This window comes from Primulina eburnea, chromosome 10 (genome assembly GCF_022965805.1).
Source record: "Primulina eburnea isolate SZY01 chromosome 10, ASM2296580v1, whole genome shotgun sequence".
Classification (NCBI taxonomy): Eukaryota; Viridiplantae; Streptophyta; class Magnoliopsida; order Lamiales; family Gesneriaceae; genus Primulina; species Primulina eburnea.
The window spans coordinates 12,928,013-13,000,101 of NC_133110.1; the positions used below are offsets into that span (position 1 = coordinate 12,928,013).

The 72,089-nt window shown below is 37.2% G+C and overlaps 1 protein-coding gene, 1 non-coding gene and 1 pseudogene across 2 annotated transcripts; 2 read left to right on the forward strand and 1 right to left on the reverse strand.

Annotated features, from left to right (window-relative positions):
- Positions 1-2,437: 2,437 nt before the first annotated feature.
- LOC140803732 (probable U3 small nucleolar RNA-associated protein 11) lies at positions 2,438-27,583 on the forward strand (annotated as a pseudogene).
- A 3,177-nt stretch (positions 27,584-30,760) lies between these two features.
- Positions 30,761-34,784, reverse strand: LOC140803112 (probable U3 small nucleolar RNA-associated protein 11). Its single transcript, XM_073158811.1, has 8 exons — positions 34,729-34,784; positions 34,531-34,621; positions 34,335-34,426; positions 34,138-34,231; positions 33,963-34,042; positions 33,363-33,446; positions 30,941-31,040; positions 30,761-30,853 (listed from the first exon to the last, which is right to left on the reverse strand). The coding sequence occupies exons 1-8, from the start codon at positions 34,782-34,784 to the stop codon at positions 30,761-30,763; spliced, it is 690 nt and encodes a 229-aa protein (XP_073014912.1).
- A 5,870-nt stretch (positions 34,785-40,654) lies between these two features.
- Positions 40,655-40,760, forward strand: LOC140804086 (small nucleolar RNA R71). The gene has a single exon (XR_012112045.1). It is a non-coding gene; the product is annotated as a small nucleolar RNA R71 (small nucleolar RNA).
- The last annotated feature ends 31,329 nt before the right edge of the window (positions 40,761-72,089 follow it).

Genomic DNA, 72,089 nt, shown 5'->3' on the forward strand with positions numbered 1-72,089 from the left:
TTTTGATTCGATATGGTTGTACCGTATATTTCATTTTAGTTTGAGTTGTCCTGGATTTTCGATTGGGTTGTATAACTATCTTTTGGTGACAGTTTTCCTCCTTTATTTCTGATTGTTTTTAATTAAGTTAATCGCATGTTTAGTTCTTGATTAGTAGGTGATTGTGGAACGGGTCACTACAGTTACTTTGGAGAGAGTTCAAACAAGTTTTATGGTTTATGCATAAGTTTTTAGGTTTGCTACCTTTTGCTATGACAAGAGAGCAAACTTGGGCCGCCACACATCGATTTGGTATTTAAAGAATTCGGTGATGAACCCAAGTTGGTGATTTATTGTTAAATTTGATCGTGAATTATTTAGTTCTGGCCATATTGATAAATTGTTTAGGCAGGGGTCTGCCTCAAAAATCTGTCTTGAGTTTGATGTTGATCAATGTTTACTTTAATGGGTTTGATAAGGAAGTTCAAGAATTACTATTAAACACGAATAAAGAGATTCCTAAGTTCGTGGAAAATGATCTTGTATCGGCTGAAAGAGATTCAGACCATGTTTTTATAAGCCATTGAATATTTATGATGTCCGATTATTTAATGAGATATTGATTGTTACTTCAGGAACAAAGATTGATGGCTTTAGAATTGAAGAATAGAGTAGTGAAGTTATAAGAACGTGATTTGGATTTGAGAGTGGATAAACTTACAACTGCCATTCATAGCGCGGTTCACTACAAAAAAACGGAAGGCGTAGCGACGGTTTTAATAAAACCTTCGCTATTATAGCGACGTTTTTATTAAAACCGTCGCCTATTAAATTTAGCGACAATTTACTAACACCCTTCGCTATAATAGCGACGGGTTTATTAAAACGTCGCTATATTAGCGACGGTTTTTCATCAACCGTCGCTAATATTGCGACAATTCCACAAATCGTCGCCCATGTGCGACGGTCTTGTATTCTACCGTCGCTATGTTAGCGACCGTTTTCAATCAACCGTCGATTAATTTTAAAGACGACGAGTTTTATCAAAACAGACGCTATAGAGCGATAGTTTAGATAAACCATCGCTTAATTTGATAAGTAAGGGTTTTAATAAAACCGTCGCTATATAGGGACGGTTCAAGCTAAATATAGCGACGGATTTTACGAAACTGTCGCTAAATATAGCGACGCGTTGTATAAACCGTCGCTAATATTAACGACGGTTTTGTATAAACCGTCGCTTAATATTAACGACGGTTTCTTAAAACCGTCGCAAAAATAGCGACGGTCTTCTTCCAAAGAACCGTCGCTATAAGCGACGGGAGTTGAAAAACCGTCGCTTCTAGAATGCGACGCAGCCGGATCGCGAAACCGTCGTGAAATCCGTCGCCTTACCCTTTTCATGATCTAAATAATAATTCCAAACTATAACAAAAGAATCATTAATATTTTCAATATCAATCTTCATAGTTTAATCTATAAATTAATGAAACTCTAATCAAATAATTGCATGCACAATGATATTAGTATTATTCAACATTAAGAGACCTGAAGTAATTAAATTTAATATCATTATCTAATTTTTATGTAACAAAAATCAGCTCAAACAAATGATAAAATATTTTATTTTGTTTAATAAAAAATATCGCCAAAGCCTATTTTTATAAAATTTGTGGTTCGTCTATAATTATCATATGCTAATAAATATTTCTTTATGTTTATAAACCAAATTAATCTTTTAAAATATGATATCATCTATAACAATTTCATAAATTTAAAATAATAAAATACTATCATATTTAAGTAATTATTCTAGTTAATTATAAGAAAATCATATAAAAATTATTTCTAAAATTTTTAATATAATATCAAGATTTTTGTTTTTTTTTATTTCTGTGATATCATAATTTTGTGTGTTGTGTGTGTATTTGTATACTCAATCAGGAGTAGGTCTCTTGTTAGACGAGTCAACCCTACCGATATTAACAATACAAAATAATATTCTTAGCATAAAAAGTAATATTTTTCATGGAAGATCCAAATAAGAGATCCATCTCACAGAATACGATTCGTGATATCGTCTCACATAAGTTTTTGCACTCAATCCGGAAGACAATTTGCATGATTGAATTTTAGTTAATTTAGAATAATTTTTTTGCCACAACATAAAATACTTTTCATCAAATCAAGATTCTCTGCATTGGTGTCTCCTTTAAACCCTAAGCCTTCACCGCTTTCCACAGGCGAGTCTTCTGTGCTTAATAATTATTTTGAATTTGGTGTAAATACGAAAGAAATCCGTTGTTTTTTCTGTACCGATAATCTTCGTTGTTTCACGGTTAAATTATTTAAACTCAAGATTTTTGTTAGCCCTTTATGTTTTCTGTAGTGGTTTTTGCCTTTCTGAAGTGCGTAAATTGATTTTAAAGTTCTGTGAATTTTTTTTGCTAGCATAAAGATGTCGTCTTTAAGGAATGCTATTCCAAGAAAAGCTCACAAGGAGCGCGCTCAGCCGTAAGTGTGATTATTTTTTGGGGCCATTAATTTCTTTATTGCCCGTTTTGAAATATTTTGACGTATATTTCCGGTTAACTCAATTGAAGATTTTTTGTGTGTACCAGGCATTTGAGAAGGAAATTTGGGCTGCTCGAAATACATAAAGATTATGTCATTCGTGCACGAGCCTATCACCAGAAGGAGCAGACTTTACTGGTAATTTCTACTACCCTTCGTCTTGTTGGTTTTGGTAGCATTTTATGAACTAAATTTTGTGAGTTCTTATTTTATGGTAAGTCGCTTCTGCGTGTTTATAACAGAAACTTAAGGAAAAAGCAACATTGAGGAACCCAGATGAATTTTACTACAAGATGATTAAAACAAAAATTGTTGGCGGAGTCCATAAACCTGAGTAAGCTGGAAAATTTTATTTTTATGAGGTTATCTGTTATCTTTTGAGGATATTTATTTGAGTGTAATTTGAATATTAGCTGTTGAATGTGGATTTTGTAAAGGATCCAGGCTAATAAGTATACTAACGAAGATCTGATGTTGATGAAGACCCAAGACATTGGATATATTTTGCAGAAGCTTCAAACTGAAAAAAAAGGTTTTATTTTAGAGTTTCTGGTTTTTTGGGTCTCGGATTCTCGAGATAGCTGTCATGCAGGTTCTTTATTCTGAAATTTAACTTTTTGGATGCAGAAAATTGAAAGACTTAATGGTATGCTACATTCTCTTGAAAATCAGTCATCATCCAAACATGTTTATTATGCCGACAACAGGTGAGTGATCAAGCCCTTTTTCTGCTGATTCTTGATAGTTTTCATACCCATTTTTTAGAGTAGTCAATTTCATGTTATAACAGTTATGTCACCACCAAATTTTATTCTTTTCTCATTATTAGATATGGTCGCTTCTGATAGCTCAATTAATTTATTTCTTCAAAGTCATTTTATTCCCTTCTGCTTGAGAAAGAACGTCTAATATGTAATCTAGGCAATTAAGATAAAACTATCCGAAGGCCAATTTCAAAAGTTCAATGACCAAGGGGCAATGAGACTGTCTTCTCTGGAACTTCTGTTTGAATCACTTGAATTCCATGTTTACACTTGTGTCTGCAAATGACAGATTTTTTTTTCATCCAAGACAGTGATTTGGTGGTAATGTACTGATCACACAAAGTATTAATGCATAAAATGGTGCAGGGCAAATATTGCTCAGTAGTATAGCATTTTGAGCTTAGTAGATATTTTTGTGTTTCATGAAGTATGTTGGCTGGCTGTTGATTCTATTTCTTGGGAGGAGGTAAGAGAATTCCGCCAAAAAGTTTCAGAACAAGGGAACACATCAGCTTTTAAAGACTTGCCTAAAGTTATTTTGAGGTACTGAAAGCTATTTTTTTTAGTCAATTGCCTCCTACGAAATTGGATTGCCAGGTTGATACCCTGTTTCTACTTGCCTCCCCAAAATTAAGATCCCTACCGATTACCGAATGATATCATTACCGTCAATCCATAAGCTATATTGCAAAAACGAAGTGGACTACAAATTTTCCTTGACAATCAGAAATAATTTGCTTTAGTCTGCCTGTGCTCACAGCTCTTTCATTTGTCTCTTCACCACCCATACTTTACCCCCTTTAAGTTATCAATACCTCACTTGTTGATTGAATATGGTGATATTTGGGGCCTTGTCATAATATCTTATTTTTCTTATTGAATTTAGTTTTAAATTTCTACTTCTTTGGTATTCCCTGCTGTTGTTCGAGTTTTCTCTTCAAAAACTTTTTTGGATTTGTTGGTCACAAATATATACCAATTGGGAATATCAATCGCATGCTATGTGAGTTAATTATAATTCCATTTATGCGTGCATGATAAATATTTATGGCCGTGTGTCCTTTTTGTCTTGTCTGGACTTTCTATTGGGCTTCTATATCTTCCCAGAGATCAATAATATCCCATCATTGTGAGTGCTGTATCTTTGTATAAATTTTATGGTAATTTGGGGATGATACTTTTCTCCATCATTTATTCTTGCCACTTGACGAACTTTGGTTCAAGAAATCGAATTGATGCACAAGTGCTAGAGCATTTAAACCCAACTGACGTTTCTTGTATCATGAACTACTATCTATCATATTCCCTAAAGGGTCTTGCTTGTTGGCAATCGTTGCTGCATTTTCCTAAAATTTAATCTTTTTCTATGCTGTATCTTTCTACTTTGATTTTGGGTATTTAGTTTTATTCCAAATGAGTTTTCTGTTTCTTGTAGAACATATCTTTATCGAATCAAATGGTTGGTTATATGTCCGCCGTGCACAAATCCTTTTCCTTTTGATGAGTTTTGCTTTGGTTGATTTCCAAATTTCTTTTCAGTCTCTCTTTGGCTTTAGGCCTTCATATTACTTTTGTTTCTATTCTACATCGAGGAAGTTAGACTAGAATTTGTGGTTGAGGAGTTTAGTTTAATCGTGTATAAAAACAATGTAAAGTCCCGTATTTCGTATTCATAATTTTGTGGAATTATTAAAAATTTCTAAATAAATAAATAACTTGCCTCATTTATAAAATAAACATGTAACTAATTTAAACTTAAAAAATAACCGCGGAAGTCAACGTAATATTTCAAACAACAATTTAAAAATAATCCAACATATTAAAATCGAGTTTGAAAGATAACAGGTGCATAAACTAAAACATGAGGTCCTCGGGTTTAGTACTGCTGTCCCAAGATCGCTCACTGGTCTCCGCCCATGGTCTCGGCCTCATCAATATCTACAACAATCAAGTCTAGTGAGTCTAAAGACTCAACATGTATATATCAGGAATAACATTAAACCGATGTTTAACCATGATTAAAAATACCCCAAACATACTGAAAAATATGCATAATAACAGCAAAACACGAAAATAGGTGAAAGGAATCCAAAAACATAAAACACTCTTTCGAGAGTCACGAACGGCCAAAAACATGACCTTTCAAACTCATTAAGGTACTGTCCAGTCCAAGGCCATGGGCTAAAAGCCAACAAAGAACTCAAACAAGCACGAAAACCGAAGCTCAAAGCTGCTGGAAAAGTGCAGCAGTAGCAGTTTACTTGTTTGTGGTGAAAATCCTGAAATAAATGACTATGGGCTTGAACCACCGCCTAAGGACTCTTACCAACATCTTATGGCATGGCATGGACCATGTCTAAGAGCTAAAAGCCAGGCACAAACCGAGCTAACACCTAGGACAATCACAGCTCAAAACCGAGGGAGCCAATTTCTGTATAGTGTGATGTATTGCATTGTTTTTTTGTCTTGTATCGTTCCAATGGCCATTTGAGCGACCATGAATCGATTTAGACATGATAGAGAGTTGTATGAACCATGGCCATAGGCTAGGAGCCAACCACAATTCATCCAACACACAAAAACCGAAATCACACTCACACAGAATCTGAAAATGGAAAACCGAATGACTCTTGCATTGTTGATTTAAAAATCTGATGGCTCCTTGCACCAAGCTTGTAAATACCGATTTGGTCACACCCTAGACATGCTAAGGGAGGGTCCTAACCATGGCTACAGTCCCTAGCACAGCCAAGGTTCGAACACTCCACTTAAACAACTCAATGGCAGAAACCGTGTCTAATTCTGCACTCAAATAAAAAGTTGCTGTCATTTCTGCATTTGTGTGTGTATGGATGGAAACCAATGACCCAATAACTTCCTAAGACACTCTAAATCATGCCTAGAAGCATCCCTGTGTGCCTGGGCCGAAGCAACCACCTAGATTCATCAAAACAACTCACCCGTAAGGCAGAACACCAAGGGCCGAGAAGGCTGTGTTAAATTTTCAGAAAGTTTGCTGTCAAATTTCGAATTGCTGCTTATATCATGAATATATAATTGTTTCAAATATCTAATATGGCTTGATTGAAGAGCAAATAAATAATATATACATGCCTGGAATTTTTTTTGAAGAAAACAAATCAAAACGACTAATACGAGCGGCAGAACGGAGTTGAGTTTTCTTCCTTGTGTTACTGCTGCTATGCACGATTCCTAGCTGCTGTTTTGCTGATATATTTTGAAGGTAAGGGGGTATAGGAAGTGTAGATGATGAAGGTGAATGATAAATGAGATGTTAAATGTGCTATAATATGCATTTAGTTTGGGAGTTACAAGTCAAGAAGTGGAATGGATTTTGAAATGCTTTTGATTCCCCTTGCTGCTGATTACTTGTTCTTATTCTTGTTGTTATTCACGTTTATTTGCTAGCATAAAGGGGTTGAAGAGCTTCAAAGAGAATTATGATCCATGTATTACCTCTAAGTATGGAGTTTAAAAGTGGGAAATGAATGTACTATAAAAAAAACATTTAGTGGTAAATTTGAATGGGTTTGAATTGCTTCTCCTTCACTCCTTATTGCCGTTGGTTTTTTTCATTTCTTTGCTTCATGGTCTCATTCATTTGCTAGGTAATTAGTTGGGGAGAAATGAGGTGCTTTATTGCATTTAAATTTCCTACTAATTAGAGAATTAGAATAGGACATGAATACACCATGAAGTGTAATTAGAGATAGTTTGAATGGAGAGTTATCAACCTTTGAAATATTTTAAATGTTGGTCATTATTATTAATTTGCCTTGTATATTTTTATTTAAACCTTGCATTTTAATTGTCTAAGATTTAAACCTTCATTATATTTATTTTAATATATTAACAAATTAATTTAGTTTAGCATCTTGCTTAGAACTTTTGCATGGCATGCATGACCTCAATTTAAATGTTTAAATGCTATGTTTAATTTCTTGAATATATTTACCCTACATTAGTTCATCCCCAATTGTTTACACATTTTACTTAAACTTTAATTAAATATTGAACCTAATAGAATTTATTTACTAATTTGACTCCCATTAATTTAATAAATCCTAAAACATTCTTTTTCTTCAAATTAAATTATTTCTTGACTTAAATTAAATTTAGAAATATTTGTCTTATTATTAATATTATCTCAAATCTCCAAACTTCGGTCCGGCCTCGCGTATTTATTCTGAAAAGGTGAAACTAAACATCTACTTTTTAAAATAAATAAAACACTTCATATTTTCATAAAAATTCATTTTTAATTTAAATAATATAAATTATGCATGACTTATACGTAATCTGATTTTGGGGTTCTACAACTCTACCCCCCTTAAAGGAATTTCGTCCCCGAAATTAAAACTTACCGAATAACTCGGGATAACGACTTCTCATTTCTGGCTCAGGTTCCCACGTAGCTTCTTCCTCCGAATGATTGAGTCATTTGACTTTCACTAGCTTGACCATTTTGTTCCGAAGCTTTTTCTCCTGCCTGTCTAAAATTTGCACTGGTCTTTCCTCATAAGACAAGTTCGGAGTGAGCTTGCAACGGCTCAAAATTCAAGACATGCGATGGATTCGCCATATACTTTCTCAACATAGAGACGTGGAACACGTTGTGTACTCCGGCCAGATTCGGCGGAAGAGCAACACGATATGCTAATGTCCCAACTCTGTCGAGGATCTCAAATGGTCCAATGAATCTCAGACTGAACTTTCCTTTCTTTCCGAACCGCATGACGCCTTTTATCGGTGCTATCTTCACGAAAACATGGTCACCAACATCAAATTTTGTATCTCTCCTCTTCTGATCCGCATAACTCTTCTGTCTGCTCTGAGCAGTCTTCATCTTGTCACGGATCTTGACTACTAAATCGGCGGCCTGCTGCACAATCTCCGGACCCAACTCTGATCTCTCCCCTACTTCATCCCAATGAATAGGAGATCTACACTTACGACCGTACAGTGCTTCGTATGGATCCATCCCTATAGATGACTGAAAACTGTTGTTATAGGTAAACTCCACCAATGGCAACTTTGATTCCCAACTCCCGGAGAAATCAAGAACACATGCACGGAGAAGATCCTCCAAAATCTGGATGACTCTCTCGGACTGACCATCTGTCTGTGGGTGAAAAGCCGTGCTAAACAACAACTTCGTACCCATAGCTGAATGCAAACTCTTCCAAAATGATGAAGTAAATCTAGGATCTCGGTCAGACACTATAGAAACGGGAATACCATGAAATCTAACGATCTCCAGGATATATAACTCTCCATACTGGATCATGGAGAAAGTCGTCTTAATAGGCAAGAAATGGGCTGATTTCGTAAGACGATCAACAATCACCCATATATCATTCGACCCTCTGACTGACTTCGGCAAGCCGACAATGAAGTCCATCGTAACATTCTCCCACTTCCATTCGGGAATAGGAAGAGGCTTAAGAACTACTGCTGGTCTCTGATGCTCCGCTTTCACTAGTTGACATGTCAGACACTCGGATACAAAACGTCTGATATCCCTCTTCATTCCGGGTCACCAATATAATAACTGCAGATCTTTGTACATCTTCGTTCTCCCTGGATGAGTAGAGTACGATGACATATGGGCCTCAGATAAAATATCCTCTCGAATCGAATCGCCGCTAGGAACCCACATTCTGTTTCGATATCTCACAATGTCGTCTCTAACTGTGTACGTGATACTGCCCTTGGCTTCATCTCTCCGCCTCCACTTAGCCAACTATTCGTCTGCTTACTGTCCACTGCGAATACGGTCTAGTAGAGAAGACTGAATCGTCAAAGTAGATAACTGAGGAATTCTACCTCGAAGATATGTCTCTAGATCAAACCTCTGCATCTCATACTGAAGAGGTCTCGGAATCCTCAAATGAGCCATCACTGCAACTTTCCTGCTCAACGCATCCGCAACTACATTATCTTTGCCAAGATGATAGCTAAAGTCATAGTCATAGTCCTTCACTAGCTCTAACCAACGTCTCTGCCGCATATTCAACTCTTTCTGTGTAAAAAAGTATTTGAGACTTTTGTGGTCGGTAAAGATCTGGCACTTCTCTCCGTACAAATAATGCCTCCAAATCATCAATGCAAGTACTACAGCTGCCAACTCTTGATCATGGGTAGGATAATTATTCTCATGAATCTTCAACTGACGAGAAGCATATGCAATCACCTTCCCATTCTGCATCAATACCGCGCCTAAACCGAGTTTCGAAGCATCAGTATACAAAACAAAATCTCCGGGTCCTGAAGGCATGGCCAATACTGGCGCTGAAATAAGAGCTTGCTTCAAAATATCGAAGCTCTTCTGGCACTCCTCGCTCCACACATACTTAGCATTCTTCTTTGTCAACGACGTGAGTGGAACTGCGATAGAGGAGAATCCCTGAATAAACTTCCGATAGTACCCTGCTAACCCAAGGAAACTACGGATCTCTGATGCATTTTGCGGCACAACCCAATCTCTGACTGCTGCAACTTTTGTTGGGTCTACCTCAGTACCACAGCTAGAAACAACGTGGCCTAAGAATTCCACCTTCTCTAACCAGAACTCGCACTTGCTAAACTTCGTGAATAACTTGTGCTTTTGTAGGGTCTGCAATACTGTGGTCAGATGTCTGTTGTGATCCTATTCATTCTTTGAGTAGATGAGAATATCGTCTATGAATACTATCACAAACTGATCAAGATACGGCTGAAATACGTGATTCATGAGATCCATGAAGATCGCTGGCGCATTCGTCAAACCGAACAGCATCACAAGGAACTCGAAGTGACCATAAAGAGTCCAAAAAGCAGTCTTGAGAACATCGGCATCTCTCACCCGCAACTGATGATAGCCGGAACGCAAATCTATCTTGGAGAATACTGAGGCTCCTTGCAACTGATCAAATAAATCTTCAATCCTAGGGAGTGGGTACTTGTTCTTCACTGTAACTCTGTTCAACTCCCGATAATCAATGCAAAGCCTCATCGACCCATCCTTCTTCTTCACAAATAAGACTGGCGCACCTCATGGAGAAAAACTCGGGCGAATGAACTCCTTGTCAAGAAGTTCCTGAATCTGCTTCTTGAGTTCTGCCATCTCTGTCGGTGCTAATCGATACGGTGCCTTTGAGATCGATGCGGTACCCGGCATAAGCTCAATAGAAAATTCCACCTCTCGCATAGGTGGTAAACCGGTGAGGTCGTCAGGAAAAACGTCTAGAAAGTCCTTGACGATAGGAACATCGGATGCTGACTGTTTGGGCGTCTCGGGAACGGATACAAGAGTAGCTAAAAATGCTTGGCACCCTCTATAAATGAGCTTCCTAGCCTGGACACAGGATATCATGCGCGGTAAATTAAAATACTTGTCTAGTTCGAATAAGAATTGCTCCATTCCAGGTGGTCGGACTAGAACAGATCTCCGCTGGAAGTCAATTATAACTATGTTCCCCATTAGCCAATCCATACCCAGAATGATATCAAACTCTGGCATCGGCAACACGATAAGATCCGCATAAACAAGATTACCATGAAGTTCGAGGTCTATGTCTCGGATCACATTAGTCGCCGTCATCTCCTCTCCGGAAGGCAGAACTACGGAATATGCTATATCTAGCCCAATGGTCTTGATATTGAGGAAATTTGCAAAAACCTGAGAAATGAATGAATGAGTAGCCCCCGAATCTATCAAGGCATTCGTAGCGGAACCGGATATAAAAATTCTCCCTGAAATATTGGAATATCATGCTAAACCCAATAGTTTTACAAGAACTTCACAAATTCTAATTTCAAAATCTTAACCCAAAACACTAAATTTCAAATACAATTTAAAGATTTAAGGTACCTGTCAAGAGCATCGTCTCCGGGTTAGTCTCCGCGGCATGAAGAGCAAAAACTCTGCCTTGGGTAGGCAGATCCTTCTGAGTACAATTCTTCAAAATATGGTCAGTACTACCACACTTGTAACACTTTCCCGAACCATACATACAATTCCCCGCATGATGGCGTGAGCACCTGGCACAGACTGGATACTCCACTGTCCTCGGGACTGCCCGTCCCTGCTGCTGCTGATGCTGCCCTCTGTTCCTGGGTGGGCCATGGAATTTCCTCTTATTCTGGTGCTGCTGCGGTGGAGGGCGGTGCGGTGCCTGAAATGGTCGCTTACCATTGCGATCCCTCTCAATGTCCTGTTGGTCCTGCTCTGCAGTTAGAGCTCTGGAAACTGCGACATCATAGGTAGTAGGGCCAGCCACCATAACATCATGGCGTAAGATCGGTCGTAGACCATTCAGAAACTGCCTCATCTTGGCTCCCGCATCATTTGCAATCAGGGGTACAAAATGACAACCCCTCTCGAACTTACGGACGAACTCCGTAACAGTCATGTCTCCCTGCCTCAGGGTCATGAACTCTGTGGTCAACCTGGAACGCACTTCCTCAGTAAAATATTTAGAGTAGAATACCTCTGTGAAGCGCTCCCAGCTCAAAGTAGTCAAATCCAAAGCCACTGATGCTCCTTCCCACCATAGGCGAGCGTCCCCTCCGAACAGATAGGCCGCACATCGAACCCTATCTCCATCTTCAAGCCCCATGAACTCAAAGATAACCTCGAGGGACTTAATCCAGTCCTCGACAGCCATGGGATCTGTCGTCCCTGTGAACTCCTTCGATCTCATCTTCACGAACCGCTCATAGAGTGCCTCCGGTCCCGCCGGTCTGGCTACAGCAGCTTGGTTCCCCGCGAACTATGCGAAGAACTGAGTCATCCCTGCTAACATCTTGGCGTTCATGTCCGGTGGGGGTGGTGGTGGTACGTTCCTCTCCTGTCTCTGATCCTCATCGTCCTCATGACGGCGCCTACCCCCACCCCTCGGGCGTCCAACAAGGCGTCTAGGAGGCATACTGTTCCATACATAACCCATACTTAACCAATATGCATAATTCCATAATTTATTTTTAAATCTAAGTATTTACTGAATAATTAAAATTTGAACGTAGAATATTTCATGAAATCATGCTGTTAAAATAATTCATACTTTAAGTAAAATGCTGAAATGTAAAACTTACAGACCGAAGACGTGACTTCATGAGCTTCTCGAGATCAGTAGTAGTACAACCCTTTACAAGAACATTGGCACTGATACCAACTGTAAAGGCCCGTTTTTCGTATTCATAATTTTGCGGAATTGTTAAAATATTTCTAAATAAATAAATAAATAACTCGCCTCATTTATAAAATAAACATGTAATAATTTACACTTTAAAAATAACAGCGGAAGTCAACGTAATATTTCAAACAACAATTTAAAAATAATCCAACATATTAAAATCGAGTTTGAAAGATAACAGGTGGATAAACTAAAACATGATGTCCTCGGGTTTACTACTGTTGTCCCAAGATCGCTCACTGGTCTTCGCCCGTGGTCTCGACCTCATCAATATCTACAGCAATCAAGTCTAGCGAGTCTAAAGACTCAAACATGTATATATCGTTAATAACAAATAAATATATTGTAAAATCGCATGCAACTTAAAAATATCATATCATAAAGCTTGCGGTGATAAACGTATCATGAATAATTATAACTACGTGCATATCTGAAAATCATACGTAAAATATTTTCTCAATAGAGCTCTGTCATATCATATCATAATTTTCTGGTAGAGATAATGTTTCTAAGCTAGTGGCCCATAACATAACATAAGAGCCTGATCAGACTAAACCACAGTATACTGGGCGGTAGAGATCACCACAGCCCTTGGACTGGATATCCGTACCCATACATAATCGTAAACCGGTCGTAAGTCACCGGGTGTAGAGGTCCTCGGTTGCGGCTACCGACTTCCAAACCCATAAGCATAAGGTGGCAACAAGACATATATCATATATCTCAAAAATAAACATTTTATATTTTTATGCACGTAATATAATTATAAAATTATTTTTACCTGATGAATTGGATCGCACCCAGGCTTTCTGCGACTTAATTCTAATATGTGACACATGCAAATAATATTATCTTGAATTAAACTTGACAATAGAACCAAAAACGAGACGATTATGACCAACCACTTGATTTTCAATCATGGTATTGTATCAACCCGAACCAACATTAAATCGACGTTTAACAATGATTAAAAATACCCCAAACATACTGAAAAATATGCATAAGAACTGAAAAACACGAAAATAGGTGAAAGGAATCCAAAAACATAAAACACCCTTTCGAGAGTCATTTTGGCACCTTTCACCGTAAATTCTCGTATGACCTCTAAACTCGACCAAATCACGAACGGCCAAAACCTTGACCTTCCTAACTCATTAAGGTACTGTCCAGTCCAAGGCCATGGGCTAAAAGCCAACCAAGAACTCAAACAAGAACCACAACCGAAGCTCAAAGCTGCTGGAAAAGTGCAGCAGTAGCAGTTTATTTGTTTGTGGTGAAAATCCTGAAATAAATGACTATGGGCTTGAACCACCGCCCAAGGACTCTTACCAACATCCTAAGGCATGGCTTGGACCATGGCTAAGGGCTAAAAGCCAGGCACAAACCGAGATAACACCTAGGACAATCACAGCTCAAAACCGAGAGAGCCAATTTCTGTATAGTGTGATGTATTGCATTGTTTTGTTGTCTTGTATCGTTCCAATGGCCATTTGAGCGACCATGACTCAATTTAGACATGATTGAGAGTTGTATGAACCATGGCCACAGGCTAGGAGCCAACCACAATTCATCCAACACACAAAAACCGAAATCACACTCACATAGAATCTGAAAAGGTAAAAACCTAATGACTCTTGCATTGTTGATGTAAAAATCTGATGGCTCCTTGAACCAAGCTTGTAAATACCGATTTGGTCACACACTAGACATGTTAAGGGAGGGTTCTAACCATGGCTATAGTCCCTAGGACATCCAAGGTTCGAACGCTCCACTTAAACAACTCAATGGCAGAAACCGTGTCTCATTCTGCACTCAAATAAAAAGTTGCAGTCATTTCTGCATTTGTGCGTGTATGGATGGAAACCAATGACCCAATAACTTCCCAAGACACTATAAATCACGTCTAGAAGCAGCCCACGCCTGGACCGAAGCAACCACCTAGATTCATCAAAACAACTCACCCGTAAGGCAGAACACCAAGGGCCGAGAAGGCTGTGTTAAATTTTCAAAATGTTTGCTGTCAAATTTCGAATTGCTGCTTATATCATGAATATATAATGGTTTCAAATATCTAATATGACTTTATTGAAGAGCAAATAAATAATATATAAATTCCTGGAATTTGTTTTGAAGAAAACAAATCAAAACGACTAATACGAGCGGCGGAACGGAGTTGAGTTTTCTTCCTTGTGTTACTGCTGCTGTGCACGATTCCTAGCTGATGTTTTGCTGATGTATTTTGAAGGTAAGGGGGTATAGGAAGTGTAGATGATGAAGGTGAATGATAAATGAGATGTTAAAGGTGCTATAATATGCATTTAGTTTGGGAGTTACAAGTCAAGAAGTGGAATGGATTTTGAAATGCTTTTAATTCCCCTTGCTGCCGATTACTTGTTCTTATTCTTTTTGTTATTCACATTTATTTGCTAGCATAAAGGGGTTGATGAGCTTCAAAGAGAATTATGATGCATGTATTACCCCTAATTATGGAGTTTAAGAGTGGGAAATGAATGCACTATAAAAAAACATTTAGTGGTAAATTTGAATGGGTTTGAATTGCTTCTCCTTCACTCCTTATTGCCGTTGGTTTTTCTCATTTCTTTGCTGCATGGTCTCATTCATTTGCTAGGTAATTAGTTGGGGAGAAATGAGGTGCTTTATTGCATTTAAATTTCCTACTAATTAGAGAATTAGAATAGGACATGAATAAACCATGAAGTGAAATTAGAGATAGTTTGAATGGAGAGTTATCAACCTCTGAAATATTTTAAATGTTGGTCATTATTATTAATTTGCATTGTATATTTTTATTTAAACCTTGTATTTTAATTGTTTAAGATTTTAAACTTTCATTATATTTATTTTAATGCATTAACAAATTAATTTAGTTTAGCATCTTGCTTAGAACTTTTTCATGGCATACATGATGTTAGACATGAATTTTATTGTGGCGATGATAACTAAAACCAGTAGACCAGCAGACCAGTACAAGCTGCTCTAGTAAAACTAAACCAGTAGAAAAGAGATAACGATACCAAACCAGTAGAGAGAATTTTCTAACGTTGCTATCTTAATTGTTACCGTTAAAGAGTTCCTAGTACTAGTATTAATTGCAGCATTAAATACTATACGGAGTCATTTAATGCATATTACCCAATTAAGTATAAAACAAGACTGATTGTTTTATAGCTTTTCTGCAGGAACTTGTTTCGGTAATAAAGCTGATTGTATCAGTTATCTGAAGACCTTTCTGATTATGAACGTTGGACTCAGTCGATTATATATACTTGGATCAAATCCTTGTTCGACACTTCACTTCGCTTATTATCATTTTCTCAAGGAACAAAGCTACTCTTTTATCAAACGAACATCAGAATTCCTTGAGTACTTAGAAAGTTCAACACAAAGAAAAAGTAGCACACGCCTCACAGCTTACATCAGATCTTTTAAAGATCATCTTGTGCTACTGATTCTTACACTCTCAAACATTGCTTATATTTTATGAGAAGAGTCTGTAATCTGAAAAGAGTCTTTTCAGAACATTGTGTTTCGTATATTTGTGAGTTGAAGTAACTAAGAGTTTCAGCAGGCTAAGGTGTAAGTCCTTCTGAAGTGGGTGTGTACCAGAGTTGTACTGTAATATCCAAAGTCTTTTAGTTATACCTTCTGGAAACAGAAGAAGGGGAGACGTAGAAGAGTTTATCTTCGAACTTCCATAAACAACTGCTGCCTACTGTTTTATTGTTTTTCAACTACTTCATCAGATTGTTTCCGCACGTTTCATTGTAATCAGGTGAAAGTATTCGCACAAGATTAACTACTATCCTTAACAGGATTGTAGTACCTCATCAGAACGAGAAAAACGAGTAGAGTTTATTCACCCCCCCTCTAAACTCAACTTCGATCCTCAACAATTGGTATCAGAGCTAGTTATTCTTGCTTGTGAAAAACTTCAACAAATGGCACATTTCAGCAAGATCCCTATGTTCTCTAAGGAAGATTTTGATGACTGGAAGATAAGAATGCAAGCTCATCTTGCAGCACAAGATGATGACATGTGGTATGTCATCACAGATGGTCCACTGAAAATCTTAAAGCCTAACACAGCTGTTGCTGTTACTGAAGGTGCACCACAGATGGTCGAGAAATCAAGAAGTGAATGGACCAGTGAAGATAAGAAGAAAGCCAATCTTGATAATGTGGCGAAGGACATATTGTATAAAACTCTCGACAAGAACACTTTCAGCAAGATCAAAATGTGTTCTACTGCTAAAGATATTTGGGAGAAGCTCATTCAGATATGTGAAGGAAATGAGCAAACAAAAGAAAACAAACTGTCTGTAGCAATGCAGAAGTTCGAAAATTTGAAAATGAGAGCTGGTGAGACTCTAAATGAATTTGATGAAAGAATTCAGCAGCTTGGTAAATGAGCTAACAGCTCTGGGTAAAGAGAACAACAACAGAGAAATAGACCTCAAGGTGATGAGAGCTTTGCCCAGAGAATGGAATGTTAAAACTATGGCTATGAGAGTATGCAAAGACTTGAACAAGTTGGAACTGCACGATTTATTTGCAGATCTGAAAGCCTATGAGTTCGAATTGGAAGTGAGAAGTGGAGAACAGCCTTCAAGCCTACCAACCAAGGCTCTTGCTGCTACTGTTACTGCTACTGCTTTTACTGCTATTGCCTCTACCTCTTCTACTGCTGCTGCAGTTGTACCTCAAGCACTACCGACTGTAATCATTGACAATGCAATGGAGAAAACTGCTGAACAAATCAGTAGTGATGCTATGTCCTTATTTGTGAAGAAATTTTCTAGGTTCATGAAGAAGAATCATCGAACTTATCAGGGTCCCAATCGCAACTACAAGAAAGATTCACCATCTGGTGATATGGGATGCTTTAACTGTGGAAAGATAGGTCACTTCATTGCAGATTGTCCTAAACCAAAGAAGGATGATCAAAAGAGAAAGGATCACAAGAGAAATGACAAAAAGTCCAGAAGAGATCGAAAAGCAATGATTGCCGAGGAAAGCAAATCTAAGTGGGCGGACTCTAGCTCTGAGTCATCTGATTCAGAAAGTCATTCCAGTGATAGTGATGTAGAAGAAGTCAAATGTCTTATGGCAGACAATGATTCAACCTCGACATCTGGAGAGGTATTTGATTTTGACTCTAATGAATTTACACGCAATGACTTGATTGATGCACTGCATGAAATGGTAAAAGAGTATTCAAGACTTTCTCAATCATTTGAAGAAGTTAAGATTGAAAATCAGAACTTAAAGAATCAGAACAGTAAGTTAACTTGCTTGCAAGTAGACAGCTGCAATGATTTACAAGTTAAGATGAGTAAATTAATAACTGAGAATGAAAGAGCCAAAGCAGATTACCAGAAGGTGCTTTCTGAAAACCAGAAGTTGTCACTACTGGTGAATGCTTGGAATAAGTCTTCTGTTTCATTGGAAAAGATGCAAGAATTACAAAAACAATCAGGAGATAGGAGTGGTCTCGGTTTCTGTAATAATGAAGGCACATCTGAAACGAATACTAAGCCAACACTAGATATATGTAAAGGGAAATACATTCACTTTGTGAAATCCAGTATGGTACAAGAACCAGTAGTACCTACTGTTTCAGTTGAAAAGAATGTAAATCAGACGAACAGAAGAATGCACTATGGTCTGGGTTACGTTAAACCTAAGGAAAAAGTTGACCAGAGTTCTAGATTCAGAAAAGAATTCAACTCTGGAAGACAATATCCTATGAAGGTTAGAAACTACCAGTACTACAACTCTAAACCTGTTCAGAAGAGATACAGACTGGAAAACAGAAACAGAAGGGAGGAACAACATGTTAGTATGCATACTGTTAGAAATAACAGACCTTCTGTTGCACACACATCTTTGGACACCCGAAGTACAAAGTCAGCAAGAATTGTACAAATGTGGGTCCCCAAAGGACTGATAAGGCTTGGACCCAAATAGATTTGGGTACCAGATACTAAAATTTGTGTTTGCAGGAACAGCGGAAGGAAGCAGAAATCAGTAACTCTACATGGTATCTGGACAGTGGATGTTCCAAACATATGACTGGACAAAGAAACCTACTTTCTGAGATAGTAAGTTGCACTGGACCAAAGATAACTTTTGGAGACAATTCTAAAGGTAAAACCATGGGTAAGGGTAAGATTATCCATGGCAACATAACTATTGATAATGTCTTATTAGTTGACAATCTTTGTTACAATCTAATCAGCATTAGTCAACTATGTGATAACGGTTATTCTGTGGCTTTTCAAAAGCATTCATGTATAGTTAGAGATTCTGCTGAAACTACTTTGTTAACGGGAAAAAGAGAAGGCAACACTTACAGAGTCTCCTGGAACTCAAATCATGTCAATACTCCTACATGCTTAGTTGCTTCTCTTAGCAATAAACACTGGCTATGGCACAAGAAATTGAATCATCTGAATTTCAAGTCAATCAATTATCTCAAGAAGCAGAATATGGTTGATGGATTACCTGACATTAATTTCGTTAAAAATCATGTTTGTTCTGCTTGTCAGCTTGGGAAACAGATTAGATCCAGTTTCAAGAGAAAAGATAGCAAATCAACTTCAAGATGTCTGGAACTTTTGCATATGGATTTATTTGGTCCGATCCCCATCATGAGCTTAGGGGGAATGAAATATAATCTTGCTGTTATTGATGATTTTTCTAGATTCACTTGGGTAATCTTTCTCGCAGGAAAAGATCAAACCAGTAATCTCTTGATCAAGCTTCTGAAAAGGATTCAAAATGAAAAATCTTCTACCATCATTAAAATCAGAAGTGATCGAGGCACTGAATTTACTAACAAGTATCTTGAGCTATATTTGAATGAACAGGGAATTCATCATGAATATTCAGCTGCCAGAACTCCTCAACAAAACGGAGTAGCTGAGAGGAGAAATAGAACTCTAAAAGAAGCAGCTAGAACAATGCTAGCAGATGCAGACATTTCTCAGCGCTTCTGGGCTGAAGCTATCAATACTGCTTGTTACACGCAAAACAGATCTATGGTCAACAAAAGACATAACCAGACTCCGTATGAAATATGGAAAGGGAAGAAGCCCAATGTATCTTATTTTCCTGTGTTTGGTTGCAAATGTTTTGTACTAAATAATGGCAAAAATCATTTGACGGCATTTGATTCAAAATCAGATGCTGGAATATTTCTTGGTTACTCTACTGTAAGCAGAGCTTTTAGAATATTCAACAATAGAACTCTTAATGTTGAAGAATCGATTCATGTTGTCTTCGATGAAGACAACAGTGCTGAAATTTCTAACATATCTGATTTAAGTAACAGGCTAGACAGGATTCAATTGGAAGTTGACAGTGAAGATGATGTAGAAGCTAATACCAAGGATCTTCAAAATCCAGAACCAGACATTCCTATAGTGGAACCAGAAGTACAGACTCTGGATTTACCAATACCAGCAGAAGATGTTCTAGAACCTACTACTGGTTCTGTGGAAGACAATCTTAGCATACCAAATCAGGAAGATGTCCACTTAAATCCGTTTATCTGGAGAAAATCTCATCCTCCATCATTGGTTATTGGTAATCCAGCAGCGCCCTTGAGGACTAGAAGGCAAATGCTAAATGAGTACATGCATGCTGCTTTTATATCTCAGGATGAACCAAAGAAGATTGAAGAAGCTCTTCTGGATCCTAGTTGGATTGAAGCCATGCAAGAAGAACTGAATCAATTCAAACGAAATGAAGTTTGGTTTCTAGTACCTAGACCATCTCACCAAGCTGTCATTGGAACTCGATGGGTATTTAGAAATAAACTCAATGAAGAAGGCACAGTGGTGAGAAATAAAGCTAGACTGGTGGCTCAAGGCATCAGACAAGAAGAAGGCATAGACTTTGATGAGACTTATGCACCAGTAGCAAGGCTCGAAGCAATCAGAATATTCTTAGCCTTTGCTGCTTTCAAGAATTTCAAAGTATATCAAATGGATGTAAAAAGTGCTTTTCTGAATGGTTTACTACAAGAAGAAGTTTACGTGGAACAACCTCCAGGTTTTATCGATCATTTCTCTCCTCATCATGTATTTAAATTACATAAAGCATTATATGGTCTAAAACAGGCACCTAGAGCATGGTATGACACTTTATCACAATTTCTTATTGATCATGACTTTACCATCGGAGCAGTAGATAAAACCTTATTTACTTTAGTCAAGAACAAGCACACTCTTTTGGTACAGATCTATGTTGATGATATCATCTTTGGGTCAACTAACCCCAAATTATGTGCAAAGTTTTGGAAAGTTAATGCAGGATAAATTCGAGATGAGTATGATGGGAGAATTAACATTCTTCCTAGGATTGCAAATTAAGCAACTGGAGACTGGAATTTTTATAAATCAAGTCAAATACACCAAGGAGCTTCTGAAAAAGTTTGGAATGGAAGCATGCTCTGCTGCTTCTACTCCAATGAGCTCATCTGTTAAACTTGATAAAGATGAAAGTGATATTCCAGTAGAGGTAACTCAGTATCGAGGTCTTATTGGTTCATTATTATATTTGACTGCCAGTAGACCAGATATCATGTTTGCTGTTTGTATTTGTGCTAGATTTCAATCTAACCCCAAACAATCTCACTATATTGCCGCTAAACGTATTTTGAAGTACTTGAAAGGAACTCAAAATGTCGGCTTATGGTATCCCAATGATTCATCGTTAAATCTTATTGGATATTCAGATACAGATTATGCAGGTTGCAAACTAGACCGAAAAAGCACGAGTGGTTTTTGTCAATTTCTCGGTGATAGGTTGATATCCTGGTTTAGCAAGAAACAGAATTCCATAGCCACATCTACTGCAGAAGCAGAATATCTGGCTGTTGGAAGCTGCTGCTCTAAGATACTGTGGATTCAACAACAGTTAAGAGATTATGGGATTCAAGCCTCCGAATCACCTATATTCTGTGACAATACCAGTGCAATTGCAATCACACAAAATCCAGTACTTCATTCCAGAACGAAGCATATTGACATCAGACATCACTTTATTAGAGATCATGTGCAGAAGAAGAACATTCGCCTGGAATATGTTTCTACTGATCAACAAACAGCAGATATCTTTACGAAACCCTTACCAGAAAATAAGTTTTCTTACTTTCGGAATTCTCTTGGTTTGATAGATTTAACTTAATCGTCTTCTGTTATCTTAGTTAAGATTTTATTGCTTATCGCATTGAACTAACAGTTAGATATTCATGGAAAAGCAGAAGAGATAAATCAGATACGCAAACTGGAATTTTATTAGAAACCATTTCAGTACATTACACGATGAAAAAATGAATACAGTAGATACTCTTTGCTATTTAACCAGTAGCGTTACATGTAGCGTTTATCTTCTGTAATAAGAACTCTCTGATCTTGGCTTGCTAAGTACTTCAGCAGGAAAAAGATGGTCTTCTTCGAAAATAAAGGCCTGGAAAGAATCTAAGCAAGCCTCGGCCTTGCAAGAATCTGGCAAGCTTGGGACTTGTCAGTACTAATTTAATTTTTAGATGCCTTACAGGGCATCAGAGAGAATTTCATCATCATCAATCAACCAGCACTCTCTGATTGCATTAGCATGCTTCTGGAAGAAATGGATGCAACATTTCAATCTCAATCTAAGCAACAGATCTACTTGACTGTGGAAACTACAACTCAAGGAGTGTATTTCAAGGATCGTTACGTGAATAACGATATTCTCAAACATCTCTCTGAACACTTTTGCTTCGACTCCAGGATCATATTCTAACTCTCTGTTTACTTGAGTTCTCATTGTTTGTGTTTAATTTTGTTCAAGCTTCGCAGGTATTTATAGAGAGATCAAAGACTCTTGTGAATCGCAAGATTGCGACTGTTCACTTTCAACGGCTCAGATTGAAAGATAGCCAAGAGTCACTTGTCGTAATTATGATCACTTATTAATTGCATTTACCAAGGGGGAACAGTATCTCAGTCAGACTAAAAGTTTGACACCTTTTCAGAAAACAGATAGGATGTTTGTCTTTTCGATAAAACTACAAGCCTACTGGTTTTGTCAAAGTGCTCAAATATTTCAGCACTCTGAAACTTCCAGCAGACGTTATCATAAAACGACAAATCCTCTTCTGATTTCTTTAGTAACCGTCTGGACAGCCCGCCATTTTTCAAAATTTTCAAAATCATTCGTGTACCTGACAGTTTCTGCAAAACTTTTCAAACACTCAACCAAGAACATACCGACACGTGTCTTTATGTTTATTTGACGGCTGTATATCTATCTCTAATTTCACCTTTTTTATTTTTACTGTTTCATAACTATCGATATTCAACTGCTGCTTTCTCCATATTTTTTTAACTACTGCAAAATTTGTCTGATCTCATCTACACACAGAAATGGCTGGAGCATACACTCTTAACGCTTATCAAGTCAACTTTGCTTCGATTCTCAATATCAAGGATGAGAATCTCTTGAAAATGTTTCAAGACATTGAGAAATCGGGACTCCGAAAATTCCTGGAAGCACCAGCAGTTATCTACAAAAATGCTCTTCTGGAATTTTACGCTAAACCAACAGTGCGTGAAGGAAGGATTGTTTACACTCAAGGAGACGCATCTATTTCTATTGATGCTGCACATCTAGGAGCAACCTTCCTCCTTCCACTTTCAGGTATTTCTGAACTCTCTGACATTTCCAAGACAGATATGTCTGTTGCACTCAGCAACTTCTCAGCTTCTGGAGAAGAAGTATCTCCTTCTTGTCACAAGAAATTGCTCAAAATAGAGTATCAGATTCTGGCCGATATTGTGGCTAAAGCTATTTTGATCAAGGCTGGCACCTTTGATAAGTTGACGAAGGAGAAGGTTCAAGTAATGACTTCCATCACCAAGGGGATTAAGGTGGATTGGAGTCGTTTTATTTTCAGAATTATGAAGGATATGGTTGTGAGAAGAAGTTCTGGTTTCACAGTTCAGATCAGTGTTTTGCTTAAGGATGCTGGTTTTCCATCTACCAGTGATCTTGATGCTACTTCTGTTACCATGATTGACGCAGCAAATGTATTGGCTTTAAGGCCTAAGCCAACAGTGGCGGAGTTTGTGGCGATGAAGAAGGAAATTGGGGAAACTGCTTCTGAGGCTCCAAAACCTCAAAAGAACATTTCAAAGAAGCGATTGATTATTTTGACGGATTCAGATAAAACAGCATCAGAAGAGTCTGCTGCTGCTGTTCAACCAGCAATGCCAACCCCAGCCAAGAAGAAACCGCGCACCATTCTGAAGATTAAAAAGACAGCAGCACTGTCTGAAATTGAGAAAGTACCTATTCGACAAGTCATTCCAGAAGCGGTTCCTTCTGCTCAATCAACTGCTTCCTCGACTGCACTCGCTACTGCGTCTGTTTCAGCACCCTCTACCGCTACTGCTTTTAAGCCAACATCTGGAATTGTTATTCGGGAACCAGCAAGCGGATCTTCTGCTTTCCGACCTATTGCGCCTATTTCCTCTTCTGACAAAGGCAAAGGGAAAATGGTGGAGGAACCACCTGTCTTTAGTCATAAGACCATTGTCACCACCGGCGTTGACCTTCATCTAGCCGAGATTGAGACCTCTGCAAACGAGGACATTAAATTCTTTGATGAATGGCATACTGTCCGTTTGTTTCATTCTTTCGCTTATTTCAAGACCAAAGGCAATTATGGAAAGGTGATGAATGCAGAAAATAAAATTTTTCAGCTGGCAAAGACAGAAAATGTCATCGAGGCTTTGAAAAGAAGGACCTTTATCCTCGATCAGCTGAAGTGTCAGAAGTTAGAATCAGTTCTGAAAGTTCTTCAATCAAATTTTGATCCTGCTGTTTCTACTGCTTTTCAGGATCAAAACGTTATTATGATTTTATCTGACAGATTAAAGCAGATGAGTGAGCAACTTCTTGCTCAAGAACAAGGATTTGGAGAGCCTACTGTTTATCACATTGGCCTTGTCCCAAGTTTTCAGCAGATTCAGTCAGTTGAGGAAAGGACTACAGCCTCCCCAAAGACTTCTGCTCTTAGTACTCCTGCATCTCCAGCAAGGGCCATTCAGTCCTCATCTATTTTATCCGTACATGAACTGGCTTCAGTTGAGGAAGTCATTGAATCCATTGTCCCCACTGTCTCTACTACTCTGGAAGCGGCACCGACTGTTCTGTTGCCTCCATCTGCTTCTCCTATCCCAGGGCAACAAATAGCAGAACCAGATGCCACCTCTTCTCTACCGAATTTAGAGTTGTTCTCTGCTGATCATCAAGCCGAAATGAACGTTCTTCTGGAACAGACTTCTGAACCTGTCACTGCAACACCTTCAAATTCACAGGATGTTCTTGCACCAACGGAAGAAGCTCTGGCCTCTGACTTTGTCATTCCTACTGAAGATATTGCTCTTCCTTTGACTGTTGTTGATCCTACTGTTTCTGCAATTCCAGCAGAAGACACAGCAGACCTTGCTCCTCCTACTGCATTGATGGATGCTCCTCTTGTTTCTACTGCGTTGACTGTTTCTCTCCCTGTTTTGACTGCGACGAGTTCTCGTCTTTCTGAGATTAAGCAACGCATTCTTGCTCGAACTCCTTCCCCGGAATTAGATGCATTTAACCTGGAACATCAGATTCAGCGTCTTCAGAGCGACCTCAACAATATCTCTGATCAAGTGAAACGTATATCTCGTGAAAACATTATGGAATTCACTGGTGCTCAATCTTTTCGAGAGCGTATGAGCAAACACATCTACAACACTAAGGAGACCGTAGACAAGATGTGTGCTGAAACCATTGTGTTCAGGCAGGCTATAGCGCGCAACCACAGCAACATGATTCTTACTCAAGATGATATACTCAAACGAATCATGGAGCATGATGATTTATTTCGATCACTGTCTACATCTATGGAACTTTTGGATGCCAAGATTGACTCTCAAAATCAATCTATTACTACACTGGATAATCGCGTCTCTGATCAAACTCCGTATCTGGAGATGCTAACTGATGGCAGTCACAACCTTTCTGGAAGGCTAAACGATCTCTTTGCTCATGTTGTTGCCGCTGATGCCAAAAAGGGGGAAGATAGAGAAACTAGGAGTGATCAAGCAGGAGTTAGGCAAACAGAAGATGAGGCTGAACCTTCTATCAGAAGAGCTCAAGAACCTAATAATGAAGAAATCATTTACAGGGACATTGGAACTGATTGATCTTTTTATTTCAATGCTTTATTAACATTATCCTTTGTTCAATGATCAATCTTCGTTACTTAACGATTTTCTACTGTTTAGGTTTTGGCATCACCACAAAGGGGGAAATTGTTAGACATGAATTTTATTGTGGCGATGATAACTAAAACCAGTAGACCAGCAGACCAGTACAAGCTGCTCTAGTAAAACTAAACCAGTAGAAAAGAGATAACGATACAAAACCAGTAGAGAGAATTTTCTAACGTTGCTATCTTAATTGTTACCGTTAAAGAGTTCCTAGTACTAGTATTAATTACAGCATTAAATACTATACGGAGTCATTTAATGCATATTACCCAATTAAGTATAAAACAAGACTGATTGTTTTATAGCTTTTCTGCAGGAACTTGTTTCGGTAATAAAGCTGATTGTATCAGTTATCTGAAGACCTTTCTGATTATGAACGTTGGACTCAGTCGATTATATATACTTGGATCAAATCCTTGTTCGACACTTCACTTCGCTTATTATCATTTTCTCAAGGAACAAAGCTACTCTCTTATCAAACGAACATCAGAATTCCTTGAGTACTTAGAAAGTTCAACACAAAGAAAAAGTAGCACACGCCTCACAGCATACATCAAATCTTTTAAAGATCATCTTGTGCTACTGATTCTTACACTCTCAAACATTGCTTATATTTTATGAGAAGAGTCTGTAATCTGAAAAGAGTCTTTTCAGAACATTGTGTTTCGTATATTTGTGAGTTGAAGTAACTAAGAGTTTCAGCAAGCTAAGGTGTAAGTCCTTCTGAAGTGGGTGTGTACCAGAGTTGTACTGTAATATCCAAAGTCTTTTAGTTATACCTTCTGGAAACAGAAGAAGGGGACGTAGAAGAGTTTATCTTCGAACTTCCATAAACAACTGCTGCCTACTGTTTTATTGTTTTTCAACTACTTCATCAGATTGTTTCCGCATGTTTCATTGTAATCAGGTGAAAGTATTCGCACAAGATTAACTACTATCCTTAACAGGATTGTAGTACCTCATCAGAACGAGAAAAACGAGTAGAGTTTATTCACCCCCCCTCTAAAATCAACTTCGATCCTCAACACATGACCTCAATTTAAATGTTTAAATGCTATGTTTAATTTCTTGAATATATTTACCCTATATTAGTTCATCCCCAATTGTTTACACATTTTACTAAAACTTTAATTAAATATTGAACCTAATAGAATTTATTTACTAATTTGACTCCCATTAATTTAATAATTCCTAAAACATTCTTTTTCTTCAAATTAAATTATTTCTTGACTTAAATTAAATTTAGGAATATTTGTCATATTATTAATCTTATCTCAAATCTCCAAACTCCGGTCCGACCTCGCGTATTTATCCTGAAAAGGTAAAACTAAACATCTACTTTTTAAAATAAATAAAACACCTCATATTTTCATAAAAATTCATTTTTAATTTAAATAATATAAATTATGCATGGCTTATACGTAATCTGATTTTTGGGTTCTACAAACACGGTCAACATGCAGGAAGACAGATTCTTCATATCGAGAGCTAGAGGCTAGAAAAAAACGGTTAAAAGATCTAGAGAAAATATACACGGATGTCTATGCAGAAAGAGTTACAGGTATCAATATTTCAGAGAGTACGTTATGCGCTTCATTTTTTCCTTATTTCGCTGTAGGGTAATCATTTTAATGCGTCATTGGTGCAGAAAAGGGGTAAGAAACGCAAACTGCGTGAAGATGAAATGGTTAGTCCCACTTCAAGACCCGAGTATAAATGGCGACAGGAAAGGAAACGTTGAAAAGAATATTTATATAACGAAGATTTCTTGAATGAGAACCTGAGGAGGGGAAGTGCAACAATATCCTGTAGTCATCTGGGAAGCACAATTTTCGTAACTGTGTGGAAACTGCGTGATTTTTTAATCGGAACAACTGTAAACGTTGAAACATAATTTTTCTGTGACTGATGTTGGAAACAAAGGTATACTTCAATGTTTTCATAACCGGATCACCTTCATAACCGGACCGGTGATCGAATCGAAAAACACATGTTGAATTTATGGTGTGACTGAAAATTGTTATATTATATAAAATAATAATATAATATTATAAATAATGAAAAAGATATAGTTACCGATATAGTGATATTTCATGCTTTTAAGTTCCCAAAAATACTCTGCCATTAGAGCAGTCAGATCCATCAAATTTCACTGCGAAGAACTACAATAATGTGTGTAAAGTTTATAGCTTATATTTTCATTGTCGAAATTCTTTTCCATAAAAATATAATAGAAAAAAGTGGGAAAATAGAGTGTTGTTTTGAATGTTGTTTATATATATATATATAATATATATTTAGAAAAATAACATTTAAAAATATGTTCTATTTAGTTATATGTGTAATAAAAGAGTTACTTTGTAGAGAGTTCAAACAAGGTCTATGGTTTATGCATAAGTTTTTAGGTTTGCTACCTTTGCTATGACAAGCGAGCAAACTTGGGCCGCCACACAACGATTTGGTATTTATAGAATTCGGTGGTGAACCCAAGTTGGTGATTTATTGTTAAATTTGATCGTGAATTATTTAGTTCTGGCCATATTGATAAGTTGTTTTTGATACTGGGTGAGAAAATTGAAGATAAGGCATTTCTAGATTTGATAAAAAGTTGTTTGAATGTAAGATAGTCAACATTGAATTGGGTGTGGTTTGTTTAGGTTGGGGTCTGCCTCAAGAATCTGCCTTGAGTTCGATGCTGATCAATGTTTAATTTAATGGGTTTGATAAGGAAGTTCAAGAATTATTATGAAACACGAATAAAGAGATTCCTATGTTCGTGGAAATGGTCTTGTATCGGCTGAAAGAGAATCAGACCATGTTTTTTATAAGCCATTGAAGATTTATGCTGTCCGATTATTGGATGAGATATTGATTGTTACTTCAGGAACAAAGATTGGTGGCTTTAAAATTGAAGAATAGAGTAGTGAAGTTATTAGAACGTCATTTGGATTTGAGAGTGGATAAACTTACAACTGTCATTCATAGCGCGGTTCACTACAAAAAAAACGGAAGGCGTAGCGACGGTTTTAATATAAACCGTCGCTATTATAGCGACGGTTTATATTAAAACCGTCGCCTATTAAATTTAGCGACAATTTACTAACACCCGTCGCTATAATAGCGACAGGTTTATTAAAACCGTCGCTATATTAGCGACGAGTTTTCATCAACCGTCACTAATATTGCACAAACTATCGCCCATGTGCGACGGTCTTGTATTCTAACGTCGCTATGTTAGCGACCGTTTTCAATCAACCGTCGCTTAATTTTAAAGACGACGGGTTTTATCAAAACAGTCGCTATAGAGCGACGGTTTAAATAAACCGTCACTTAATTTGATAAGCGACGATTTTCGTAAAACCGTCGCTATATAGCGACAATTCAAAAATATAGCGACGGATTATACGAAACCGTCGTTAATATTAGCGACGGGTTTTTAAAACCCGTCGCTATATTTAGTGAGGGTTTCGTAAAATCCGTCGCTATATTTAGCAATATTAGCGACGGTTGATGAAAAACCGTCGCTAATATAGCGACGGTTTTAATAAACCCGTCGCTTTTATAGCGTCTGGTGTTAGTAAATTGTCGCTAAATTTAATAGGCGACGGTTTTTATTTATAATAAAAATAGCGACGGTTTTTATTTTTAATAAAAATAGCGACGGTTTATTTTTTGTAGTGAACCGCGCTATGAATGACAGTTGTAAGTTTATCCACTCTCAGATCCAAATCACGTTCTAATAACTTCACTACTCTATTCTTCAATTCTAAAGCCATCAATCTTTGTTCCTGAAGTAACAATCAATTTCTCATCCCATAATCGGACAGCATAAATCTTCAATGGCTTATAAAAAAAACATGGTCTGAATCTCTTTCAGCCGATACAAGATCATTTTCCACGAACTTAGGAATCTCTTTATTCGTGTTTAATAGTAATTCTTGAACTTCCTTTATCAAACCCATTAAAGTAAACATTGATCAACATCGAACTCAAGACAGATTCTTGAGGAAGACCCCTGCCTAAACAAACCCCACCCAATTCAATGTTGACTATCTTACATTCAAACAACCTTTTTATCAAATCTAGAAATGCCTTATCTTCAATTTTCTCACCCAGTATCAAAAACAACTTATCAATATGGCCAGAACTAAATAATTCACGATCAAAGTTAACAATAAATCACCAACTTGGGTTCACCACCGAATTCTTTAAATACCAAATCGATGTGTGGCGGCCCAAGTTTGCTCGCTAGTCATAGCAAATGATAGCAAACCTAAAAACTTATGCATAAACCATAAAACTTGTTTGAACTCTCTCCAAAGTAACTCTTTTATTACACATATATCTAAATAGAACATATTTTTAAATGTTAGTTTTCTAAATATAACACTCTATCAAAACAACACTCTATTTTCCCACTTTTTTCTATTATATTTTTATGGAAAAGAATTTCTACAATGAAAATATAAACTATAAACTTTACACACATTATTGTATTTCTTCGCAGTGAAATTTGATGGATCTGACTGCTCTAATGGCAGAGTATTTTTGGGAACTTAAAAGCATGAAATATTACTATATCGGTAACTATATCTTTTTCATTATTTATAATATTATATTATTATTTTATATAATATAACAATTTTCAGTCACACCATAAATTCAACATGTGTTTTTCGATTCGATCACCGGTCCGGTTATGAAGGTGATCCGGTTATGAAAACATTGAAGTATACTTTTGTTTCCAACATCAGTCACAGAAAAATTATGTTTCAACGTTTACGGTTGTTCCGATTAAAAAATCACACAGTTTCTACACAGTTACGAAAATTGTGCTTCCCAGATTACTACAGGATATTGTTGCACGTCCCCTCCTCAGGTTATCATTCAAGAAATCTTCGTTATATAAGTATTCTATTCAACGTTTCCTTTCCTGTCGCCATTTATACACGGATCTTGAAGTGGGACTAACCATTTCATCTTCACGCAGTTTGCGTTTCTTACCCCTTTTCTGCACCAATGATGCATTAAAATGATAACACTACAGCGAAACAAGGAACAAATGAAGCGTATAACGTACTCTCTGAAATATTGATACATGTAACTCTTTCTGCATAGACATATCCGTGTATATTTTTTCTAAATCTTTTAACTGTTTTTTTCTAGCCTCTAGCTCTCGATATGAAGAATCTGTCTTCCTGCATGTTGACCATGTTTGTAGAACCCGAAAATCAGATTACGTATAAGCCATGCATAATTTATATTATTTAAATTAAAAATGAATTTTTATGAAAATATGAAGTGTTTTTATTTATTTTAAAAAGTAGATGTTTAGTTTTACCTTTTAAGGATAAATACGCGAGGTCGGACCGGAGTTTGGAGATTTGTGATAAGATTAATAATAAGACAAATATTCCTAAATTTAATTTAAGTCAAGAAATAATTTAATTTGAAGAAAAAGAATGTTTTAGGATTTATTAAATTAATGGGAGTCAAATTAGTAAATAAATTCTATTATGTTCAATATTTAATTAAAGTTTAAGTAAAATGTGTAAACATTTGGGGATGAACTAACATAGGGTAAATATATTCAAGAAATTAAACGTAGCATTTAAGCATTTAAATTGAGGTCATGTATGCCATGCAAAAGTTCTAAGCAAGATGCTAAACTAAATTAATTTGTTAATGCATTAAAATAAATATAATGAAGGTTTAAAATCTTAAACAATTAAAATGCAAGGTTTAAATAAAAATATACAATGCAAATTAATAATAATGACCAACATTTAAAATATTTCAAAGGTTGATAACTCTCCATTCAAACTATCTCTAATTACACTTCATGGTGTATTCATGTCCTATTATAATTCTCTAATTAGTAGGAAATTTAAATGCAATAAAGCACCTCATTTCTCCCCAACTAATTACCTAGCAAATGAATCAAACGCTTACGTTATGTTATGGGCCACTAGCTTAGAAACATTATCTCTACCAGAAAATTATGATATGATATGACAGAGCTCTATTGAGCAAAGATTTTACGTATGATTTTCAGATATGCACGTAGTTATAATTATTCATGATACGTTTATCACCGCACGCTTTATGATATGATGATATTTATAAGTTTCATGCGATTTTACGGTATATTTATTTGTTATTCACGATATATACATGTTGAGTCTTTAGACTCACTAGACTTGATTGTTGTAGATATTGATGAGGCCGACCAGTGAGCGATCTTGGGACAGCAGTAGTAAACCCGAGGACCTCATGTTTTAGTTTATGCACCTGTTATCTTTCAAACTCGATTTTATATGTTGGATTATTTTTAAATTGTTGTTTGAAATATTACGTTGATTTCCGCTGTTATTTTTAAAGTTTAAATTATTTACATGTTTATTTTATAAATGAGGCAAGTTATTTATTTATTTAGAAAAATTTTAATAATTCCGCAAAATTATGAATACGAAATACGGACCTTTACAGTGTTTCTATACACGATTAAACTAAACTCCTCAACCACAAATTCTAGTCTAACTTCCTCGATGTAGAAGAGAAACAAAAGTAATATGAAGGCCTAAAGCCAAGGAGAGACTGAAAAGAAATTTGGAAATCAACCAAAGCAAAACTCATCAAAAGGAAAAGGATTTGTGCACGGCGGACAGATAACCAACCATTTGATTCGATAAAGTTATGTTCTACAAGAAACATAAAAGTCATTTGGAATAAAACTAAATACCCAAAATCAAAGTAGAAAGATACAGCATAGAAAAAGGATTAATTTTTTGGAAAATGCAGCAACGATTGCCAACAAGCAAGACCCTTTAGGGAATATGATAGATAGTAGTTCATGATACAAGAAACGTCAGTTGGGTTTAAATGCTCTAGCACTTGTGCATCAATTTGATTTCTTGAACCAAAGTTCGTCATGTGGCGAGGATAAATGATGGAGAAAAGTATCATCACCTAATTTCCATAAAATTTATACAAAGAGATACAGCACTCACGGCCTTAAATATTTATCATGCACGCATAAGTGGAATTATAATTAACTCACATAGCATGCGATTGATATTCCCAATTGGTATATATTTGTGACCAACAAATCCAAAAAAGTTTTTGAAGAGAAAACTCGAACAACAGCAGGGAATACCAAAGAAGTAGAAATTGAAAACTAAATTCAATAAGAAAAATAAGATATTATGAAAAGGCGCCAAATATCACCATATTCAATCAACAAGTGAGGTATTGATAACTTAAAGGGCGTAAAGTATGGGTGTTGAAGAGACAAATGAAAGAGCTGTGAGGACAGGCAGACTAAAGCAAATTATTTCTGATTGTCAAGGAAAATTTGTAGTCCACTTCGTTTTTGCAATATAGCTTATGGATTGACGGTAATAATATCATTCGGTACTCGGTAGGGATCTTAATTGTGGGGAGGCAAGTAGAAACAGGTTATCAACCTGGCAATCCAATTTCGTAGGAGGCAATTGACTAAAAAAAATAGCTTTCAGTACCTCAAAATAACTTTAGGCAAGTCTTTAAAAGCTGATGGGTTCCCTTGTTGTGAAACTTTTTTGCGTACTTCTCTTGCCTCCTCCCTAGAAAGAGAATCAACAACCAACCAACATACTTCATGAAACACAAAAATATCTACTAAGCTCAAAATGCTATACTATTCAGAAATATTTGACATGCACAATTTTATGCATTAATATTTTTGTGACCATTACATTACCACCAAATCACTGTCTTGGATGAAAAAAAATCTGTCATTTGCAGACACACAAGTGTTGACATGGAATTCAAGTGATTCAAACAGAAGTTCCAGAGAAGACAGTCTCATTGCCCCTTGGTCATTGAACTTTTGAAATTGGCCTTCGGATAGTTTTATATTAATTTCCTAGTATACATATTAGACGTTCTTTCTAAAGCAGAAGGGAATAAAATGACTTTGAAGAAATAAATTAATTGAGCTATCAGAAGCGACCATATCTAATAATGAGAAAAGAATAAACTTTGGTGGTGACATAATTGTTATAACATGAAATTGACTACTCTAAAAAATGGGTATGAAAACTATCAAGAGTCAGCAGAAAAAGGGCTTGATCACTCACCTGTTGCCGGCATAATAAACATGTTTGGATGATGACTGATTGTCAAGAGAATGCAGCATACCATTAAGTCTTTCAATTTTCTGCATCCAAAAATTTAAATTTCAGAATAAAGAACCTGCATGACAGCTATCTCGAGAATCCGAGACCCAAAAAACCAGAAACACTAAAATAAAACCTTTTTTTCAGTTTGAAGTTTCTGCAAAATATATCCAATGTCTTGGGTCTTCATCAACATCAGCTCTTCGTTACTGTACTTATTAGCGTGGCTCCTTTACAAAATCCACATTCAACAGCTAATATTCAAATTACACTCAAATAAATATCCTCAAAAAAGAACATATAACCTCATAAAAATAAAATTTTCCAGCTTACTCAGGTTTATGGACTCCGCCAACAGTTTTTGTTTTAATCATCTTGAAGTAAAATTCATCTGGGTTCCTCAATGCTGCTTTTTCCTTAAGTTTCTGTTATAAACACGCAGAAGCGACTTACCATAAAATAAGAACTCGCCAAATTTCGTTCATAAAAGGCCACCAAAACCAACAAGACGCAGGGTAGTAGAAATTACCATTAATGTCGGCTCCTTCTGGTGATAGGCTCGTGCACGAATGACATAATCTTTATGTTTTTCGAGCAGCCCAAATTTCCTTCTCAAATGCCTGATACACACAACAAATCATCAATTGAGTGAACCGGAAATATACGTCAAAATATTTCAAAACGGGAAAGAAAGAAATTAATGGCCCCAAAAAATAATCACACTTACGGCTGAGCGCGTTCCTTGTATGCTTTTCTTGGAATAGCATTCCTTAAAGATGACATCTTTTTGCTAGCAAAAAAAATTCACAGAACTTTAAAATCAATTTACGCACTTCAGAAGGCAAAAACCAGTACAGAAAACATAAAGGGCTAACAAAAATCTTGAGTTGAAATAATTAAACTGTGAAACAGCGAAGATTATCGGTACAGAAAAAAAACAACGAATTTCTTTCGTATTTACACCAAATTCAAAATAATTATTAAGCACAGAAGACTCGCCTGTGGAAAGCAGTGAAGTCTTAGGGTTTAAAGGAGACACCAATGCAGAGAATCTTGATTTGATGAAAAGTATTTTATATTGTGGCAAAAAAATTATTCTAAATTAACTAAAATTCAATCATGCAAATTGGCTTCCGGATTGAGTGCAAAAACTTATGTGAGACGATATCACGAATCGTATTTTGTGAGATGGATCTCTTATTTGGATCTTCCATGAATAATATTACTTTTTATGCTAAGATTATCATTTTTTATTGGTAATATCGATAGGGTTGACCCGTCTCACAGATAAAGATTCGTGAGACCGTCTCACAAGAGACTTAATCCTGATTGAGTATACAAATATACACACAACACACAAAATTATGATATCACAGAAATAGAAAAACAAAATCTTGATATTATATTAAAAAATTTAGAAATAATTTTTATATGATTTTCTTATAATTAACTAGAATAATTACTTAAATATGATAGCTTTTATTATTTCAAATTTATGAAATTGTTAGAGATGATATCATACTTTAAAAGATTAATTTGGTTTATAACCATAAAGAAATATTTATTAGCATATGATAATTATAGACGAACCACAAATTTTATAAAAATAGGCTTTGGCGATATTTTTTATTAAACAAAATAAAATATTTTATCATTTGTTTGAGCTGATTTTTGTTACATAAAAATTAGATAATGACATTAAATTTAATTACTTCAGGTCTCTTAATGTTTAATAATACTAATATCATTGTGCATGCAATTATTTGATTAGAGTTTCTAATTTTTAGATTAAACTATGAAGATTGATATTGAAAATATTAATGATTCTTTAGTTATAGTTTGGAATTAATACTTAGATAATGAAAAGGGTAAGACGACAGTTTTAACGACGATTTCGCGATCCGTCACCGGAGGCTGTGTCGCATTCTATAAGTGATCGAGCAAAACTTGCACTGTGAATTCCCCAATAAAATATGATTTTGTATGCTCAAAAAGTAATCGCAAGTGCACGATGTCAAGTAATAATATAGTGTATGTGAATACGAGTATCGTTCCACTGAGGACTGTATTTAACAATTATTATTTTAGTTATTAAACTTTAGCGACGAAAAGTGATGGATTGTGTTATAACTATTAAAATGCGAGAAAGTTAAATAAACAATTTCAAAGATCAAATGATGAAATGTGAATTCTAAATCGATTGATTGAATTTCAAATGATAGAGGAATTTGTTGGGAATTCTGGTTCACCTACCCCTTATTAATTAATTAATTCGTTCGATTGTGTTCTACGCTTCCGACAGGATTTCCTATTTAATTGAGCACACTCTCTCGAGCTATGTCAAACTAATTCACTCGAATGAAGTAATTAAATGTCTTTAATTATTTATCAAGAATGAATCGCATTCCGATTAATGAAACCCCCTAGTTTTCGACCCTAAGGACTATGACTATCGGCACGTATCCAATTTCATATATCTATGCAAATTGTAGATCCGCGAATTATACTACTCGATCCTATCACTAGTTATTCTCTCGAACTCACTCGTGATATAAAATGGTCGTAAAGTTAGCTACGCTCAACGACACAATGAAAATCGTAGAATAAACAAGAATAAATCACAAATCGACATATATAAATTAACCAACTAAAAGTTCGGGGTAGGATCCCCTTTTATCCCAACAAATAATAACGTTTAGCTACTAGAATTCATAATTAAAATTCAACAAAACAAAGTTTAAAAGATGCAAACAAAGTTAGAAATACTAGAAGTGACGAAAAACGCAAGAAACGATGCCCGGAATCTTTAAATCTTCAGTCCAAGCGCGGAGTGCTCTCCAAAAACTCTTGACGGCTGAAGAATTCTGTCTGAATCCGTTGAATCTCGTCCTCTCCCCTTACCATATCATCCACCCTCCAAAAATTAAGGAATGGAATCGAGATTGATCTTTTCCAAAAATAGGTGGCGCTCGGGCGGTAGAAAAGTACCGCTCGAGCGCCACACCTTCTGTAAATCTCCCTGGGAATTGCGGCCTTTGCGCTCGGGCGGTAGAAAACTACCGCTCGAGCGCCGTTATTTCTGTCGAAGTTCTTGGGGTGAGTGGCTTTCGCGCTCGGGCGGTAGAAAACTACCGCTCGAGCGCCGTTCTTTCTGTTGCCTTTGTCACCTTTCGCGCCCGGGCGGTAGAAAACTACCGCTCGGGCGCCACTCATTCTGTTTGTTGCCCTCTCATTTGTACACTTTGCTCCATCTTTGGTTTTCTGGTCACTTTTACCTGCGAATTCGTCACAAACCAGTGAGAAATGATAGAATGCAAATGTTTACTAAAAAATAAACAAAATGTAAATGAAATGCATGCATGCACAATGCAAACACAAATAAACCAATGCAATAAAACACGTAAAAACGACACATATCAACCACCTCATACTAACCTTTTGCTCGCCCTCGAGCAAAATAGGTTAAAGCACGAGATTTTAAACAAACACAACGAACACAAAACACTCAAACAAGAAATAACTAACACAAGTAAATGTCAATGGTGAGTTAACAACGTTTATGTTCATGCCTCAGTTTACTTTTCCACCTACAAATCATGCTCAAGTCAAATCACAAACGAATACTCATTCTCATCTACACATAAACCTCGACACTAATTTGAACGTGTGTGTGTGTCATGATGGGTCTAGTCATTCGTACTTCAAATAGATCAATTATCAAATCATGCGGGTCACTCAATTAACACTTCAATACAAGTCTCACTAGCATGCACCCCCGTGTCCATTTATCACTAACCATAATTTGAACTTTATTCGATTCTTAGGTGCAGATAAGGGTGTCGAAAAGAAGGAAAATAAGCTCAAGTTGCTAAAAGTCGGGAGTACACCGATCATTTTCATTGTGCAATCGTCAAGACTTTTCGTCTGACTTTCTTCGTCTCCTTACATCTCCAACTTTTAGCCTAGGAATAGAATTTCATTCCTTTTATTTCGGCTCCCCCTCACCTTACATCTCCTTTTTTTCTTTTTCTCAAAGTTCTTTTTGCAAGAAACTTTGTTATTTCAACTTTTTTAGATGCACAATTTTCACACATGTACTCCCTAGGCTAAGAATATATAACTTTGGATTACAGCTAGTTGGGAGTATGACATTTTGATTCAGTGCATTGGAAAGGAGGTAAATGTAAAGTTCAAGGCAAATCAAATTTTCTCATTTAAGGTCCCAATTAGTGGCTTATTTTCACGGGTTTACATGCTAAATCAACTCATAAATGGTGCCTTTCAAGTTAACCACACAAAACTTTCAAATTTTGCCATTATTCCTACGAAATTCTAGTCCCCACACATGTGTGCTCACAAAGTTCAAAATTTGTACCAAAATTCATGTTTCAACAATCAAGAGTATCATTCATGAAGTGACCCAAGCAATATCTTTGTATATTATCAAATTCAACATCATCATTGGCGCATAAATTATGTCTTCTCACCATAAACGACACTAGACAACATAAATGCAACGAATAACTAAGCAACCATAACAATCTACCCCCCCTCATACTAGAGTTGTGCAATGCCCTCATTGCACAAAACGAAACAGACACTAAAAATGCAAACACAAATGCAGACACACAAATAAATGCACGAATGAAACAACGATAGGAAATAAACATAACGCGATAGGAAAAAATAAAAAAAAAAAACAAATAAAATAAAAATAAAATAAAATTAAAAAATTAAAAAAAAAAAAAAAAAAAAAAAAGAAGGGACAGAAGTGACTCCCCTCTCAACTGCGCTTGTCAGGTGCTCGCTTTTTACGCTCTAAGTACACGTGCTTCAGACGTGGAGGCCGTGGTTTTAGCTCACGTGTTGGCGGTTCCTCACTGCTTGACTTCTGAGTGGTCAAATCTCTTCGATCCCCCATGTCCTCCAATTTCATCCTTTCTGGTTTCGTCCATGGATGGTTGGCATTAAAGTATGCACATCTTTCAGATATTTTGTCATCCAGTTCATCCTTCAATTCGGTGGTGGGGGTGACTTTCAATGAATCCTTCATAGTATCCTGCACAAATCGACACACAAGTGAATCCGATGAATCAACTATAAAACACTCATTAGTGTGCAGTGGGTGCTTAAGTGCATTAAAAACATCAAAAGTAATTTCTTCGTCGCCCACTCTCAGTCGCAACTTCCCATCTTGCACATCAATCAGTGCCTTGCCAGTCGCAAGGAATGGTCTACCCAAAATCAGAGGCATCTCTGTATCCTCCTCCATGTCGAGTACCACGAAGTCCGCAGGAAAGATAAACTTGTCCACTTTTACTAGCACATCCTCAATCACTCCGCGGGGGTACTTGACAGACCTGTCAGCCAGTTGCAAGGACATCCTCGTCGGCTTAGGCTCTCCTAACCCAAGTTTCCTGAAAACAGATAGAGGCATAAGATTAATACTTGCACCAAGGTCACACAACGCTTTACGAAAAACAACATCCCCAATCATGCAAGGGATAGAAAAACTCCCTGGGTCTTTTAATTTCGGTGGGATTTTGTTTTGCACCAAAGCCGAGCAACTCTCAGTCAAGTTCACTGTCATGTGATCCTCCAACTTTCGCTTGTTAGCTAAGATGTCTTTCAAAAATTTAGCATAGCTTGGCATTTGCATCAAAGCATCAGAAAAAGGGATATTAATGTGCAGTTTTTTGAATACCTCTAAAAACTTACCGAATTGCGCATCCAATTTCGCCTTTTTCAATGCTGCAGGGAAAGGAGGAGGAATAACAATCTTATGTTGTGCAGTGGGTGCGGGTGTAGGGTTAGAAGACTTACCTTGAGATGATTCAGTCTGTTCATCCGGCACTTGACTTTTTCCTTTTTCTCTCGGCTCTAGAATCTTTCCACTTTTCAGCTCAATGGCTTTCACTTGCTCTTTTGGATTAGTCTCGGTATTGCTAGGCAAGGTGCCCGGCTCTCGGTTTGCTATCATCTTGGCCAACTGTCCAATCTGAGTCTCGAGCCCCTTTATCGACGCATCTTGGTTTTGAAGCCTAGTTTCAGTGGATGAGATAAATTTTGACATCATTTGCTCCAAATTTGACTTTTCTTCTTTGGGAGGATCGGATCTGTACATCGGCTGTTTTCCATACTGTTGTCCTCCCTGTGGTCGATTCTGACTGTTTTGGCCACCCCATGAGAAGTTGGGATGTTGCCTCCATCCCGGATTGTATGTATTCGAATAAGGGTCATTCCGTGGACGGTTTTGGACTCCCACTTGATGCACAGGTGCTCCTTCGGGCACATAGAATGGATTTCCATCTTGACAGTCTTTCACATAGTGCTCACCTCCACATTTTTCACAGAATATCTCTTGGAGACGCATGGCCGTGCCACCCATGTTCAAGCCGTCCAATTTCCTGTTTAAGACATCAAGTTGTGCAGTAATAGCAGATAAATCAGTTACCTGGTGAATCCCTGCACTTTTCCGCTGATTGTTCCTGTCAGATTGAGGATGATAACTGCTAGCAGCCATCTCCTCCAACAACTCATATCCTTCTTCCGCAGTCTTCCTCAACAGGTTCCCACACGCAGCAGCATCTATCATAGTACGGTTAGGAGTAAGCAAACCGTAATAAAAAGTTTGAACGACTAACCCAAGTGGTAACTCGTGATGTGGGCATCTTCGTAATAGATCCTTGAAACGCTCCCACGCCTCATATAGTGACTCTTGATCGAACTGAGCAAATGTTGTAATGTCAGCTCGCAGCTTCATGGTTTTTGATGGAGGAAAGTATTTTATGAGAAACGCCTTCGCCATGTCCTCCCATGTAGCTATCGAACCTACAGGTAAACAATTCAACCAAGCTTTAGCTTTATCACGCAAAGAGAAAGGAAATAAACGCAGTCTAACAGCATCATCAGAAACTCCATTAAATTTAAAAGTATCGCAAATCTCAAGAAAATCCGCGATGTGTGTGTTTGGATCGTCCACAGCAGTTCCTCCAAATTGGACGGTGTTCTGAATCATCTGGATAATGGCTGGTTTGATTTCAAAGTGATTTGCCCGCACAATAGGCCTCACAATGCTAGGGCGTGCACCATCCAAAGAAGGCTGGGCATACTCTAACATTGGTATGCGGCGTGGCATCTCAATCTGTCTCTCTTCGCGGCGCTCCTCCTCATGCTCTTGCTCGTGCCTCTCCATCAAGTCTTTCAGTCTTTGCTGCTGTCTTCTCCTGCGAAGCGTTCTTTCGATTTCAGGGTCGAACTCAAACTCCACGTCAAGTGACCTTGGCATGCACTAGACAAGAAACCTGGAATAAAATATGGAGTGTTAGCTTAATAAAATAAAATACACTAAAGAAAATAACTGAAAATATAATTGTAGATTAACAGTCCCCGGCAACGGCGCCAAAAACTTGATCGAGCAAAACTTGCACTGTGAATTCCCCAATAAAATATGATTTTGTATGCTCAAAAAGTAATCGCAAGTGCACGATGTCAAGTAATAATATAGTGTATGTGAATACGAGTATCGTTCCACTGAGGACTGTATTTAACAATTATTATTTTAGTTATTAAACTTTAGCGACGAAAAGTGATGGATTGTGTTATAACTATTAAAATGCGAGAAAGTTAAATAAACAATTTCAAAGATCAAATGATGAAATGTGAATTCTAAATCGATTGATTGAATTTCAAATGATAGAGGAATTTGTTGGGAATTCTGGTTCACCTACCCCTTATTAATTAATTAATTCGTTCGATTGTGTTCTACGCTTCCGACAGGATTTCCTATTTAATTGAGCACACTCTCTCGAGCTATGTCAAACTAATTCACTCGAATGAAGTAATTAAATGTCTTTAATTATTTATCAAGAATGAATCGCATTCCGATTAATGAAACCCCCTAGTTTTCGACCCTAAGGACTATGACTATCGGCACGTATCCAATTTCATATATCTATGCAAATTGTAGATCCGCGAATTATACTACTCGATCCTATCACTAGTTATTCTCTCGAACTCACTCGTGATATAAAATGGTCGTAAAGTTAGCTACGCTCAACGACACAATGAAAATCGTAGAATAAACAAGAATAAATCACAAATCGACATATATAAATTAACCAACTAAAAGTTCGGGGTAGGATCCCCTTTTATCCCAACAAATAATAACGTTTAGCTACTAGAATTCATAATTAAAATTCAACAAAACAAAGTTTAAAAGATGCAAACAAAGTTAGAAATACTAGAAGTGACGAAAAACGCAAGAAACGATGCCCGGAATCTTTAAATCTTCAGTCCAAGCGCGGAGTGCTCTCCAAAAACTCTTGACGGCTAAAGAATTCTGTCTGAATCCGTTGAATCTCGTCCTCTCCCCTTACCATATCATCCACCCTCCAAAAATTAAGGAATGGAATCGAGATTGATCTTTTCCAAAAATAGGTGGCGCTCGGGCGGTAGAAAAGTACCGCTCGAGCGCCACACCTTCTGTAAATCTCCCTGGGAATTGCGGCCTTTGCGCTCGGGCGGTAGAAAACTACCGCTCGAGCGCCGTTATTTCTGTCGAAGTTCTTGGGGTGAGTGGCTTTCGCGCTCGGGCGGTAGAAAACTACCGCTCGAGCGCCGTTCTTTCTGTTGCCTTGGTCACCTTTCGCGCCCGGGCGGTAGAAAACTACCGCTCGGGCGCCACTCATTCTGTTTGTTGCCCTCTCATTTGTACACTTTGCTCCATCTTTGGTTTTCTGGTCACTTTTACCTGCGAATTCGTCACAAACCAGTGAGAAATGATAGAATGCAAATGTTTACTAAAAAATAAACAAAATGTAAATGAAATGCATGCATGCACAATGCAAACACAAATAAACCAATGCAATAAAACACGTAAAAACGACACATATCAATAAGCAACGGGAGTTGAGGGACGGTTCTTTGGAAGAAGATCGTCGCTATTTTTGCGACGGTTTTAAGAAACCGACGTTAATATTAAACGACGGTTTATACAAAACCATCGTTAATATTAGCGTCGGTTTTAAAAACCCGTCGCTATATTTAGCAACGATTTTGTAAAATCCGTCGTCATATTTATCGGCGGTTTTTTAAAAAAACCGCCGTTTAAGAAGCGACGGTGTTTATCAATAAAATCCATAAAAAATAACTACTACGCAAAAATTAAAATTATGTATTAAATTTTTTGTAAAAAAAAAACTTTCAGACCTGATTTGCGCGAAGATATGCAGCTTCACGTAACGCTGGAAGATCGCACCGACGAGGAAATCTACGAAATAAATAGGAAAAAATGTTAGTACAAAATAAAAAAATCGAAACATCAAAAAATTTGATAGAGTTTCGCTACTACCTGAGATAGATGAAAAATCGTTCAAGGAAATGTTCGCGAACCTCGGTATATATAGAATCATAGCGACGGTTTTTTCCCAAACAGTCGCTATATAGCGACGGGTTTCTCTAAAACCGTCGCTATATAGCGACGGGTTTACCAAACTGTCGCTATTATAGCGACAGTTGGGCATATACCGTCGCCGATCTAGATCGGCGATGGTATTTTCATAACTGTTGCGGATCTAGATCGGCGACGGTTGATGCATAACTGTCGCTATTATTCCGACTGTTTGGGCATAAACCGTCGCTATATATAGATCGGCGACAGTTTATTCATAACCGTCACGGATCTAGAAGGACACACATCATTACTTAACAATTTAAGCAACGGTTTATTTAATCTGTTGCTCTATAGCGACCATTTTGATAAAACCCGTCGTCTTTAAAATTAAGCAACAGTTGATTGAAAACGGTCGCTAACATAGCGACGATAGATTACAAGACTGTCGCACATGGGCGACGGTTTGTGGAATTGTCCAATATTAGCGACGGTGGATGAAAAACTGTCGCTAATAGCGACGATTTTAAAAAAACTGTCGCTATATAGCGACGGTTTAGGAAAAACCTTTGCTACGCCTTCCGTTTTTTTGTGGGGCCCTTAACTCCTAATCGTGATTAAAATTCAATTAGATTAGCATTAATTAATTACAGCGGAAAACGAGTTAAAATTTTCTTTACAATGAGCCCAAAACATATTATTTGAATACTAAAAATAATATTTCATCTCACATCATAAAACATGCCCACACGTAATCAAAACAAACTAAATACAAACAACCACTAAACCTCAACTCAACCATGACTTCCTCCAGAAGTACTATCTCCGGTCTCCTGATAACTCGAAGTACCTGTCATTGTCAACATAAAAAGACAACAACAGCCCCCTCTGGAGTGAGCAAAGCTCAGTCTGAAACAACCACAACATATACCACAGATATCTAAACAATGATATATGATATGCAATGCATGTATGTCATGGAGGTATCAGGTCAAATGTCCATCCACTAAGCACATGTCAGAATCCAACAAATCGCTATCAAATCAATGCTCGAGCTGGCACACCTGCCTCAATCAGAGATACTCGTATGATAGCGTCGACAAAGCGCCATCAAATCCAAAATCTCAATCAATCATCGGGGCCACAAATGATTATGCTTTAAGGGTCATATAATACCAAACATAGCATCGTGTTCACAAACCCCAGAATCAAATCAAATCATATCAGGTTATCCAAGGATCATAGCTCAACGTGCATGTAATGTATGCCACATAAAATCAACAAATATGGCATATAGACATGTATTCTCAATCCATTCATTCACACATATCATAATACAGATACCTGTTGTATGTTACCCGGTCGCAACATACCTCAATTCTTCGTTTCCAGTCCACTGTAGCTTTAGATTTCAGTATAAAAATCTATCTACATCAATAGCATATTCATTTCAATCAATAACCTAATTCAAATTCAATAATATAAGTTTCAAATATCTTTTGAAACTTCAAAAAGTGATATCAAATTCAAATTGTAGAATAATTCAATTCCGACTTCAAAACTTAGTTTCTTGTCGGTTATTCTACTGCATATATTTATCAGAATTAATAAAACTGACAAATAATTCTCCAATCTCAATCAAACGATTAAAATTCTCTAATTATAATAAATTAGGAATAATTCAAAATAACATCACTATAATATTCTCTACTCCGTTAAAATCATACACTACTCAACAATTTTCAATTTTTGTATGATTTAATGATTTATTGGATTTATTCCAAAAATCGACGAATTTAAAACATCATCAAAAATATAAAATTTATACCACAAATCGAAGACCTCATGTCAACGATCCCAGAACTGAAGTCGGTTCGTCGATTAGATAAACCGATAAATCGCACGATCGAAAAGAAAAAATCAAAACTCTTAATATTCGCTCGTTCTCTCGACTCACTGCAAGAGTCGATTGAATCAATTCAATTTATTCATATTTATCTTTTTTGTTTTTTTAATCATATTATATTATTTACGAAATTGCCATCATTGCCATCACATAATTACGAAAATGACATCAAATAATTACGAAAATGCCATCACATAATTATGAAAATACCATTGACATTTTAGCATCGGTATATCATTTTGGACCAGTCAAACGATCCAATTTTTCAAAATTCAAAACATGAAACTTCTATATCTTTGAGTTTTCTTCGTTATATCCAAATCTCAAATCATTTGGACTTCATATGAAAAAGATATGTCATTATTTACCATTTTACCCTTAAAATTTATTCATTATTTTTCAACTTATATTTTTCAACTTATTTACCAAAATGCCATCAAAGCTATTTTACAAGTGTTTAGTCTCGGGGTCTCACATTTTTGTAGTGAACCGCGCTATGAATGACAGTTGTAAGTTTATCCACTCTCAAATCCAAATCACGTTCTAATAACTTCACTACTCTGTTCTTCAATTCTAAAGCCATCAATCTTTGTTCCTGAAATAACAAGCAATATCTCATCCAATAATCGGACATCATAAATCTTCAATGGCTTATAAAAAAAACATGGTCTGAATCTCTTTCAGCCGATACAAGATCATTTTCCACGAACTTAGGAATCTCTTTATTCGTGTTTAATAGTAATTCTTGAACTTCCTTATCAAACCCATTAAAGTAAACATTGATCAACATCGAACTCAAGGCAGATTCTTGAGGCAGACCCCTGCCTAAACAAACCCCACCCAATTCAATGTTGACTATCTTACATTCAAACAACATTTTTATCAAATCTAGAAATGCCTTATCTTCAATTTTCTCACCTATTATCAAAAACAAAATATCAATATGGCCAGAACTAAATAATTCACGATCAAATTTAACAATAAATCACCAACTTGGGTTAACCACCGAATTCTTTAAATACCAAATCGATGTTTGGCGGCCCAAGTTCGCTCGCTTGTCATAGCAAAAGGTAGAAAACCTAAAAACTTATGCATAAACCATAAAACTTGTTTGAACTCTCTCCAAAGTAACTCTTTTATTACACATATATCTAAATAGAACATATTTTTAAATGTTAGTTTTCTAAATATATATATATAAAACATTCAAAACAACACTCTATTTTCCCACTTTTTTCTATTATATTTTTATGGAAAAGAATTTCGACAATGAAAGGTCCGGTTATGAAGGTGATCCGGTTATGAAAACATTGAAGTATACTTTTGTTTCCAACATCTGTCACAGAAAAATTATGTTTCAACGTTTACGGTTGTTCCGATTAAAAAATCACGCAGTTTCCGACACAGTTACGAAAATTGTGCTTCCCAGATAACTATAGGATAATGTTGCACATCCCCTCCTCAGGTTCTCATTCAAGAAATCTTCGTTATATAAGTATTCTATTCAACGTTTCCTTTCATGTCGCCATTTATACACGGGTCTTGAAGTGGGACTAACCATTTCATCTTCACGCAGTTTGCGTTTCTTACCCCTTTTCTGCACCAATGATGCATTAAAATGATTACCCTACAGCGAAACAAGGAAAAAATGAACCGTATAACGTACTCTCTGAAATTTTGATACCTGTAACTCTTTCTGCATAGACATATCCGTGTATATTTTCTCTAGATCTTTTCACCGTTTTTTTCTAGCCTCTAGCTCTCGATATGAAGAATCTGTCTTCCTGCATGTTGACCGTGTTTCTATACACGATTAAACCAAACTCCTCAACCACAAGTTCTAGTCTAACTTCCTCGATGTAGAACAGAAACAAAAGTAATATGAAAGCCTAAAGCCAAGGAGAGACTGAAAAGAAATTTGGAAATCAACCAAAGCAAAACTCATCAAAAGGAAAATGATTTGTGTACGGCGGACATATAACCAACCATTTGATTCGATAAAGTTATGTTCTACAAGAAACAGAAAAGTCATTTGGAATAAAACTAAATGCCCAAAATCAAAGTAGAAAGATACAGCACAGAAAAAGGATTAAATTTTAGGAAAATGCAGCAGTGATTGCCAACAAGAAAGACCCTTTAGGGAATATGATAGATAGTAGTTCATGATAGAAGAAACGTCAGTTGGGTTTAAATGCTCTAGCACTTGTGCATCAATTCGATTTCTTGAACCAAAGTTCGTCAAGTGGCGAGGATAAATGATGGAGAAAAGTATCATCCCCTAATTCCCATAAAATTTATACAAAGATACAGCACTCACAATGACGGGATAGTATTGATCTCTGGGAAGAAATAGAAGTCCAGTAGAAAGTCCAGACAAGACAAAAAGGACACACGGCCATAAATATTTATCATGCACGCATAAATGGAATTATAATTAACTCACATAGCATGCGATTGATATTCCCAATTGGTATATATTTGTGACCAACAAATCCAAAAAAATTTTTGAAGAGAAAACTCGAACAATAGTAGGGAATACCAAAGAAGTAGAAATGGAAATCTAAATTCAATAAAAAAAATAAGATATTATGACAAGGTGCCAAATATCACCATATTCAATCAACAAGTGAGGTATTGATAAATTAAAGGGGGTAAAGTATGGGTGGTGAAGAGACAAATGAAAGAGCTGTGAGGACAGGCAAACTAAAGCAAATTATTTCTGATTGTCAAGGAAAATTTGTAGTCCACTTCGTTTTTGCAATATAGCTTATGGATTGACGGTAATGATATCATTCGGTACTCGGTAGGGATCTTAATTGTGGGGATGCAAGTAGAAACATGTTATCAACCTGGCAAATCAATTTCGTAGGAGGCAATTGACTAAAAAAAATAGCTTTCAGTACCTCAAAATAACTTTAGGCAAGTCTTTAAAAGCTGATGGGTTCCCTTGTTCTGAAACTTTTTGGCGGACTTCTCTTGCCTCCTCCCTAGAAAGAGAATCAACAGCCAGCCAACATACTTCATGAAACACAAAAATATCTACTAAGCTCAAAATTCTATACTACTGAGCAATATTTGAACTGCACCATTTTATGCATTAATACTTTGTGTGACCAGTACATTACCACCAAATCACTGTCTTGGATGAAAAAAAATCTGTCATTTGCAGACACACAAGTGTTGACATGGAATTCAAGTGATTCAAACAGAAGTTCCAGAGAAGACAGTCTCATTGCCCCTTGGTCATTGAACTTTTGAAATTGGCCTTCGGATAGTTTTATGTTAATTTCCTAGTATACATATTAGACGTTCTTTCTAAAGAAGAAGGGAATAAAATGACTTTGAAGAAATAAATTAATTGAGCTATCAGAAGCGACCATATCTAATAATGAGAAAAGAATAAACTTTGGTGGTGACATAACTGTTATAACATGAAATTGACTACTCTAAAAAATGGGTATGAAAACTATCAAGAATCAGCAGAAAAATGGCTTGATCACTCACATGTTGTCGGCATAATAAACATGTTTGGATGATGACTAGTTGTCAAGAGAATGCAGCATACCATTAAGTCTTTCAATTTTCTGCATCCAAAAATTTAAATTTCAGAATAAAGAACCTGCATGACAGCTATCTCGAGAATCCGAGACCCAAAAAACCAAAAACCCTAAAATAAAACCTTTTTTTTCAGTTTGAAGCTTCTGCAAAATATATCCAATGTCTTGGGTCTTCATCAACAGCTAATATTCAAATTACACTCAAATAAATATCCTCAAAAGAGAACAGATAACCTCATAAAAATAAAATTTTCCAGCTTACTCAGGTTTATGGACTCCGCCAACAGTTTTTGTTTTAATCATCTTGAAGTAAAATTCATCTGGGTTCCTCAATGCTGTTTTTTCCTTAAGTTTCTGTTATAAACACGCAGAAGCAACTTACCATAAAATAAGAACTCGCCAAATTTCGTTCATAAAATGCTACCAAAACCAACAAGACGCAGGGTTGTAGAAATTACCAGTAAAGTTTGCTCCTTCTGGTGATAGGCTCGTGCATGAATGACATAATCTTTATGTTTTTCGAGCAGCCCAAATTTCCTTCTCAAATGCCTGGTACTCACAACAAATCATCAATTGAGTGAACAGGAAATATACGTCAAAATATTTCAAAACGGGGAACAAAGAAATTAATGGCCCCAAAAGATAATCACACTTACGGCTGAGCGCGTTCCTTGTATGCTTTTCTTGGAATAGCATTCCTTAAAGATGACATCTTTTTGCTAGCAAAAAAAATTCACAGAACTTTAAAATCAATTTACGCACTTCAGAAAGACAAAAACCACTACAGAAAACATAAAGGGCTAACAAAAATCTTGAGTTGAAATAATTTAACCGTGAAACAGCGAAGGTTATCGGTACAGAAAAAACAACGGATTTCTTTCGTATTTACACCAAATTCAAAATAATTATTAAGCACAGAAGACTTGCCTGTGGAAAGCGGTGAAGGCTTAGGGTTTAAAGGAGACACCAATGCAGAGAATCTTGATTTGATGAAAAGTATTTTATATTGTGGCAAAAAATTTATTCTAAATTAACTAAAATTCAATCATGCAAATTGGCTTCCGGATTGAGTGCAAAAACTTATGTGAGACGATATCACGAATCGTATTTTGTGAGATTGATCTCTTATTTTGATCTTCCTTGATAAATATTACTTTTTATGATAAGAGTATTATTTTTTATTGTTAATATCGGTAGGGTTGACTCGTCTCACAGATAAAGATTCGTGAGACCGTCTCACAAGAGGCCTACTCCTGATTGAGTATACAAATACACACACAACACACAAAATTATGATATCACAGAAATAAAAAAACAAAATCTTGATATTATATTAAAAAATTTAGAAATAATTTTTATATGATTTTCTTATAATTAACTAGAATAATTACTTAAATATGATATTATTTTATTATTTCAAATTTATGAAATTGTTTGAGATGATATGTAGTGCCCAAATTCAGTACACGTATAACCCATGCATTTATTTAATTGTTGAAGCATGTATTTAATTTTAAAGCGAGTCTTAGTAGTGCATGATTTATGAAATTTCATTATTTTAAATTATTCATGTTTATGTGATGCACGTTAAAATATTTTTTTCGAGTTTAATATTTCAGGCGATTATTCGAGGCAGGATCGATGAAAAGACCGGTGAAGATTTTGGCAATTTAGAATGTGATATTTTATTTTTAAGATTTAGGATGGGGCATTTTAAATAAATTATAGAGTTTTAGAATTTTAAAGTCTTATTTATGTATTGAGTGATTTAAGAGTTTAAAACTTTTAAAATTGGTGTGTAATTATTTTAATTGTAGAGTTTGATTAAATTAGTGTGGGTTACCCTTTAATTAGTATTTTTAATGAATTAATTTAGCACTAATTTCTCCTAATTAAAAAAAAACACACACACGTTTTCTACCTCACACACTTACACACTTTTACACACACATGTACACGACTAAACACACACACTCACTTCACGTTTCAGATTTTTATTGTTTTGAAAGAGAGAAAAACTAGGGTTCTCCTTCCCAGCAGCAGCCGCTCCATCCCCTTCACCATTCCATCAATTTTCAAGAGTTTTTATCGCAAGATTTTAGCGCCACGTTCGTCCCGGATCGAGCCTCACACCGTCTCCGCTTCGGTATCGTCGTATCGGTATTTTTAAATATCAAAAGGCACGTATATTCTGTTCTTGATGCATCGATCATGTCATATTATGTGTGCGTTGTTATTTATGCGTAAAACCATGTGTATGTTGTGTAGAAATTTGAGCAATCATGTTTAAATCGCTTTTGAAACCCTTTTTAGATCTGAAAATCACGTGTTGAAACTGAGAATTTTCAGTCGAGATTTTGTAAGGACCGTGTATCGAATTAATCGTAAATCCTATCTCATTATCGATAATGTATGAAATTATCATGTGAATATATATTTGATGTATATCATGATAATGAATTGATGAAAATAAATATTGAATATGATTTGACGTTGTAAGAACTCAATTGGATAGGCCGGACGCCAAATTAGTACAAACATAAATAATTGTACAGAACATGTGGCGCCCGAGCGGTAGAAAATGACCGCCCAAGCGCCAGAGTATGTGACCTTTATGTTCGGGCAGAACATGCCGCGTCCGAGCGGTAACTTTTGACCGCCCGAGTGCGGTACAAACAAAGTTCGGGGGCAGAGTATCTCGTGCTCGGGCGCGAGAATTCTACCGCCCGAGCGCCGAAATGGTGAGGATAAAGATCAGATTTTCTTCTTTCTTCTTTCATTTTACCGATAGTAACTTTCGAGAAAGTTGAAAGAATTCGATTTTCTTTCGTCCGAATCGACTTCGAAACGCTGTCTAAACGCGAAACAAATTATATATTTGTGATCTTCGCGTCGAGGGCTTCTGACTGAGGTAATTTTCTTCTGGTTTCAGCAGCTTTAAATATCAAAGTGCTGGAATAGCATGTAGTTGAAGTTAAATTTCTGATATGTAGTAGAATAACCGACAAGAAACTCATATTCGAAGTCGGAATTGAATTATGATATGATTTTGAATTGATATGAATTTTTGAAGTTTCAAATGATATTTGAAACTCATATTAATGATTTTGGAATATGTTATTGATTGAAATGAGTATGTAATTGATGTAGATAAAGTGTTATACCAATATCTTCTAGCTACATCAATTGGAACGAAGAATTGAGGTATGTTGCGACCGGATAACATACGACAGATATCTGTATTATATGATATATGTCGTCTTGATTTGATTGATTGGGATGAGATTATGTGTCTATATGCCTTATTTGTTGATTGATGTGGCATACATGACATCGAGATTTGAATATCGATGTATAAAATAAATGTTTTGTTAACACACATCATTTTATGCATACATCGATACATGACATGCACGTTGAGCTATGATCCTTGGATACCCTGATATGATTTGATTGGATTCTGGGGTTTGTGAACACAATCGCTATGCCGGTATTATATGACCCGTAAAGCATAGACAATTGTGGCCCTATATGATTGGATATGAGATGTTGGATTTGATGACTCTTTGCCGACGCTATCATACTTGTATCCCATATTGGCCGGTGTGCCAGCTTTGAGCATTGATTTGATAGCGATTCGATTGATTCTTGACAGTTGCTCAGTGGATGGGCATTTGACCCGATACCTCCACGACATACATGCATTGCATACCATATATCATTATTTAGATATCTGTGGTATATATGATTGGTTGTTCCATACGGAGCTTTGCTCACCCCCAAGGGGGGCTGTTGTTGTCTTGTGTGTGGATGATGGAAAGTACTCCAGGATATCAGGAGACCGGGGAAGGTACTTCTGGAGGGAGCCACAGCCTGGGTTGAGGTTTATGTTTATGTCTTGTTCCCAGTATATATATGTATATGTATCTATATACCGGGGCATGTCCCTAGGATATGAGTTGTTTGTACGTGATTGGTTTTGATTACGTGTGAGCGTGTTTTATGATATGAAATTAAATACTATTTTTAGTATTATAATTCTAGAAGAAATGTTTTGGGCTCATTGTAAAGAAAATTTAAACTCTTTTTTCCGCTGTGATTAATTAACCCTAATCAAATTGTATTGTAATAACGATTAGGAGCTAAGGGCCCCACACAGAGTGGTACCAGAGCATAGCTGGGAATGCTCGATTGAGTTTTGTGTACACGTGAATAGGCACAAATGAATTGTGCGTATGTGTTTGATTTGTTTGTATTACTTGCTGCTATTTGATTTGATTTGAGTAAGTATCTGATGAGATTGATGATATGAGATGATGATGATGTGAAATTGATATTGATTTGTGATATTCATCATTTGATTTGTAGATGGATCCCACGAATGAAACTGCGAGTAGCAGTACTGAGAGGATTGTTGGGAAATTTGAAGGGTTGTCCATGGATGTTGTGATGGCTCGATTCCAGGATTTGAAACCACCGAGGTTCTTTGGCACCGAGAGTGCTGAGAAAGCTGAAGCCTGGTTGAAGGATATCGAGCACTTGTTTAATATTGTTGAATATTCTAAGGCTCGGAGACTGAAACTTGCTTTGTATCAGCTGAAAGACCGAGCTAAATCTTGCTGGGAAGCCGCTGAGATTGGACTGAAAGAAGCCGAGACTGAAGTCACTTGGGATGTCTTCAAGGCCCAATTTTTGGAGCAGTATTCTCCTTCTTCTTATCATACTGCTCAGGAGAATGAATTCAATAATCTGCAGTAGGGAACGATGTCTGTTGCAGAATATGCTTCGAAGTTTTCTACTTTACTGAAGTATGCACCTCACGTAGCTGGGAATGCGAGGGAAAAATATAACAGGTTTGTAAATGGGTTACATTCTGCTTTATATACATATGTTGTTTCTGGATTGCCTACCAGCTACGCAGAGGCAGTTGAACGAGCTAAGACAGCCGATGCTGGACTTAGGAGAGGAGGTCCACAGTATACTCCTCCTCCTCTGGTGTCAGCTCAGCAGCCTACTTTGCGACCGAGGGGTAAGAAGTTCAAGAAGACTTGCTCTGCTTCTTCGTCTTCTTCGAGTTCTAGTGGATCACAGAGAGGGAGTCCTGTGATTGCTCCCTATTGTAGCCATTGTGGAGGCAAACATACTATCGAACAGTGTCGAGATATGTTTGGTACTTGTTATCAGTGTGGGTAGGAAGGCCATTTCTCTCGAGTATGTCCGAACAGGGGTACGACTTCTGCTCAACCCCAGCCAGGATTTAGAGGTGGCACTAGTATGATGAGACCTGCTGTTCCTGTTCCATCTTTTCAGCAGTCAAGTGTCCCATGATATCGAGGACCGGGTGTTCAGAGTGCCCAAGTTCCTCCTCAAGTGAGAATATACGCCATGATTGAGGATCAGGCGAGAGAAGCTCCTGGTGGCGTGATTGCAGGTATTTGCACGCTTTGCGATTATCCTGCACGTGTTTTATTTGATACAAGAGCATCTCATTAATTCATATCTCATACATTTGTTGCATCTCACGATATTGAGTGTACCCCGTTGTATGATACTTTGTCGATAGCCACGCCAGCTGGGAAGATTATTTGTCTGAGAAAGTTGTGCATAATTGTGTATTGATATATGAGAATAATGTGATATTTCTGAATCTGATTGTCCTCCCAATGCACGACTTTGATTGTATTGTTGGCATGGATATCTTGATGACAAATCGAGCTACTGTTGATTGTTGTCATGGAGTGGTTCGATTTCGACCGATTGATGGACCCAAGTGGAATTTTTATGGCAAGGGTTCCCAAGCCAAAATTCCATTGGTATCTTCCTTGGAAATGTCTCGACTTTTGACTAGCGGAGATGAAGGTTAACTTATCTACAATATTGATGTATCTTATAAAGAGTCTTCTTTATCTGAAATTCCTGTTGCGAAGGAATTCTCGGATGTATTTCCCGATGAGATTCCTGATTTTCCTCCTCATCGAGAAGTTGAGTTTAGTATTGATCTTGTGCCGGGGACTGCGCCTATTTCTAAAGCTCTCTATCGCATGGCACCATTGGAATTGAAAGAGTTGAAAGAACAATTACAGGATCTTCTCGATAAAGGATATATTCGACCGAGTGTATCACCTTGGGGAGCTCCAGTATTATTTGTTCGGAAGAAAGATGGTACTATGCGAATGTGTATCGATTATAGGCAACTGAATCGGGCTACTGTGAAAAACAAGTACCCACTTCCTCGTATTGATGATTTATTTGATCAGCTTCAGGGTACTTCTGTTTACTCGAAGATTGATCTTCGTTCTGGGTATCATCAAGTACGAGTTCGAGACGAAGATTTGCCCAAAACTGCTTTTCGTTCGAGGTATGGCCACTATGAATTCTTGGTTATGCCTTTTGGTCTTACAAATGCTCCTGCTATCTTCATGGATTTAATGAATCTTGTCTTCCGAGATTATCTAGACCGATTCGTTATTGCTTTTATTGATGATATTCTTGTGTATTCGAAATCGAAGAAGGAGCATGCTGAACATCTAAGACTAGTACTTCAAACTCTTCGTACTAGTCATTTGTATGCCAAATTGTCTAAATGTGAATTCTGGATGGACAAAGTGGTATTTCTGGGCCACGTCATTTCGAGACATGACATATTTGTTGATCCTGCGAAGGTCGAAGCGGTATTAAATTGGCCGAGACCTACGAATGTTCCTAATATCCGTAGCTTCATGGGTTTAGCTGGTTATTATCGTCGTTTTATTGAAGTATTTTCGAAGATAGCTAAACTATTACTCAACTGACACAGAAGAATCAGCGATTCATTTGGTCAGATGAATGTGAAGCTAGTTTTCTTGAATTGAAGACGAGATTGACCATAGCACCTGTGCTTACTATCCCCTCAGGTACCGGAGGATTTGTGGTATGTACAGATGCGTCTGGTAAAGGTTTGGGCTGTGTTCTGATACAACATGGCAAGGTGGTTGCTTATGCGTCTCGTCAATTGAAATCTCATGAAACACGTTATCCTGTTCATGATCTCGAATTGGCCGCCATTGTGTTTGCTCTAAAGATTTAGCGCCATTACTTGTACGGAGAAAAGTTTGTTATTTATTCAGACCATAAAAGTCTGAAATATCTCTTTTCTCAATCTGATTTGAATATGAGGCAACGCAGGATGGATGGATCTCCTGAAAGATTTTGATTGAGATTCAATATCACCTTGGATCGGTGAATGTTACTGCGGATGCCCTGAGTCGTAAAGTGCATGATTCTGTTTTAGTCTCTGTCAATGTCGCCAAGGTACATGAGGATATATATACTTCTGGTTGGACTTTTCACTCGAATTGGAATTTTGTCACTGTCTCAGCATTGCAAATTGAGCCGAACTTGATATCAAAAATACGAAAGGCCCAACGAAGCAATGCTCAGATCCAGAAGTCGAAAGAACTTGTATCTGCAGGACATCAGTCTGGATTTCAGATAATGTCTGATAGTTCTTTACGACTTAATGGTCGGCTGGTAGTTCCTGACGACTCTGATTTGAAATCTGCCCTTCTTCGAGAAGCACATTGTAGCAAATACAGTATTCACCCTGGAGGTCGAAAGATGTACTTGACATTGAGACCTCAATTCTGGTGGAAACATATGAAGAAGGACATTGCTGAGTTTATTTCGAAATGTCTTGTCTGCCAGCAAGTGAAAGCCGAGAGAATGAAACCTGGAGGATTACTCCATAGTCTTGAAATTCCGAAATGGAATTTGGAACATATGGCTATGGATTTTGTGACTCATTTACCTCGTTCACCCAAGGGCTGTGATGCTATTTGGGTTATTATTGATCGGCTTTCGAAATCTGTACATTTCATTCCGTATGAGCGGACTTATACTTATAAGAGAATGGCCCGTTTATACATCGAGAATATTATGAGACTGCACGGTGTGCCAGTCTCAATTGTATCTGATCGTGATCCCAGGTTTGCTTCTAAATTCTGGGGTAGTTTCCAGGAAGCAATGGGTACGCATTTGGCTATGAGTACTGCTTATCATCCTCAAACTGATGGCCAAACCGAGCGTACGATTCAAACATTAGAGGATATATTGCGTGCGATTGTGATGGATTTCAGAATGGGATGGCAAGATACCTTACCATTGGTTGAATTTTCTTATAATAATTGTAGAACCCGTAACTTAGACTACGTATAAACCATGCATAATTCTAGTATTTAAATTAAAATGATTTTTTATTGCATGAGTTTCTAAATTTAATTATTTTACATAGTAGTTTAATTTTTAGCATTTCAGTTATTTCGGTGAGGCCAGACTGGAGTTGGAGTTTAGAGATAAAATTTATGATTTCAGAAATATTTCCAGGATTTATTTTAGCTAGTAAGTAAGTTCATTTAAGTTAAAAATGAGGTTTGAGGATTTAATTTAATTACTTGAGGTGATTAAGAAATAAGTTCACTTAAGTTCCAATAATTAAGGGGTTTAATTCACTAAATTAATTAAAGGATTGGTGAGGCTTTTAAGGTTTATTAATTTAGTAAATAATCAACATTTCCCTTCAATTTATTTTGTAAATTTCGGCCCCTTAGTTGCTAGACTATTTCTTGCCAACTCATCACCTTCAACCCTTTCTTTGTATTTAATTAAGTAGGATAATCCTTCAATTTCAAGCACCATTTAATTAACTTATTAGCATTATCCTAACCTAGTCTAAGCATAAGAAAAATCGGCCACCCCATCCACAAGCATCCCAAGAAGATTTGATATCAAACAACTTTTCAAATTTCAAAGAAAGGTAGACTTGGTATCCCTTTATTAGTGGATCTCTCCTCACTCTCTTATCAACCATTTCTCCTCTCCCTCACCACCGAAATCAGTAGCAATTCAGTAGTGTTAAACAAAAAAATAAAATCAAGAGATTTAGTGAGAAAGAAGAGAGAAAAGATAAGGAAAGAAGCGCTCCACTCCTCCGCGCCGTATCGTCTCTTCTTTTCGTTTTTTTCTTTCAAACGAAAATCCAGGCATGTCTTTATTTCTTTCAAACCTCAATCAAGTCCTATTATAATTATTTTTCATTCCATGATCATCACTGTTATGTTAAAACCGAAATATACCAGCAAATTTCAGAAACTTACACATGCAGAATTTTCGATTTTTCAAGATGCATTTCACGGTTTGCCTTGTGTTGTGAGTTTCAGGTATTGGTTCGATTCCAGGCTCCCAAGGCGACGTCTATACATGTAATAGGATGCATTAGGACCACATTTGTCCATTGGTTTAACCCCATGATCGCTGGAAAGCAAGAAAATGACAGAAACTTTCCCTTGGTGTCCATTCATGTTCGAAAATCTGATGTGCTGTCAAAGGGTTATGAATCGGATCATGGCTGCTACAAAGCCTATAGCCATGGTTAGATCACTCCCCTAGCATGTCTAAGACGTTACTAAGTCGCCCTTTTGGTGGCTTGGTCCATGGTGCATCAGTTTTTTAAATCAAATTAAAGAACAGCCCCTCCCCTCTCGGCCCCTTCGATTTTTGATAGTAGGTGTTGTTTCAATTTTGTGGAATGGTGTGGATCTTGGTTGGCCTATGGCCCTTATCCACGGTTCATACCATGCCTCTATATGTCTAGATCGTGCCATGGTCAATCAAATGGCCACTGGAACGACACGAGACAACAATCAAAGCAAAACACTACCCTCGCATGTAGGAGTGCTCTCGGGTGAATCACTTCGAGTGGTTGCTGGAATAATTCGAATTGTGTCTGGCCTAGGGTCCTTAGCCATAGTTCAAATCATTCCTTGGGATGTTGGTAAGAGTCTCTAGTCGGTGGTTCACGCCCCAATGGCCGGTAGTGTCGAAAACAACACAAGACATGAAATTGCGCAGCTTGGAATTTGACAGCAACTTGCTGTGTCGGTTCAGAGGCGTTGTTCGAGTTCTCGGTTGGCTTTTATCCTATGGCCTTGGACTGGAAAGTGCCTCATTTAGTTTGGAAGGTCATGTTTTTGACCGTTTGTCATTCGGATCATTTTTGAGGTCGTACGAGAATTTACGGTGCGATGTGCCAAATTGACTCTCGAAAGAGCGTTTCTTGTTTTAGCCTCCATTCACCTAGATTTCTACTTGCATCATCTTAGGAGCATTAATTCATCATTTTAAGCGTATTTTAATCATGACTAAATGACGTTTCAGTGTTGGCTCAGGTTGGTTCGGAGTCATGATTAAATACGAAGTCGGTAGGCGTAATTGTCACATTTTAGAATGTTATTGCATAGTTTGGTCCCATAAATCTATTTCTTATTTTTCATGACATATTTAGGTTGCAGCGAGCCTGGGAGTGATCCAATCCAGACGGAAAATTTTTTACAGGATATTTAATTGTACTGTTTAATTATATTACGTGCATAAATGTAAAATATTCATTTTTGAGATTATGCGATATTGCTTGTGGCCAATACACTATAATGGGATTATTGCTAAATTCGGTCACCAGTTACCGGTCCGGTCGCCAATTACCGGTCCGGTCGCCAGTTACCGGTCAGTTGAGTTTGTTTCACCCAGTATACTGTGGCTACAGTCTGATCAGACGTTTACTATTTTATCCGATCGCCAGTTACCGTTCATGGGAGCATTTTATTATCCGGTCACCAGTTACCGGTCAGTTTCAGTGCAGCGGCCACTTGCGTATACCATAATCTAACCAGTAAAATTATTACAGGCTATTTCAGTGCAAGGCACCAAGGAGCAAACATTTTTACTATGATATTTTCAGTTCAGTGATGCACGTATTATAATTAGTCATGACACGACACATTTACGATATGTCTCATGACATGATATTTTTATCCCATACAAAACTATATTTATTTGTTATCTACGATATATGCATGTTGAGTCTTTAGACTCACTAGACTTGATTGTTGTAGGTTCTGATGATGTCGGGGACCAGTGAGCAGGCTCGAGTCGACGGTAGTAGGACCTGAGGACCTCAGTTCAGATTTTATTTTTAATTGATGGCTCAAACATTTTAATTATTGTTGGAAAAACTTTTTACTGTTATTTCAAAAATGTTAATTTCTTCCGCTGTCATGTTGAACATCAAACTTTATTTACAAGTTCGTTTATGAAGAAGGCAATTTTAATTATTTAAAAAGAAAAATTTTAAATTTTCCGCAAATTTTCCAAGTAAGGATTTTTAGGCCTTTATAATAATAGCTTTCAGACGAGTATCGGTATGGCACCGTTTGAAGCTCTATATGGGAGACGATGTAGATCACCATTATTCTGGGATGAGATTGGTAAGAGACAATTGACTGGACCTGAAATGATACAGGAAATGAACGATAATGTTCAGTTAATTCAGCAGCGGATGAAAGCTGCTCAGGATCGTCAAACAAGTTATGCAAATAAACGAAGACAACCCTTGGAATTCTAGAAAGGTGACAGAGTGTTTTTGAAAATATCTCCCTTTAGAGGCACTGTTCGATTTGGCATGCGAGGGAAATTATCTCCTCGATATATTGGTCCATATGAGATCCTTGATCGAGTTGGTGATCTTGCCTATCGATTGGCATTTCCACCAGATTTATCTGCTATTCATGATGTGTTTCATGTTTCTATGTTGAGGAAATATGAACCAGATCCATCACAAGTACTTGCACCTGATGTAAAGTCCAAAAATCAGTATACGTAAAATCCATGTATTTATTTAAATTATGAAATTTATTATTTTAATTATTTATATTTATTTAATGTACGTTAAAATGTTTTCTAGAGTTTTATGTTTCAAGCGATTATTCGAGGCGAGATCGAGGGAAGGAGACCTGGACGATTTATAGTAAATTTTAAAATGGTATTTTATGTTTTTAGTCATGTTTGAGACATTTTAAATGAATTATGAAGTTTTAATTTTTTTAAAAGCCTAAATTAAGTATTAAGTTAATTTAGGATTTTAAACTTTTAAAGTTGTAACACTTGTGCATTTTTTTTTATCATATGAAATAGCCTAATTGCCCCACTAATTTGCATACACATGTTACAATATATATATATATATATATATATATATATATATATATATATATATAAATCTAAAAAAAAAATAAACAAGCACACACACTTTGACTCTTACACACACTCACACACTTTACACACACAACTACACGTACACAACCACAAACACAAAACAACATTTTCTATCAAACTTTTGACTTTAGGGAATGTAATGTTTTTTAAAACTCTTTCATGTCAATTCTTCACTCCATTTTCTTTCTATTTATTTTCCCTTCAACGAGCACATTTCTTCTGAAAAATTTAAGCACAATTATAGTAAGTTTTCTTTGAAGAAAAATCGAGCTTCGTTGTCCGGGATCAACTTTCGCTCCGTCTCCGCTTCGGTATCGTCGTTTCGGTATTTTTTAAATATCAAAAGGCACGTATATTCTTTCGTTTCTATATCGATCATGTCATATTATGCGTTACGTTGTTTTTATGCGTAAAACCATGTGTATGATGCGTAGGAGTTTGAGCGATTACGTTGGGATCACTTTTGAAATACTTTTCAGATTTGAAATTTTCGTTTTGGATGTTCTGTAAAATACTGCAATTTTTCGGTACATATTTTGAGAAAACTTTCAACTACAAAAACGTAGATCTTTTCGATACGTTCGATTTGATATAAAATTCGAGTTATTTGGATTAAAATTGAGTGAGTTATGGTGTTTTTAGTATGACTGCTCAAATTAAATCCGAAAAATCCTGTTTTGATGTTCTGTAAAATAATGAAATTTTTCGGTACATATTTTGAGAAAACTTTCAACGTGAAAAACGTAGAACTTTTCGATACCTTCGATTTGATATAAAATTCGAAATATTTGGATGAAAATTGAGTGAGTTATAGCGTTTTTCGTAGGACTGCTCAAACTGCATTTTTTTAGAAACGTTTTTGTTGTTCTGAAAAATACTGCGATTTTTCAGTAAAGATTTTTATAAAAATTTTAACGACAAAAACGTAGATCTTTTCGATACGTTCGATTTGATATAAAATTCGAGTTATTTGGATTAAAAACGAGTGAGTTATGATGTTTTTAGTATGACTGCTCAAATCGTGTTTCAAGAAAGTTATGAATTTTAATATGTTCTTGAAGTTTTTATGTTGCAGGCTTCGTTGGAAATCGACGGGTGATCGTTGTTGCATATAAGAAAGTTAGTAATGATGTTTAGAGTATTTTTGAGGTTTTGATTCATGTCGTTAAGAGCTTGAATTATTAAGAAGTCGTAAGAAATAAACTTTAATATAAATGAAAATATTTTGGGTCGTATGAATTGTAGGGTGATTATAAAAGTTTAGTTCATTGTTATGGTGTCCTAGAATGGTCTCATAGTGATGAATCTTGATGCCTTATGTGTTAATTGGGAGAATAGACATGTCGCAAAATTTTCATAAAATAATTCGTCGAACAGAGCGGACACGGACCCGGACACGGAGGTAGGCTCGAGGTCCGTGCCTTCTTATTTCATCACAACAATTTTTAAACGCACGGACACGGACCATGATACGGACCTAGGGACGGGGTCCGTGTACCTTCAGATTTTAGGTATATTCTTTTATTATTTAAGATTTGATTTGAGGTTTTATGCTATGGTTTAATATGATGTTTTACAAGGTTATGTCATGGGAAATTATAGATTGTTCTAAGAATTTATTTAGCTTGGGATTAAGCATGACATTTACGTTTAAGTTGTACAAGTTAAGTTTATGTATTCATATTAGTATGTTGCAGCAACGACCCGATTGACATCCAACGAATCCCTCGACGCCAAGTAAGTATGTATGACGTGCAAAGAAAATATTTGAAGTTTTGAGGTATGCTAAATGTCTTGTGACCAAAGAAAGAAAGTTAGGATTGGAAAGCGTTAAATTATGAACGGGGACCAATCCGCCCGTTAAATTATGAACGGGTTAGATCGTGGTTTTGAAGCGTTAAATTATGAACGTGGATCAACTGGCCTGTTAAATTATGAACAGGGATCTTATGTATGTGACAGTGGATACGTCCCTGTCAGCCCAGTACTGTGGTTTGTCTGATCAGATATTTATTATGTTAAGGGTCACTTGCTTTGAAACATCCTCTACGCAAAATGATGAAGTTAAGTATGTTGAAGTATGAAAGCATGTTAAAGAAAAGTTTATGTGATGGCACGTCATTTTATGTATGCAAATATGTTCAAAGCTTATGCAAAGAGCAAGTTTATGAAAGTTTAAGTTTATTATGTAAAGTTCAAGTTTGAAGTATGTACGATCTATTTTGAAGTTGTATGGGATTTTATTATGTAGTACTCGTTATTCCCAGTTTATACGTGTTGAGTCTTTAGACTCACTAGACTTGATCGATGCAGGTGATTATGTTGATGAGGAGACAGGAGGTGGCGACCAAGGGGCAGGCTTGGACTGAGCGGGAGGCTAAACCCGAGGACCGTCAAGTTTATGTTTTAAGCATTTTAAAATACTTTGAATTTATATTCCAATGAGAAATAATTTGAACAAGTATGTTGGTGAACCATTTTATTTAATGATGTTTTGAACAACCATATCTTATGGGGGACTTGGTTGTAATATTTTATGGCAAACTTTGGAAGTTATTTTATGTTTAAGAAATTTTTTATTTTTCCGCAAATTTTGAAGTAGTAAAAGTACGGTACGTTACACCTGATGAGGTTGAACTGGATCCTTCTCTTTCCTATGTTGAACAACCTGTTCGGATTATGGATCGAAAGGAAAAGATATTGAGAAACAAATCGATTCCTCTAGTACGAGTGCAATGGACACGACATGTTGTTGCAGAATCAACGTGGGAGTTGGAAAGCAAAATGCGAGATTCGTACCCGCATTTATTTGATGCTAGTCCATCTGTTCCATTGTATTCGATGTATTCTGATCCTTATTTTGATTTTAGTTTTGATATGTACTATAACAGGTGACATATGTATGTTTACCAATGTTATGTATATAGAGATGTCAAAGATTTCGAGGACGAAATCTTTTAAGAGGGGGAGAAATGTAAGGACCGTGTATCGAATTAATCGTAAATCCTATGTGATTATCGATAATGTATGAAATTATCATGTGAATATATATTTGATGTATATCATGATAATGAATTGATGAAAATAAATATTGAATATTATTTGACATTGTAAGAACTCGATTGGATAGGCCGGACGCCAAATTAGTACAAACATAAATAATTGTACAGAACATGTGGCGCCCGGGCGGTAGAAAATGACCGCCCGAGCGCCAGAGTATGTGACCTTTATGTTCGGGCAGAACATGCCGCGCCCGAGCGGTAACTTTGGACCGCCCGAGCGCGGTACAAACAAAGTTCGGGGGCAGAGTATCTCGCGCTCGGGCACGAGAATTCTACCGCCCGAGCGCCGAAACGGTGAGGATAAAGATCAAATTTTCTTCTTTCTTCATTCATTTTACCGATAGTAACTTTCGAGAAAGTTGAAAGAATTCGATTTTCTTTCGTCCGAATCGACTTCAAAACGCTGTCTAAACGCGAAACAAATTATATATTTGTGATCTTCGCGTCGAGGGCTTCTGACTGAGGTAATTTTCTTCTGGTTTCAGCAGCTTTAAATATCAAAGTGCTGGAATAGCATGTAGCTGAAGTTAAATTTCTGATATGTAGTAGAATAACCGACAAGAAACTCATATTCGAAGTCGAAATTGAATTATGATATGATTTTGAATTGATATGAATTTTTGAAGTTTCAAATGATATTTGAAACTCATATTAATGATTTTGGAATATGTTATTGATTGAAATGAGTATGTAATTGGTGTAGATAAAGTGTTATACCAATATCTTCGAGCTACATCAATTGGAACGAAGAATTGAGGTATGTTGCGACCGGGTAACATACGACATGTATCTGTATTATATGATATATGTCGGCTTGATTTGATTGATTGGGATGAGATTATGTGTCTATATGCCTTATTTGTTGATTGATGTGGCATACATGATATTGAGATTTGAATATCGATGTATAAAATAAATGTTTTGTTAACACACATCATTTTATGCATACATAGATACATGACATGCACGTTGAGCTATGATCCTTGGATACCCTGATATGATTTGATTGGATTCCGGGGTTTGTGAACACAATCGCTATGCCTGTATTATATGACCCGTAAAGCATAGACAATTGTAGCCCCATATGATCGGATATGAGATATGGGATTTGATGGCGCTTTGCCGATGCTATCATACGTGTATCCCATATTGGCCGGTGTGCCAGCTCGAGCATTGATTTGATAGTGATTTGATTGATTCTGACAGGTGCTCAGTGGATGGGCATTTGACCCGATTCCTCCACGACATACATGCATTGCATACCATATAACATTATTTAGATATCTGTGGTATTTATGATTGGTTGTTCCATACGGAGCTTTGCTCACCCCCAAGGGTGGCTGTTGTTGTCTTGTGTGTGGACGATGGCAGGTACTCCAGGATATCAGGAGACCGGGGAAGGTACTTCTGGAGGGAGCCACAGCCTGGGTTGAGGTTTATGTTTATGTCTTGTTCCCAGTATATATGTATATGTATCTATATACTGGGGCATGTCCCGAGAATATGAGTTGTTTGTACGTAATTGGTTTTGATTACGTGTGGGCGTGTTTTATGATATGAAATTAAATACTATTTTTAGTATTATAATTCTAGAAGAAATGTTTTGGGCTCATTGTAAAGAAAATTTAAACCCGTTTTTCCGCTGTGATTAATTAACCCTAATCAAATTGTATTGTAATAACGATTAGGAGCTAAGGGCCCCACAGATTTTGAGAAAACTTTCAACTAGAAAATTGTAGAATTTTTTGACGCCTTCGATTTGATATAAAATTCGAGATTTTTGTATGAAAATGGAGTGAGTTATGACGTTTTTCGTGGGGCTGCTCAAACTGCGACTTTTACGAGAATTTGTGTTCTTGAAGTTTATTTGTTGCAGGCTTCGTTGGGGATCGACGGGTGATCGTTGCTGCCTCTAGGTATGTTTAGCATGAGGTTAAGTTGTATATTGATGGGTCGTTTCATTTCGTTAGACTCTTGGGAGAACGAGTAGCCGTGTAAACTATTTTCTGTCAAAAGTGTTGTTTATAAATTATTGAATTACTTCGGGATATGTGGTTTTGGGACAATCGTATAGGCTCGAGTCATTGTTGTGGTTTCCTAAGATGGTCTCGTGGTGTCGATTCATGGTCCGTACAATCGAGTCTAGACTGTTATGAAAAAACCTATACAGAATTTACGAAGGTTGACTTGTCCCGCATGTACACGGACCCACGCACGGACCCTAACACGGGGTCTGTGCCTTTGTTACCTCCGTAGTGTCAAGAAACCGAGAGTACACGGACCCTTACCCGGACCTCGACACGGGATCCGTGCCTTTGTTCTTCCGGAATGCCTTTTTCCAGAGTCTACACGGACCCCTACACGGACCTAAGCACGGGGTCCGTGTATCCTCTTTTCTGCACACACATTTTACAGTACCTACACGGACCTGGAGCCGGACCTGGGCACGGGGTCCGTGTCTTGCATATTTTGGGGAAAATATTTTAGCATTCTTTGAGGTTTGATGTCATGGTTTAGTGCAAGGATTATCAAGGTCGTGTCATGGGGAATTTTAGAATGTCCTAAGTAATGATTGAACTCGAGAGTAAGTATGATTTCTACGTTAAGTTATGCGAGTTAAGTATGCAAATTCATGTTAGTATGTGCAGCAACGGCCCCAGTCGAAGTCCAACGAATCCCTCAACGCCAAGTAAGTATGTTGACGTGCAAAAAGAAAATATTTTAAGTTTTTGAGGTATGCTAAATGTTTTGTGACCAAATTATGTATAGGATTGGAAAGCGTTAAATTATGAACGGGGACCAATCCGTCCGTTAAATTATGAACGAGTTAGATCGAGGTTGAAAAGCGTTAAATTATGAACAGGGACCAACCAGCCCGTTAAATTATGAACGAGGATCTCATGTATGTGGCAGTGGATACGTCCCTGTCAGCCCAGTACTGTGGTGTGTCTGATCAGGCGTTCATTATGTATGGGTCACTTGTTTTGAAACATGCCTCTATGCAAAATGATGAAGTTATGTATGTTCAAGTATGCAGTATATTTATGAAAGTTTATGTTTATGGCACGTCTAGTTATGTACGTACATATGTTCAAGTTTATTATGCAAGTTCAAGTTTCAAGTTACGTATGTCCTATTTTAAAGTTGCATGCGATTTTATTACGTAGTACTCGTTGTTCCAGTTTATACGTGTTGAGTCTTTAGACTCACTAGGCTTGATCGATGCAGGTGATTATGTTGATGAGGAGACAGGAGGTAACGACCAAGGGGCAGGCTTGGACTGAGCGGGAGGCTAAACCCGAGGACCGCCATGTTTATGTTTTTTTTTTATGCAAATGTTAATTTACTATGATTTCATGTTTTGAGGGAAACACTTTGAGCAAACCTTTGTGAGCAAATTTTATTGTAGTTATTTTGAACAACCATGTCTTATGGGGGACTTGGTTGAGATATTTTATGGCAAACTTTGAAGGTTATTTTATGTTTAAGAAAATTTTAAATTTTTCCGCAAATTTTGAGTATGAAAAGTACGGTACGTTACAGTTGGTATCAGAGCCGTGTTCCTGTAAAGGGTTACGCCTACCGCCAGTCGCAAGAAGCTCACGAAGTCACACCTCAAGTCTGTAAGTTTAAAAGTTTTGAATTATGTTATGTATTAAGCATCAAATCATGTTTCAGCATGCTTACATGTAAAGTTCAAAGTACGTGCATCTTATGTTTTTGTATTACATTCATGCATGTTGGGTTTACGTGTTGGGTAATTTACTGGAACAGTATGCCTCCTAGACGTGTGATTAATCGGGAAGCCAGGGAGGAGGACAGAGAGCCTCGAGTTGAGGAGAGGGCCAATCCTCCACCACCACCTCCAGATATGCAGGCGCAGATGCTTGCGGATATGACGCAGTTCTTCGCACAACTTGCGGGGAACCAGGCTACAACAGTAGGTGCAGGGGCGAGGCCCCAACCAGAGGCGGTGTATGAACGGTTTAGGAGGATGAGCCCAAAGGAGTTTGCGGGTACCACTGACCCGATGGTAGCTGAGGGATGGATAAAGTCCATCGAGGTAATTTTCGACTTTATGGAACTGACTGATGCAGATAGAGTCAGGTGCGCCACGTTCCTTCTGACAGGGGACGCTAGACTTAGGGATGTAAATGAACCAAACCGTTTGCGAGCTATTCGAAGATCGGCTCGATAAAAAGCTCATTTGAGTTTGTTTGTTAATCATATCAAACCAAGCTCAAGCTCGATTTTGAGCTCGAAAATTTAATCAAACCAAGCTCAAGCCTAAAGATATTCGGCTCGTGAGCCTGCAAACATGCTTGATAATAGGCTCGCGAGCTCGAGCTCGAGCTTGGCTCGTTTAGGTGGCTCGCAAACATGATTTTGGAATGTTCAATAATATACTGATTTATGTTTTCTTTAGCTCTTATTTGTGTCGTTTTTGTTATTTATGAATGAATTTACATTTTTATGTCTGATTTAAAATTATTTTATAGATATTTTTAATTTTTAACATGCTCGATTCAAACTCGAACTCGAGCTCAATTCTATGCTTATCGAGCTCGAAAACGAGACGAGCTCAAGCCAGGCTTGTTAAACATGCTAAACGAGCTATTAATGAATCAAGCTCGAGCCTGGCTTGATTAACATGCTAAACGAGATTTTAACGAGTCGAGCTCGAGCTTTTCTCGAGCTCAGTAATTTCAATACAAACCAAGCTCGAGCCTGATAATAGAAGCTCGAATCGAGCTCGAGCTCGAGCTCGAGCCTCAAACAGTCTTAAACAAACCAAGCTCAAGCCTCATACTGTTTGGTTTGGTTTGAATCGTTTACATCCCTAGCTAGACTATGGTGGGAGAGTGCATCAGTGGCAGTTAACTTACAGGTGTTGGCCATGGAATGGTTCCAAGGAGGTCTTTTACTCCAAGTACTTCATTGAAGAAGTACGTTCCCGTCTGAACAGAGCGTTTATGATGTTGCGTCAAGGAGACAGCAGCGTGGCAGACTTCGTCAGGAAGTTTGATAGGGGGTGTTACTTTGTACCCCTGATTTCAAACGAGGCCCAGGCAAAGCTAAGGCATTTTATGGATGGTTTGCGACCGATCTTGCGCCATGATGTGAGGGTAGCTGGCCCTACTACATATGCAATTGCCGTTTCTAGGGCTTTGGCGGCAGAGCAAGACCAGCGGGATATCGAGGCGGACAGGTTGGGCAAGAGGCCCTACCAGGCACCACCACAGCTGCAGCATCAGCATCAGTGACCGCATCACAAGAGGTTGTTTCAGGGACCACAGGGAAGAAATCATATCCGGGACCGCCAAAGGGCAAGGGTCCAATCCAGCAGCATGGGGTACCTCAGAAGCCCGTTATTTTCCCAGTGTGTCCTAAGTGCAACCGCCAGCACCCAGGACAATACTTATATGGATCAGGCAAGTGCTTCAAGTGTGGAGCTAGTGACCACAGGCTAAAGCAGTGCCCACAGTGGCATCAGCCGACTCAGGGCAGAATATTCACCATGCATGCGCAGGAGGCGAATCCAGACACGACCTTACTTGTAAAGGCCCGAAAATTGGAGCTTGAAAATTCGCGGAAAAATTAAAAATTTTCTTTTTAAATAACTAAAAGGCCTCAATCATAATAAATTGATAAATAAAGTTTAATGTTCAAAATGGCAGCGGAAGAATTTAATGTTTGCAAAGTATCAATTTAAAATAATTCATCAACAGATAAAAACTGAGTTCGGAAAATAATAAATGCTAAAAAAAATGAGGTCCTCGGGCTCCACTAATGCCGACCCAAGCTAGCCATTGGTCCCCGTCCTCGGTCCCGACCTCATCAGTACCTGCATCAATCAAGTCTAGTGAGTCTAAAGACTCAGCATGCATAAATCGTATATAACGAGTACATAAATAAATAGTAAAATTTTGCATGGGGTAAGATGTCGTATCAGGAGTCATAAAGTGAAAATACTTCACCATAAATAATTATAATACGTGCATAACTAAACTGAACATCGTAGTAAAAATTGTTGCTCCATCGAGCCCTGTCATAAATATCAAGTAACAATTTTCTGGTGAGATTATGGTATCCGCAAGTGGCCACTGCACTAATATAAACTGCAAAATGACCGGTGACTGGCGACCAAATTTAAATATGCTCGTCTGATCAGACAAAATGCAACAGTATACTGGGTGGTACAAACTGAAACTGACCGGTAACTGGCGACCGGATTAAAAAAAGTCTCCCATGATAGTGCTACGGCCACAAGCAATATCGCATAAATCTCAAAAATGAACATTTTAAATTTCTATACACGTAATATAATTAAATGGCATCATCAAATCTGAAAAATTTCAATCTCCTGTATTAAAATCATTTACTTGCGATAATTTAAAAAAATATCTATATGACTTGACTGAAGAGTCAAAGGAGATATAAACATGCCTTGATTTGTTTTGACAGAAAACCAACGAAACAACGACGCGGCGCGGCGGAGACGGAGTGCTCTTCACTTTGTCACTTAATTCCTTTAAATTAAGCATGCACCATAATTATTATAATAGCGAAAAAAAATCATAAACGTGATGCATGAACATTTAAAATTTCATGAATTAAATTCTATCATGCAATGATTATGCATAAAATGCGTAAAAATCATGCATCACGAATTAATAAAATAATCGTGCATATAATTCTTTAAAATAATTAAATAAGATGCCAAAGAATTTCATGACTTGCATGCATGCCAATTACTAAAAATTATATTTACTAACATGCTAAATTACCCTTCTAAAATAAAATAAAATTAAATCTTTATTAACTTATCTCCATACTCAATCTCCAGTCCAGCCTCACTTAAATGTCTGAAAAGACAGCAATTAAACCACTACATAAAATAATTAAATCTCAAGAAAGCATTTAAATACCCATGCAATAAAATCATATTAATTTAAAGTACTAGAATTATGCATGACTTATACGTAGTCTAGTTACGGGTTCTACAACTCTTCCCCCCTTAAAAGAAATTTCGTCCTCGAAATTAGAACTCACCGAATAGCTCTGGGTAGCGACTCCTCATCTCTAGCTCAGACTCCCAAGTAGCTTCCTCCTCTGAATGGTTGAGCCATTTGACTTTGACTCGCTATACCACTTTGTTCCGAAGCTTCTTCTCCTGTCTATCTAAGATCTGCACTGGTCTCTCCTCATAAGACAGGTTTGGGGTAAGCTGCAACGGCTCGTAGTTCAGAACATGCGAAGGGTTTGCCATGTACTTCTTCAGCATAGAGACGTGGAACACATTGTGTACTCCGGCCAGATTCGGCGGAAGAGCAACACGATAAGCTAACGTCCCAACCCTGTCGAGGATCTCAAACGGTCCAATAAATCTCGGACTGAGCTTTCCTTTCTTTCCAAATCGCATAACACCTTTCATAGGTGCCACCTACACAAAAACATGATCGCCCACTGCAAACTCTAAATCTCTCCTCCGCTGGTCCGCATAACTCTTCTGTCGACTCTGAGCAGTCCTCATCCTATCACGGATCTTGACTACTACATCTGCAGCCTGCTGAATAATTTCTGGACCCAATTCTGGTCTCTCTCCTACTTCATCCCAATGAACAGGAGACCTACACTTAAGGCCATACAGTGCTTCATACGGAGCCATACCTATATAAGATTGGAAACTGTTGTTATAGGTGAATTCTACCAACGGCAAATACGACTCCCAACTCCCAGAGAAATCAATCACACAAGCACGGAGAAGGTCCTCTAAGATCTGAATGACTCGCTCTGACTGGCCATCTGTCTGTGGGTGGAAAGCTGTGCTAAACAGCAACTTCGTACCCATGGTCGAATGTAAACTCTTCCAAAACGAGGAAGTGAATCTAGGATCTCTGTCAGATACGATCGAAACTGGAATACCATGAAGTCGGACTATCTCTCGGTTATACAACTCCGCATACTGAACCATGGTGAAAGTCGTCTTAATAGGCAAGAAGTGCGCTGATTTGGTAAGACGATCAACAATCACCCAGATGGCATTCGATCCCCTGGCTGACTTCGGCAGTCCGGTCACAAAATCCA

Coding starts and splice junctions, on each gene's coding strand:
- LOC140803112 (XM_073158811.1), bottom strand. CDS start 34,784: ATGTCATCTTTAAGGAATGCTATTCCAAGAAAAGCATACAAGGAACGC. Junction 34,622..34,728: donor TACAAGGAACGCGCTCAGCC/GTAAGTGTGATT, acceptor TGTGTGTATCAG/GCATTTGAGAAGGAAATTTG. Junction 34,232..34,334: donor GGCGGAGTCCATAAACCTGA/GTAAGCTGGAAA, acceptor GATTTTGTAAAG/GAGCCACGCTAATAAGTACA.